This window comes from Stomoxys calcitrans, chromosome 5, assembly GCF_963082655.1.
Source record: "Stomoxys calcitrans chromosome 5, idStoCalc2.1, whole genome shotgun sequence".
In the NCBI taxonomy this organism is placed as follows: domain Eukaryota; kingdom Metazoa; phylum Arthropoda; class Insecta; order Diptera; family Muscidae; genus Stomoxys; species Stomoxys calcitrans.
The window spans coordinates 155213948-155286036 of record NC_081556.1 but is presented as its reverse complement, the minus strand read 5'-3'; the positions used below and the strand labels follow the sequence as shown (position 1 = coordinate 155286036).

Genomic DNA, 72089 nt, shown 5'->3' with positions numbered 1-72089 from the left:
GCACTGCTGAATCCAAATTGAGAACAAGGATGTCGTCACCCACACAAAAAACTGCACTCGAGCCCCCCTGTCGAAGAACTGGGCATGTCACCAACTTTGGCGAAGCAGAGATACTGGCAGAAGAGAGTAACTACAACCGATGTCCCTGCAGAGAGTAGGCTGAATTATAAAACAGACAAGGACATATGCTCGATATTAAGTCAAATCGGGAGATCGGTTTAAATGGGAGCTAGATCAGGTTATAGACAGATTCGGACCGTACTTGGCGCAGTTGTTAGAATTGATAACGGAATACTACATGCAAAATTTCAGCGGCTTCCCGGGGCTCAACAAGTCAAATCGGGTTTATATCGGAGCTATCGGGATCAGTTTATATGGGAGATATATCTAAATCTGAACCGATATGGTCCATTTGCAATCTCCAACGACCTACATCGATATTAAGTATCCGTGCAAAATTTTAACCAGCAAGCTTTACGCGTTCGACCTCTATTGTGATTTCGACAGACGGACGGACGAACGTCAGAACGTCGAGAGGATCAAGAATATATATTACAAACGGAATGACTAGATTAGTATACCCCCATCCTATGGTGGTGAATATGGTGGATATAGAAGCCAATTGCTTACTTTCTTTCTTTATATACCCTCCACTATAGGATGGGGATACACTAACTTCATCATTCTGTTTGTGACACACCCCGTATATTGGTCTAAAACCCTATGAAGTACATCAAATTCAGATCGCCATGACATTTTAAGTCGATCTAGCCATGTTCGTCCATCTGTCTGTCGAAAGCACGCTGACTTTTAATGGACTAGAGCTAGACGCTAGAAATTCAGCACGAATAATTTTTATTAGAGGAGGTCGGCTGGGATTGTAAATTGGCCATATGGGTCCACATTTCGATATAGCTCCCATACAAACCGATCTTTCGATTATACACCTTGATGCCAGATGTGCCGAGTCAAAAATATGCCAAGTAAGGCCTGAATTGACCTACAATCTGATATAGTACCCATATAAACCGATATCTCAATTGCACTTATTAAGTCGCTAGAGGGCACAGTGCTTGTCTAATTTGGCTGAATTTATGCACACCGACTTCTCCTATGACCTTAAACATTCCTGCCAAATATGATCTGAATCGGTCTTAATATTGATAAAGCTCTTACATATCAATATGCCCCGATATCCCGAATTTGCATCATGCTCCTATAGGACGCAACTATTATCAGATTTGGATGAAATTTTGCACAATGACTTCTATTATGGTCTCCAACATCTAAACAAAGAATGTTTCGAATCGGTTTATATCCTGTTATACCTCCGATAGCATTGGAATTTTTATCCATTATCCTTTGTTTGCCCATAGAGAAATACTTGGCAAAGAACTTCACATATGCGATCTGTTGTTTTGGGGTTTTTTCGCTGCTGCATATGTTTTAATTATCATAAGTTTTTAACACCTCTTATGGACCACAATTTTTCTTCGAGTCATTTGCGCATATGTAAATTGTTTCAACTCAGCCTTTACTGTTCATGCTTTGGGCCATTCCCATTCGTAGATGGACAAGCGTTAAATCGATTTGAAAATTTATTACAAATTTTGTTAGCTTCAGCCGCACATAAGCTTTCTCTCCTTTGGCTCAGTTAACACCACATCTGGACGAAATGGTCAAATCATAAAGTTAAGGCCAAATGCTCAGCGGAAGCTTTCATGGGTAAAGAGGCGAGACCACATAAAAGTTTTAGAAATGCAATTAGAAGTTAAGTGTTTTGTGATAATTGTTAAAGCTGGAAAGAGAAAAGGAATCAATTATATTCAAATATTTTACCATAGAAATCACTATTATTTTGCTTGAGAGATGTTCATATGAAGTGGAGTATCCGTTTTTAATACCTATAAAGTATCAGTATATCGATATCTAAAGTTCTAAGCGATTTAGGGGAGTCATTTGACGTAAAATAAGATTCAAGCAGCGAATTAAACTGGAAGTGAAATGTTAACATAGTATTGTTATGCCCACCACCATAGGAGGGGGATACACTAATCTAGTCATTCCGTTTGTAACACCTCGAAATATTGATTGAGGACCCCATAAAATATATATATTGTTGATAGTCTCGAAATTTTGATTCGAACTAACCATGTCCGTCCGTCCGTCCGTATGTCGAAATCACCATAGCGGTCGAACGCGTAATGCTAGCCGCTTGACATTTTGCACAGATACTTTATATTGATGTAGGTCGTTGGGGATTGCAAATGGGCCATATCGGTTCAGATTTGAACTTTGAGACATAAATTTTTGACCCCATGGGAGCCACAATTTTTTTTCGATTTGGCTGAAATTTAACACATAGTGTTCTGTTATGTCTTCCAATAACTGTGCCAAGTCCGATTTGGCTTGAATTTTGCGTATAGTGTTCTATTTTGAATTACAACTACTGTGCCAAGTATGGTTTAAATCTGTGTATAACCTGATATAGATCCCATATAAACCGATCTCCCGATTTGACTACTTGAGCCCCTGGAAGCCGCAATTTTTATCCGATTTGTACATGGCGTGATGTTATGACTCCTAACAACTGTGCAAAGTACGGTTCAAATCGGTCAAGAACATGATATAGTTCCCATATAAACCAATCTCCCATATTGACTTCTTGATCTATAACAAGATATAGCTCCCATATTTTAGCAGAATCAATGGTGGTGGGTTCCCAAGACTCGGTCCGGCCGAACTTAGCACGCTTTTACTTGTTATACCCTTCACCATAGGATGGGCGTATACTAATTTTTTCATTCTGTTTGTAACACCTCGAAATATGCGTCTGAGACCCCATAAAGTATATATATTCTTGATTGTCATGTCATTCTCAGTCGATGTAACCATGTCTGTCCGTCTCTCTGTCCGTCTGTCTGTCGAAAGAGTAAAACTAGCCGCTTGAAGTTTTGCACAAATACTTTTTATTAGTGTAGGTCGGTTGGGATTGTAAATAGGCCAAACGGATCCATGTTTTAATATAGCTGCCATATAAACCGATCTTAGGTCATGACTTCTTGAGCCTCTAGAGGGCGCAATTCTTATCCGATTTGACTGAAATTTTGCACGTAGTGTTTTGGCATCACTTCCAACAACTGTGTAAAATATGATTCTTGAGCCAATAGATCGCGCAATTCTCATCCGATTTGGCTGAAATTTTGCATGAGGTGTTTGTTATAACTTCCAATAACTGTGCTAAGTATGGCGCAAATCGGTACATAAACTGATATAGCTGCCATATAAACCGATATGGGAACTTGACTTCTTGAGCCTCTAGAGGACGCAATTCTCATCTGATTTGGCAGAAATTTTGTACAACGCCTTATCTCATGACTTTCAACATACATGTTCAATATGGTCTGAATCGAACAATAGCTTGATACAGCTCCCATATAAACCGATCTCCCGATTTTGGTTCCTGAGGCCCTACAAGGCGCAATTCTTATCCGAATGGACTGAAATATTACACAATGACTTCTACAATGTTCAGCATTAATTTATGGTCCGAATCGGACTATAACTTGATATTGCTCCAATAGCATAACAGTTCTCATTCAATATTCTTTGTTTGCCTAAAAAGAGATATCGCGCATAGAACTCGACAAATGCGATCCATGGTGAAGGTTATGTAAGATTCGGCCCTGCCGAACTTAGCACGCTTTTACTTGTTATTTATAAGACATGCTGCTATGAAAATCGAAATCATTATCCCCATCCATCAATAGCCGAGTCCTTATCATTGAGCATTGAAACTTGAATTGGACAGCACTCATTGATGTACAACAACTTTGTCCGTATTATTTAATAGAATGTTCAAATAGGGCAAATTTTCTTTTTTTTTAATATTTCCTGTGTGTGTTTATAAAACATGCTTTTGATATGTTGATAAACATGTGAACTATAGGGTGATGTTTTAAATTGTATTTGAATTATTCACCCCAATATGCAAAGCTTAGTTAATTCATTAAATTCACCATTAGCTAGTCATGATTCAAATGTTGGCATTAAAAATGAGGCTATTGGAACCTCAAGTCCTTGGGAATGTCTTTGTTTTATATTTAGCCAGAAGCCATTGTACCTTTAAGTTTATAATCTTGAAATTATGGGTTAGGGTTATGGGTTCCCTGGGTTTTTTTTTTTTTTTTTTTGATTATGTCTTGCCCAGGCTTTTATTATTTAGTCATCAAAGACAAGGTCCATCAAATATCCTTTAAGACTTGCCTTTTCCTTTAGTAAGGCATAAAAGAAAAACTCATTGCTGTTGTCCTTAGTTCATGGCTCTCTAAATATACTTTAAGGATAATTAAGGCCAATAACCAAAAGCCCCAAACATAGTATTAAAGGCATTTGAAGTTTTTATAATATTTGCTTAAATAATTATCCAACAAAATCGTTCTATTTCTTCCTCGCTCTGTTTGGTCAATCGTTCTATCCTTGTCAGTCACCCTGTAAACGCTTCACAATGAAGAGGTTTTTTTTTCTTCCCTCTGTTTTTGGTTGTTGGTTTGTTGGCTGATGCAAACAAAAGGATAACGCGGTTATGTATTTAAATAGTACTGTGTTTGTCCATTTTTGTCATATTTATGCCATCGACTTAATTTATCGCATTTACCCCCAAACTGGAAATTTGGTTGGAACACGCAAAAGAAACCCAAAAATGAAAAAAAAAAGAAAATTTTATAGCAGCAACGGTAAGGGTCCTAAGTATTTATTAGCCTTGTCCTGCTTACTGAAGTATGATATTTTGGTGTGTGGTTCGAAGAAAAGAAAACCTTCTTTAAAAAGTTGACAATTATGGGTCTAGCAACTTCTTTACAAAATAAATATCTGCTATATTCTGTTGTGTGAGAGTGTGTGTGTGTGTGTATTTGCCCTGTCAAAATGCCTTAAGGAGTTCATAACACATTGAGTTTGAATGTCCTTTTTCGATGGCGTGCGTTCAACTGTTTTGGGTTTTATCTTTCTTCTCTTTCTTCCCCTTTCTCTGCCCTTCTGCGTGTATGTGCGCTTGCTTTAGTGTGAGTAATGTGAGAAAATATTATTTTTTACAACGTAATTGTTTATGGCCTCTATCTTTGGCATCTTCGCCACTATTTGAGGATGACATCGAACTTTCGTTTTGTTGTTTATGTTCAACAGGATTTTGGTAGGTATGTACACTACCATCCTCTTGGTACTGGACAGGTGTTGGTGCAATATCCTGTGGCATGGGACTTTAGTTCTTGGGGGTTATAATATAATTATGCATTTGTATGCGTTAATTGGGTCAACATTTTATTACAGTTCTTGTTGGTGTTCAAGTCCGCATTTTACTTGTATTTCAAATGAGTCCTTTTTGGTGTGATGTTGACAGTTATTACCTTTGTTACATTTCGTTTACATGAACATAAAACTCTAAATGGAGTTGTTATCACTATTCAAAATCCTTTTATGTATCCCATGCAGCAGTTTTGTGGGAATTTCAAGGTACGATGCATAATTCATATAAGCTTAGAGATCTTGGGATTAAAGACTAGTTATATCGATATGCATTTGGTCAGAGTGCTGTATCACAAGCCATTGGACAAAAATTGCATATTAAACAGGTAAATAAGCATTAATTTCGGCCGGGCTGAACATAGGCTATTTATCTTCTTTATTTTGCGTCAAAATTCGCTGCACCACTTATGAACCCAAAGAAGGCAGCTATATTCGAATATGGTCTTATCTTAACCATACTCGGTAGAGGTGTAAACGGGTCCAGCACAACCCATATCTAACCTTAATTTCTCCTCTAATGAGCTCAAGAAGCTTAATCGGGAAATCGATCTACTAGAGGGATATATCGAAATATGATGCGTTCTAGACCACGTCCGGCACGGATCTAACACAATCCAATTTAAGAGAAATATGATCACAATGGGACCTATCCGCCGATTTAGGGTCTTAGGCCCATAAAAGCCACATTTATTGTCCGATTTTGCTGAAATTTGGGACAGTGAGTTGTGTTAGGCCCTTCGACAGCCTTCATTAATTTGGCCCAGATCGGTCCAGATTTGGTTATAGCTGTCATATAGACCGATCCTCCGATTTAGGGTCTTAGGCTCATAGGAGCCACAATTTGAGACAGTGTGTTGTGTTAGGCCCTTCGACATTTCTCTGCAACTTGGCCCAAATCGGTTCAGATTTGGATATATCTGCCATATAGACCAATACCATTTATACTCCGATTTCACTGAAATTTGACACAGTGACTTATGTAAGGCTTGTCGACATCCGTGTCGTATATATTTCAGATCGGTTTATTTTTAGATATAGCTACTTTACTTATTAGTATTTGGTCCAAATCGGAATATATTTCGATATAACTGCTATTGGACATAAGGTATGCAATTTTCACCAGATTTCGATGAAAGGTGGTATATATATATATACCTGAGGTGGTGGGTATCGAAAGTTCGGCCCGGCCGAACTTAACGCCTTTTTACTTGTTTTTCCGGGAAAAAAACTCGATAAATGCGATTCATGGTGGAGGGTATATTAGATTAGCACGCTTTTACTTGTTGTTTATACCCTACTCCACCACTGTGGTACAGGGTATTATAATTTTGAGCATTTGTTTGCAACGCTAAGGAGAAGAAGAGCTAGACCCATTGATAAGTATATCGATTGACTCAGAATCAATTTCTGATTCGATTTAGCCATGTCCGTCTGCCGATCTGTGAGTCCATGTATTCTTGCAATCAAATTGCAGGTCGTATTTGTTGTCCAATCATCACGAAATTTTGCACATATCACTTTTTTTGGTCCAATGACGAACGCTTGATTTGATTTCGGTAAAAATCGGTTCAGATTTAGATATACCTCCCATATATATGTATCGTCCGATTTGCACTTAAATGGCCGTAGTAACTAAAATTTTCAACCGATCTGCACAAAATTTGGCACGGACTGTTTTATTACTAATCTTAACATATCTACAAAATTTCATCAAAATCGGTTCAGATTTGGATATAGCTCCAATATATATGTATCGCCCGATTTACACTAATAAGGCTGTAATAAACACAATTTGTAACCGACCTGCATAAAATTTGGCATGAATTGGTTTGCTACTGATCTTACCATATCTGCAAAATTTCATTAAAATCTGTTATGATGCTACTGATCGGTGCTACTGATCTTAACATGCCTGCAAAATTTCATCAAAATCGGTTCAGATTTACATATACCTCCCATATATATGTATCGTCCGATTTGCACTTAAATGGCCGTAATAACTACAATTTTCAACCGATTTGCACAAAATTTGGCACGGATTGTTTTGCTACAGATCTTAACATATCTGCAAGATTTCACCAAAATTAGTTAAAATTTGGTTGTGGCACCCATACATATTTATTGCCAGATTAGCACTTATATGGCCGTAGTAACAACAATTTTCAACCGATCTGAACAAAATTTGGCTCGGATTGTATTGCTACAGATCTTAACTTATCTGACAGATTTCATCAAAATCGGTTCAAATTTGGAAGTGGCACCCATACATATTTATCGCCGGATTTGCACTTATATGTCCGAAGTAACAAAAATTTTCAAACGATCTGTTTACCCACTTTTAAACAGATTTAGATATAACTCTCATATACATATGTATTTATATGTTGCCCGAATTTATAATTGTAGGGCAGGTGTAGAGTATTATATAGTCGGCTCCGCCCGATTTTTGCCTTTCCTTACTGGTTTTTTACTACAACTATTCTTTGCCTACTTCTTTTTATTTCCATTACTGTGTATATTCTATAATACAAAATAGTATCCTGTGATTTAAAACTGATCGATGCCTTCGATCATCCAAAATCTTAAAAAATTTGTTTTATTTTCTACGCCTCAAGCGTTCAAATACTAAGACAGCGCTAATAAAATTGTTCATTATGAACAGTAAACATGCGTGATTTTTAACAATTATCACAAACCATAAAAAAGCCCCAAATACATAAAAAAAACCCCAGTAACTCCTTTGAAGTCGTCAAAGTGTGCCCTGGAGATGAGAGGCCACAGAGAATAATGGCAAGGAACAACGCCGAACACAACCCAGAATCAACTTGTCTGCGATTTTGTCTTGAAGGCCTAAATCGACTAAATTTCATGGCAATTAAAGGCAAGAAAGCCAAACCATAAAAAATTGCCCTTTATAGCCGAGGGCTTTAAAAGTGAAACCAATGATTATGAAAGCAAAAGGATTTATGAAAAAAAGTAGCTACTGAATAGAAAGGAATTTTGGCAAAAGGAATGCAAACACGCAAGAATGCCAAATTAGTTGCTGTTATATGTGGGGGAGTATTATGTATAGTATTTTTTCAGTTTTCAAAACTACGCTAAGGCATTTGAAGCTGCTATAACGGCTTCAGCTAAAAGACTGAAATAATTGAAGGGCGGAGTAATTGGCGGTTTTCTGATGGATTCCTGGCTGGTGTGTCTTTTTTTTGGGCAAGCAACAGCAGATGCAATTGCATTTTAAGATTCCACTAATGCAGCCAAAATCGTTGAGTTTGAATTTGACAAAAAAAAAAAACCCACAGCCTACTGATAAAAATGAAATTATCTCGACACGAGGGCAAGTAGCTGTTGTGCAGCTCTGTACTTAAAGTAATTTGGCTTATTAAAACATAGCCGCCAAACATAACTGAGGTCTTTGAAACCAAGCAAACTCGGCTGCTACCTTACAAACAACAGCAAATGTTGAAAAGTGGCCCTAATGATTTTGCCACGCGATCTTTTTTCTTAAACGCTACACATTCTTCTATTCTCAAATACAGGCAAGGCGAGGCAAAGATGCAGTCAAGTGTATGGATGTGGTTTGCACACACCAGCTCAAAGGTAATCGTTTGATGTCTGAGTACATTCGGTACGCTTTGGCCAAGATGATCCATTGCTGCCTTTTTGTTCATCCACCTGCAGACAATCGGAAAAAATTAATCAGCACTGTTGTAATTTTTCGTGAAGATCATTGACATCCTACATGTGTATCCACGCATAAATGCATGTCCTTTTTGCACCTTGTACGTCATATCCTTTTGACGAACGTGTGTGTCAATTGGTGCAGGCACGTGAGTGGAAATGTTACAATCAAGTGCCAATGCCATTTGTCTCTGCACTTGGGCCTTGGCTAAGGACAAGATGAGCAAATGATAAGAATCCTGCTTACTGATAACTCACGGCAATCAAAATCCCACTTTGCACTTGTCTTTCATAAAAATCCTCACATCCGTAAATGTGCTGCATCAGTTTGGAGGGCAGGCCGAACAATGTGTTTGTTGCTACTTAATTGCCGACAATTGTTTAAAGATAAGACTTGGAATTGGATCGTGCCATAAATTGTTGTTATGGAACTATTGGCCTTCTTCGCATCACAAACAAATGGAACAATTAAAAGATAACTGTCAACGGTAGAGGTAAAATGGAGACAGACATAAGGCATTTAAAAGTCATTTTGTTTTATTAGGGTCCTCTAATTCTTCCTGGAATTTTTGTAATTTTTTAACAAGACAACAACAAATTGAGTTTATACAACATATCGATTAAATATTGAAACGAATGGAAAGGTGTGTGGGTAATCAAAGCTTGACCTGACCTCACTTAAAGCGTTTTTAAGTGTTATACTCTCCACCATAGAATGGAGGTGGTACTAATTTCGACATTTCATTTGTAACCCATTGAAACGATAATTTGAGACCCAATAAAGTTTATATTCATAATCGTGTGGACATTCCCAAGTCTCTCTAGCCATGTCCATATGTTAGTAAAATTATCATAGCATTAAAACGAAAGAAGCTGAGTAGCTTGAAATTTTGCACAGTTAATTCTTATTGTTGTACAATAGTTCGTTAGGGATTGCAAATGGATATACATAAGGGTGGATCAATTTTTTAATGGACAAAACGGTTATCAAAATCCGAATCTACCATGAGTTCCAGGAAATTATACCTAAGAAACCATGGATCTAAAACAAAATCGAGCTTCGGGATTTTTTAACGTCCGTCAGTTGATATCTTTATATGGGAGCTATAACCAAATCAGAACCGATTTTGACGAAATTTAGCAGAGGCTTTCAGATGGGGAATGACACAATTTCGTGCAAATAGGTAGAAAATAGGGCGTCACTACGGTCTTTTATGTGCAAATCCGGAGATATGTATATATGTGAGCTATATCTAACACTGAACCTCCATCTTCTTTACAAAAATCGACATACGGTCAAGCAATGAGGAAAGAAAACTCGATGAGATGGACATAGACAGGGATCTTTCAGCCGTTTCGCCTGAGAAGATTAATGAGTTGTGAGTTTTTCGTTTAAAACCGGATTCTCAGCGAATTACAGTGTGCGCCAAAAAACTTACTTATCTGAATGCAATATCCCAATTTTTTTCATATAGTTTTGAAAATGACATCTGGTTAATGGCGATCCCCATTGCGCATACACTCAATAAATCGATTTTTTAAAATCGTGTCTACTCTTTGCAGCATGTTGTTATTGAGGGGTGCTATGGTCCGTGGTCGATCGATATAAACCAGGGATTTCATATAACCCAATAAAAAGAAATCGCACAGATCCAAAACTAGTGAGCGTGCCGGCCATTGGAGATCGTCTTTGGGAATTGTTGTCGCAACAAATTCATTGAGTCTCGCGCTGTGGATCCATCGTAGAGGCTTAAAAAATTAAATGATTCAATTATTTTTTTAATTAAAAATGGTAGAAATTTATATTCAATTAAAAAATAATTGAAAATTAAAAATTTTTTAATTGAAAACAATTTTATATTCTATTAAATTTTTATTTAAAATTTTTTTTGCAATTTTTTTCTGGGTTGAGACCAGAGCATGATGGCAACTGATTGGAGACAGAAACAAAGATGGGGACTTCCCGTTCCAGATGGCCCCACTATCGGCCTTCTCCCCGCCCAACTTACCCCCGAGATTTTTGTGAAATAAGTAAGTTCCGGCGCACCCTGTATGTTTCGAATCGATCAATAACCTAATGTAACTCTCATATGAACCGATATCCCGTTTTGACGCTTTGGCCTCTAGTGGGTGTAGTTCTTATCCGATTTAACTGAGACTTTGCACGTAGTGCTTTGTTACGACATCCTGAAACTTTATAATGCATGGTCCAAATCAGTTCACCACCATATATAAATCCAATATAATCTATCTGCCGATTTAACTTCATGGGCCCTTGTGCTGAAATTTTTCTGCATTTTGCCCACCATGGAAAGGTGAGTTCACTCGGAGTCTAGTCTGCCCAATTGTGATACTCTAGGGAGGAAAAGAGGTGTGGGTGAAAAAAAGAAAAGGAAAAAAAGTATAAAATGTGGAAATATAAGACGAAATTACAAGAAGGGAGTCTGGGGCAATAGCCTATACAGCACACCCGCAAATAGATGCATTCTTGGAGCATTGGTCAGCTCACATCTGAATGTCTACTCGGTGAATGCCAACCAGTGGTCCTGCTCGTCTACGCATACATGACCACGTGTGTAGGATTTCACACGCCCCCCATCAAAGCCTTTCCATCTTATCCACGTACTTGAGAAGACTTCCCTGCATTATCGCGAAATATCGGGGAAACCCCCTCCCTAAAATGGAAAATTGTATCCCTGTTGATCCGGATATGAGCAAGTCCTCGATCATTTGCTTCTCATCCTTCTCCTCATTACAACAGCTTCCGTAGTAATCATTAAAAGGAATTCGCATGTGCGCGTCCATACGGAGTATCTCACAATGTCCGGTTATAACTCTTATAATAGTACTCAGTGACCTCTTATCAAAGCCAGCGTAGAAGTCATTCATGGCTTATTCGGTCGCCTTTTCGTTTCTTAGTAAACAATCTTTATAGGGAACCCAAGTCAGAGCTATGACGGAAGTCCGGAGTCTATTCAGGGACTCCAAACATTTCGTCACGCACTTCGACTAGTTCACTGTCCACAAGCCAAAGGCCTTGGGGGCCGCCATGCTGTCCACATAGATTCAGAGTTTCGAAAACGGTAAATCCTTGCGCAAAATTTCTATAGCAGCTGTCGTTATGGCAAGAACCTCCGCCTAATAGACCGTACACTAGTCCGCAGTCTTAACGACACACCGTTGTTGAGTGTCTTGAAAAAAATCTGGGAATATCCATGTCTCATTCTCCTCAAACACTGCATACGCCTCCCACTTCTCCTCCCACCGGAAAAGCGAATCCTGAATAAATTTTCTCGAATCGATCTCGATGAAGGTAGTTTGAGACCCTCCTCAGTCTGCCCGCCGCAACTATAGTGTCCATAATTGAACCGTGACCGTATTCTCTCTCCTTTCGTGTGTCAAGTTCCCTGGTCATAATTTTGGCGGAGAGGTTCCGACTATAGACCTCTATAGGTTGCATATTCAACATTGCTTCCAAACCTACCTGCGATGTGGACCAAACGTTTGCGTGATTCCGACGCAGTTCAATCTTTGCACCTTCCTTTTTTCACAGCATTCTATCATACCAGTGCCCCATATGTCAGCACTGATCTTCATCATCTTCAGTCCCATTTCCTACCAAACATCCTACTGCAGGAGTATAAGGCGCACATCACTTTTCTACCACCTTCTCCCGTATTGCTTTTTCAAGACAGTTTCGCATCTTGAACTAGGCCCAGATATTTTGCTTACTTTGAAAACTGCAGGGTGTTCATGTCCAAAGACGGTAGTATAAGATCCGGTATCTTTTATCTCCGAATGAAGAGGAAAAGCTGTGTCTTTACTGGTTAATATCTCAATCCATTTCTTGTCGACCATTTAGAGTCAACAGTCTTTCTAGTGACCTTCCCATGTCCCCGCTGATCGGGTGGTAAGGGGAGCGCCTCATGAAGGGGTGTTTTTGTCTCTTATCTGGAAAATAGTGACAAACGAAATCGTCTTGGATCTTACATGGACGGTGTGAGAATGTTCGCATTTGAGGAAGACGCACAGTGGGAGAAAATGGAAAAAAACTAGTCAAAAATATGCAATTTGAGAACGGATTGAGATAACTCTATGAAATTTGAAATGGTTAAAGCTGAGGTGTTATCGAGATCATGTTTCAAGGCCCTACATGGTCCAGACGCCATTTGGCGCCTGAAGTTGGTAACCTCGGCATTTCGAAAAATTCTTAAGCCTCTAGAGGGCGCAAGCTTTATCCGATTGAGCTGAAATTTGCGCTATGATTTCTTCTATAACTTCTAAGCACATAACTTGATATAGCTGCCATAAATGGGAGCTGTATGGACTATGTCCTTTCAAAATATTTCAATTTGAATTATATCCATGCGAAATTGTAGCTATAAAGCTAAAATTCTCATTAACTTAGATAATTCGAATAGTAATCACTTTGTAAGATAACCGCAAAGTATTAGTAACGTATTGCCACTTGAATTCCGTTTACAATGCTTAAAGTGGTTACCATTTAAAGAGGTGTTGTTGATGTGAAAATCACTCATTTGTAAATTAATCCGATTATGAAAGAGAAAAGTCAACTATTCAAAGCCTACTTCATCTGCATCAGTCGTCAGTCAAAGCTTGTGTGCGAACGTTTAGCTTAAGCCCACTCAAGCAATCATATAGGCAACCCCTAATTGAAACGAAATGAACACGCGTAATGCCAGGCGATTACAACGAAGGATTAACACCCCACCAACCGACCGACCGACCGACCGAAAAAGTGGCAAAAGGTAGGAAGATACCAAACTTCCCACATGGATTTGTTTGGTGTTGCCAAAAAGAGGCCAGTGATAAACTAACGACACCATAAGTAGTGGTACTCTTAGGGAGATACAACGGCTTTTTGTTGAGCAGTTTATTGGCATCAACTACCATCTACCACCCCATACTCACCTCACAATGGGGGATGGGTAATTGTGTTTGATAACTTTTTTCATCGTTGGTTTTTTTGAGCAACTCAACTTCAAGGACTTTGTTTGACTTGAATGGGTGTTGACATCATCTCAAATGTTGTCAACTTTTCAATCAAAAGTGTTGCCAGTGATGGAAAAAGGTTCACACCAAAAGTCAGGCGTGTCTCTTTGCCTTTGGGAAAGGTGGACACATATCAAGGACATGTTCTCCCAGCATAACAGTCCATGACACTTGCGAGTAAGGCTGAAGCGATACAAGTTAATCCCAATGTAATATGTCTCCTCCTCCTCCCTTTGCATTTGTTTGTTGAGTGGGAGCATCCCTTTTGAACTACTTTTGGTTGGTGTTGCCCTTCATTTTGCCCCTTTTACCCTCGAGGACAGAGTTTTATCTGAACTTTGCAGGCAAAGAAACTTGCAAAACAAAGTGTATGCATGGTGAGAAGATGTTATGTTAGGGGCTTGAGTTGTATGTATGGGTGCTTAAGAGACTCAAGCTCTCCCATACACATACAATGTTCTCAAATCAAGTGTTCCACTTCGCGGCTTTGTGATGGTCTTTGTGTTTTTTCGTTTTTGAACTACAAGATTTGCATAAAAGAATGTAAATACTTTGATATATCGTAAAAAAAAAAATCAAAGCGTTTTAAAGACACATTCCCTCTTACCATAAAATCTCTTGATTTCATGTGTATATTTAGAGGATTTATATGTGATGCTGAGTTACACCAAAGGTGTTTGCCAAATAAAGTCAGTTCTTCAACATTTGCATACACTTTGTGTCAACTTATAGGAGTCATAAAAGTCGGCGTTTTTCAAACAACGATCTTAAGTGGGTTAAATGCGCATTTTAAACACTGTCTTGGATTGTTTACTGAAAATGTGTTTATTTAAAAAATATTTTGAAGATTTTTTGGGCTTTTGATTTTATGTGGTGTTAAATTCATTTTGATTTCATCTCAGATAAAAGACATCTTGAGGCCATTCACGTGTATAATGCTACTGTTATGAGTGGCTATGGAAATGTATTAGAACGCTTCTGGAACTCTTAATTGAAGATTTCAATACAAAACAATATAAACGCATTGAGTTCTGCCGCGCCGAACTTTAGATACCCATCACCACATATCTTAACAACATTTTATAAATACCAAAGGCAAAACTAGGCTTTTGCAAACCAAAGAAGTTTATTCGATAGATAGATTTATATAAAACTAGAGTCGGATTAAGACAAAATTGGAAAAGACCAAGTTGAATCAGATCGGCAACCAAATAAAAATATCGATGTTCAATATTAATCATTATTAATAAATGCTCATTTTAGAAAACTGAGACGGGAGATCGGTCTACATGACAACTTTATCTGCAAATGCAAAGTTAGTCCATGAACATTCCACTAAGAAACACGGGCAAACTTCTCACATATCAATGAGTGCAGTCCGATTCAAGTTTAAGATCAATGATAAGGGGTCTCCTTTTTATAGCCGACTCCGAACGGCGTGCCGCAGTGCGACACCTCTTTGGAGAGAAGTTATACATGGCATAGTACCTCACAAATGTTGCCAGCATAAGGAGGGGAAAACCACTGCTGAAAATTTTTCTGATGGTCTCGCCAGGATTCGAACCCAGGCGTTAAGCGTCATTGGCGGACATAGGCGGATAAGGATTTACGTTTTGCGAAAAATTTAGCGACGAAAGTTTGATTTAACAATAAAAAAGGACCTGGTGTCAAAAAAAGTACGATTATTGCCAAAAATGTATATTTTTTATAGAAACCATCAAATGCAACAAGACATTAAAACGGATTCCAGAAATCTCACTGCTAAGAATTTTAAAAAATTTTTTAGTTAGATTTTAAAAATTACTGACTTTTGACAAGCCAATTTTCCCCCAAAATAAGCCAAATTTCCACAAAACTTGTTGTAACTGGTATTAGTCGTCTACTTTACGCCAATCTAATTTACATTACGATATCTCTTTCCTAGCTCGAGCTAGAATTTGTCTAAGGCAGCTCGATTCTTGGGTATTTTTCATCGTTAATGCGAATCTGGGCACACGGAGCAGCAACAAGAACCGTTACCGTTGTATACCGTTCGAAGCCATTAATATTGGGTTGCCAAGCTTGCTTTAGAAAAAAAGTGTAAAAAAGTATATTTGATTAAAGTTCATTCTAAGTTTTATTAAAAATGCATTTACTTTCTTTTAAAAAATACGCAATGACTTTTTGGGCAACCCAATACAACTGCCAAAAGATATTTGCACTATGCTGGCAATTAGTGAACAATTCAGCTCTGACTTTATGACCAAATGTCACCGCCGAAATGTCAGTTCCTGCACCCAATAGCTACCACAATTTTCAAAAAAAAAAAAAAAAATTGAGATATCTTTTCCAATTTCACAGCAAGTAGAATTTTGGCAAATTTCGATTTCGAAAAAATGTGGGGTGGGCTCCTCGAAAATAAAATCCTGGCTACGTCCCTGGCTCCTACATAAACCGATCTTCCAAATATTCTACTTAATCCTCAACTTATCCGATTCAAGTTTTAAGCTCAGTGATAAGGGGCCTCCTTTTTATAGCCGAGTGCGAACGGCGTGCCGCAATGCGACACCTCTTTGGAGAGAAGTTTTACATGGCATAGTGCCTCACAAATGTTGCCAGCATTAGAAGGGGAAAACCACCGCTGAAAATTTTTTTCTGATGGTCTCGCCAGGATTCGAACCCAGGCGTTCAGCGTCATAAGCGGACATGCTAACCTCTGCGCTATATTCAATTTATCCCAGTTAATTTACAAAAATCACTCGTAGCATACACGAGCATATCAAAATATTCATCTGCTATAATCCTTAGTATCTTCCGATAAACGAGTATCTTTAGATATTTCCCACGAACATTATTACAATCACAATTTAATTCAATTTAATTTAATATCCCACTAATTCCCTTTCCAAATTAAAAAAGGAAACTTTGATGGCTGTTATCAAGATTTAACGATTTCTGCTTTCAATGGTTGCACAACTTGAACCAAACCAACCATGCGCCGCCATTCAATTGTTCATCCTTCCATAAAGGCATAGACATTAAAAATACAATAGCTACCATTCCAACAACCAACAAACTTACCTCCCATTCATCCAAACATCACAGCCACCCTGCTGTCCTTAGTCGTATCCTCTCAACCTACCCCCCACCCCACCCACACACACAGACAATATCCATGCAGACAATGGAAAGAGTATATTTCGTTTATCTTCACCAAACAGGCAGTCAGTCAGCCATTCATCTATCCAACCAGCCAACCAACCATTCCGGCATTCGCACATTCATTTGCTCTTAACTGAAATTTCATTTCTAAACCATTCACTCTGCCATTTCATTTTATCCAACATTATTAAATAGATTTAAACATTCTCACACTTAAATCCATCAGAAACTTAAGTGCAGAAATACACCAAGGGAAAATTATTTAGAATTTTGAATATGGTAAAATAATCGATATTCACAAAAAAGCTTATTTTTGTACCCTTCACCGTAAAATATTGGGTTGCCCAAAATTTTTCATATAGTCGGCGTTGACAAATTTTTTCACAGCTTGTGACTCTGTAATTGCATTCTTTCTTCTGTCAGTTATCAGCTGTTACTTTTAGCTTGCTTTAGAAAAAAAGTGTAAAAAAAGTATATTTGATTAAAGTTCATTTTAAGTTTTATTAAAAATGCACTTACTTTCTTTTAAAAAATGGGTAATTTTGTTGTATGAGTTATGTTTTTCGGGTTGGCATCACTGGTTGATAATTGTGTCCAATCGTCATCAGTAAAAGTATTCAGTTAACTCTGCCATTTCATCATGGAGAAACCCACAAACAAGAAATGACGAACAAATCTTTTGAACCGAATAAGTTAATTAAATAATTTAAATGGCATATAATAGACATTATGAAATAAATGTTTGAAAAGGGTTCTACGCCTTTTAGGTGCTTAGTCATAGCTTATAAAAGTCAACATTAGAGGAAAAATCGTAACTGAGTGGAGTATTTTTTTTTTTAATTTTAATTCGAAATTTATTTTTTTACTGAAATTTTAAGTTGTGAAACGCATTACTTTCAGTAGGAAAGGACAGGTATCAAGAATGCAATTGGTAAAGAAATAGTGTCACAACCCAAGAATGCCTGTGATACCTTGAGTTAAATGTAAAAAGAATAAACCATTATAGATATTGCAGCCATATAGGCATTTTTATACCCTCCACCATAAGATGGGGGGTATACTAATTTCGTCATTCTGTTTGTAACTACTCGAAATATTCGTCTGAGACCCCATAAAGTATATATATTCTTGATCGTCGCGACATTTTATGTCGATCTAGCCATGTCCGTCCGTCTGTCCGTCCGTCCGTCCGTCCGTCCGTCCGTCCGTCCGTCTGTCTGTCGAAAGCACGCTAACTTCCGAAGGAGTAAAGCTAGCCGCTTGAAATTTTGCACAAATACTTCTTATTAGTGTAGGTCGGTTGGTATTGTAAATGGGCCATATCGGTCCATGTTTTGATATAGCTGCCATATAAACCGATCTTGGGTCTTGACTTCTTGAGCCTCTAGAGTGCGCAATTCTTATCCAATTGGATTGAAATTTTGCACGACGTGTTTTGTTATGATATCCAACAACTGTGCCAAGTATGGTTCAAATCGGTCTATAACCTAATATAGCTGCCATATAAACCGATCTTGGGTCTTGACTTCTTGAGCCTCTAGAGTGCGCAATTCTTATCCAATTGGAATGACATTTTGCACGACGTGTTTTGTTATGATATCCAACAACTGTGCCAAGTATGGTTCAAATCGACCGATAACCTAATATAGCTGCCATATAAACCGATCTTGGGTCTTGACTTCTTGAGCCTCTAGAGTGCGCAATGCTTATCCGATTGGAATGAAATTTTGCACGACGTGTTTTGTTATGATATCCAACATCTGTGCCAAGTATGATTCAAATCGGTCCATAACCTGATATAGCTGAAATATTAACCGATCTGGGATCTTGACTTCTTGAGCCTCTAGAGTTCGCAATTATTATCCGATTTGTCTGAAATTATGTACTACGGATCTTCTCATGACCATCAACATACGTGTTTATTATGATCTGAATCGGTCTATAGCCCGATACAGCTCCCATATAAATCGATCTCTCTATTTTACTTCTTGAGCCCCCAAAGGGCGCAATTCTTATTCGAATTGGCTGACATTTTACATAGGTCTCCAACATGTAATAATATAATAATAGCAGAGCAAATCTTTTCTTGTATCCTTTTTTACCTAAGAAGAGATGCCGGGAGAAGAACTCGGCAAATGCGATCCATGGTGGAGGGTATGTAAGATTCGGCCCGGCCGAACTTAGCACGCTTTTACTTGTTATATCTACCACCGAAGCATGTGGGTATATTCATTTTGTCATTCCGTTTGCAACACATCGAAATATCCATTTCCGACCCTATATAGTATATATATTCTTGATCAGCGTAAATATCTAAGACGATCTAGCCACGTCCGTCCGTCCGTCTGTCCATCTGTCCGACTGTCTGTTGAAATCACGCTACAGTCTTCAAAAATAGAGATATTGAGCTGAAGCTTTGCACAGATTATTTTTTTGTTCATAAGCAGGTTAAGTTCGAAGATGGGTTATATCGGACTATATCTTGATATAGCCCCCATATAGACCGATCCTCCGATTTAGGGTCATTTATTATTCGATTTTTCTGAAATCAGACCTTATTTCGATATAGCTGCTATGTGGGCATAAATTATGCATTTACAGCGGATTATGACGAAAGGTGGTTTACATATATACCCGATGTAGTGGGTATCCAAAGTTCGGCCTGGCCGAACTTAACGCCTTTTTACTTGTTTTTTTTTTAAGTTTTTTGACGTAGTAATTTTTAAAAATTTACTAACAAACATTTAAAAAAAAGGCGCACACGAAAATGTTAATTTTTGCCACCTGTTTGCTCTATCCGCCCCAATGTGCCACGGCAAATCGCTGACATTATTTATCAAAATTTATGGTCTGTGATAAATGTCGATGGAAATCCATGGTTTTATCGGAAAATGCGTAAAGCGACGAGGCTTTTTCTGGCTAAATATCGTATATATTTAGCCACAAATAAGCCATAAAGAAGCAAAACTTTTTGCCGTACAAAAATTACCGATGCATCCAGCTTTGGTTTATGGACTGGTATAACATAATACGTGTTATTCGGGAAATACAGGCCAAAATCTTCGAAAACGTGATTCAAAAATTGGACCTTACGAATGACACATTTCAATACAATCGGAGCCGGAGCCAACATGAAGTTATTTTTAACAAGTAAAAGCGCTTTATGTTAAATGGGGTCGTATCTTATATACACTCCCCCCTGAATCGCATTGCATAAGTTCATTGAATGATTTTTTCCAAAAATAGGAGCTCTATCGAGTCATGGGCCGTACTTGGCTGTTAGAAGTCATAAAAAAGTCATATAAAGTTATGGACCGTACATGCCATGGCTGTTAGTAGACACAAAAAATTACCATGTTCAAAATTTCATCCAAATCTGATCATATTTGCGCCGTCTAGATTCTTTAGAATCGAGAGATCGGTTTGTATGGGAGCTATACCAGTTAATGGACCGATTTGGACCATTTTTGGCACAGTTATTGGAAGTCATTGCAAATCATTACGTGCAAAATTTCTTTCAAATCAGATAAGAATTGCGTTTACATGGCAGCTATATATGGCAGTGACCGATTTAGACCATACTTGGCACAGTTGTTGGAACCAGAAAAAAACACTACGTACAAAAATTCAACCTAATTGGATAATAATTGCGCCTTTAAGAAGCTCAAGAATTCAATAGCCCAGCTAGCCAAACCGGATAATAATTGCGCCCTCTAGAGGCTCAAGAAGTCTAATCGGGAGATCGGTTTATATGGCGGCTATATCACATTATGGACCGAGTTACACTATACTTAGCACAGTTGTTGGGAGTCATACCAGAACACTTCTTGCAAAATTACAGCCAAATTGGATAAGAATTGTGCCCTCTGGAAGTCAAGACCCAAGGTCGGTTTGTATGGCAGCTATATCAGATTATCAACGGATTTTGACCATACCTGGCACAGTTGTCGGAAGTAATACAAATACATCACGTGCGAAATTTCAGCCACATCGGATGAGAATTGCGCCATCTAGAAGTCAAGACCCAAGATCAGTTTATATGGCAGCTATTGGTTGCCCAAAAAGTAATTGCGGATTTTTTAAAAGAAATTAAATGCATTTTTAATAAAACTTAGAATGAACTTTAATCAAATATACTTTTTTTACACTTTTTTTCTAAAGCAAGCTAAAAGTAACAGTTGATAACTGACAGAAGAAAGAATGCAATAACAGAGTCACAAGCTGTGAAAAAATTTGTCAACGCCGACTATATGAAAAATCCGCAATTACTTTTTGGGCAACCCAATATATCAAAACATGGACCGATTTGGCCCATTTACAATCTCAACCGACCTACACTAATTAGAAGTATTTCTGCAAAATTGCAAGTGCCTAGCAATACTCTTCAAGACTTAAAATGTCATGACGATCAAGAATATATATATATACTTTATGGGGTCTTAGACGCATATTTCGAGGTGTTACAAAGGGAATGACGAAATTAGTATACCCCCGCCATCTTATGGTGGAGGGTATAAAAATCACCCATTATATGAGACGTATGTTCAAATCGGAATTTTATGACATTTAGCAAAAATTTACAAATACGTAGGATATTAGACCTTGCCAAATTTTCTTGAAAACAATGCATATAGGTATGTATATAGAATACAATTTTATAGACATAGTGATAGTCCTATTAGTTCCTACTCTGAACTTATTTTGATTGCCTCCACTATAGAATGGCGAACATATTTTGAGTGTAAGTGAAACATTAACTCTACATTCAAACAACGCAACAAAAAAGAGGCGAAGATACTTTCAATTAACGAAACATTTACACTCACATAATGCCACAATGGGTGACAATTCCATTTGGCACATAGAAGCCAAAGGGAAATTAGAGACAGGCACTCGCTTTGTCTGGGGTTGGGGGCCAATGGGGTTGTGAAGAGCATTGGAAACAGCGTTAAAGCGTCAATTTCCGTTACCCTTAACGAAAGTTTATGGTTTCAGTTCACCCTGCTGGCCTTTTTTCTTACCGAAGGAAGGGAAGGCAGCAGGTGCAGGAAGTGAGAACGAATAATACATAAGCACATACAGTCGTCAGATATGGAATGAATGGGGAAGTGTTTGGCCTACTCCTGCTATATAAGCGTTTCGATTGGCCGTAACGTGGGCTGAAACGTTGCTGTAACCGAAGCCGTTATGCTGCAGCAACGCTTTTTCCTGCTACACTTTGCAGTTTCACTTTAAATGGTTAATGTGCTCGTTGTCGTTGTTGTTGTTATAGGCATTGCTCTATTTTTGTTGTTGCGTTTTGGTGTAGCGATGAATTTCGATGAACAAACGAATGTACATATGTATCTATAAGTAGAGTCGCACACACACTCACACAATATCACTTAATCATTTTAGAAGGGGAGGTCTTTCTGTGTCGCACAGTGGAACAAGATGTGTCAATTTGAAAGTGAAAAAAAATCAAGCAATTTAACGGAAATGCACAGAGTAAAAAATCTTTTCACAAAGGAGAGAGACCGACAAAATACACTTTTATTTTTAATGCTTACAAAATTAAAGGGTTAGTTCTCAAAAATATTAAAAAAACACAATTGACAAGCTGCAAATTTTTCAGGCAGCATTTTGCCGCATCAATAGATTATTTGTGAATAGCAGCTTTTTATTTTAATGAATGCCAAAAGAGAGTAAATAATGTTATTTCTCCTATTTTTTGACACCTAGTTTCGAGATGTATTTCACTACTTGATCTTTCCAACAGATTTATGGTCATTCACTTTTGCATGTGGAACAATGTTTGATTTCTAAAGGCTTCTTCTTCATTCATTCTGACAACATGACCTAACCAACGCAATCGTTGTTTTTGGCGTTTAACTGGCGTCATACAGTTCGTGGTTTAAACGAAACCGGAATTCTTCATTAATGCAGACTTCTCCATACATTTTATGAAGAATCTTTCTCTCAAACACTACCTTGTGTGATTTCACAAGTTCCCATGCCTCAAAATCGCAAAACAATACTGAATATTTCAGTGGCTTCAGTGTTTCTCTTGGTTCAGTTTCGGTCTTACTCTTGGCATCAGTCGTTGTTGAGACAGCAACGATTGAACACACACGTGGGTATACGCATCATTTTTCTATTTTCAATTCCGTACAGGGCGTTCCGAGAGTTGATACCATCCACTTGTCTTATCTCCATTTACTGCCTGACGCTCTTTCGCTCACTCTCTTTCGATTCTTTCAAAGGCTGCAGTTACTGACTCTGGTTTCCGACCTATAATATCGATATAGTCAGCATATGCGAGTAGTGCGCTATACCTATTCACATCTGCATTTCGCATAATCGTGTCTAGCTAAATATTTAAGAAATAAAATTCTTTTCTATTCTTACTGAGTAACGTAATTCTGCATTCTCAAGGTATACCAAACTCAGGCATGGCTTTTAATACCTTTGAACGTATAGAATTGTTGTAAGCGGTATTGTTGTTGACGAACAGATGGTAGGTCTCGACCAGTCCTTCTCGGGTCTTTTCCAGGATTTGGCGCAGTGTAAATAAGAGGTCTATGGTGTACTTACTGCTGCTACTATATTTCCCATGAACATTTTATTAAACAAAAGGGGATATTTCTCCTGCACCTGTATCAATGAGAGCAGTTCGATTAAAGTTTAAGCTCAATGACAAGGGGCCACCTTTTTTATGCCGAGTCCGAACCGTGCACCGCACTCTTAATGTATTGATTGGACAAAAATAGTTAGACAGAGGCATATTTGAGTGTAACACAAAAAGGTGGAGTATGGTCCAAATCGGTCTATAACTAACACAGCTCCCATATAAACCGATCTCCCGATTTAACTTCTATATTATAAACCGATTTGTCTGAAACTTTGCATGATGACATCTGCTAAAGATCTCAACAACTACCACAAGTATGGTCGAAATCGGCCAAAAGCTGATATCTGATTTGGCTGAAATTTTGCACAATGATTTTGGTGTATTCAAGAGAAATGAGGTTTCAGTTATGTTCCCATTAAGATCTTATTATATTTTGCTACCCAAACTTAAAAAAAAAATCCTTTTAGCTTACATAAACAAAATTTTTAATTCATGAAGCATTCGTTTGTTAAAAAACCTTCGAACAAAAACATCGATTATTTGAAGGAGGATCCCAATATAGAGATTTTTTCTTAAATATTCTTATTTGAAAGGTTTTTCAAAAGGTTAGTAAAAAAATTCACAATAATTTTCATTTTCGAGTTTTGCGTTTTTGTTCACCGGGGCAACACTGCGCGGCGTGCCGCATAGCAACACCACCTGGTAGAGAAGTTTTAACATGGCAGGATACTTCACATATTTAGCCAGTATTAGTAAAGGGATAACCTTCAGACAGACATGCTAACCTCTGCGCTACAGTGCTAAATTCTATGGTGGATTTACCATGTCTAATGTCGCTAATATCAATGACTTTTGATTTTAGTCTTTCACACAGTATGCTCCAGAGTATCTTGCATACGATGGGGAGGAGACTTATTGCTCTGTAGTTGGTATATAGAATATAGAATAGTAATGAATACCAGTATATGTTCTTTCCATATTCCACGCACAGTATCTGTATCTGTTACTATATTTCACTCTTTCTCTCTGCAAGAGAATGTCTTGTACCAAAGGCATCGGTTTTAAGTTTGATTCTTTAGTAAAAAATTTCGGACCTCATTCTGACTCCTGTATATCACGATTTTCTCACTTTAATGTCTTACTATTTCCCTCTTCTTACTATGGAGCAAACGTTTCCCTTCTTATTTTCGAAGTTCTGGGCCATACCGTTTGGAGCTTTCCAACGTCCAACTCCGTACAGTGTCAGATCTTGATTCCAGGTTTAGACGAGTAAGAACCTTTGCTTGTTGAGGTAATGATCGAAAAGTAGGTTCTTTCCCCGGTTGAATCGTACATCTAACACGCTGAATGAATGCCTTCCATCTATAACAACACGTTCCCAATTCTATATCGGGGGACAACCATGTGCCGAAGTCACTTTTAGAATATAAAAATCTGGTGCTGCTACCTACCATGTTTTACTCCACGGCGAAGTATTTTAAAACCACACCATTATCGGATGTTGTCTCATGTAGGCTAAACTTTCCAACTGCTGGGCCAAATATATTTTTCTTCCCTATGTTCACCTTCAAATCTCCAAGAGCGATTTTAGTATCATAGGCGGGACATCGGTTGTATTCTCTTTCTAGGCGCTCGTAAAAAATATCCTTGGTCTGTTCCGTCGAGGTATGAGCGCAAATAAGGCTGATGTTGAAGAATTTGGCCCTTATGCGGATTATGGCTAGACTTTTATCTCCCGGACTAATTCTGGTGACAAGGTGTTTCAGTCTCCGAATATCCACAAATCTACAGCCATATTCATGGAAGTACAGCACGTTACCTTTTAGTTGTATTCTGACACCTCTCCAAATTCATCGTACTTCCTGTAAACAGGTAACGTCGGCCTCGTACTTTTTAAATACTTCCGCCGATGCGTATTCTTAATTCGCAGAGTATGATCCTTTATTCGTTTGCAGACGTAATCTACCATAGTGTAATTAGTTTCAAACTTTATTCGTTTTCTCAGATTAATTGAAGTTTCTACGAGAAAGGGTTACTAGCCCAGCGCCCCAATCCCATAATAAGAGAATGCCTCTCTTAATGAAATCTGTATGGTGTTTCATTACCAATCCAAAGTAATAGTATGCAAGTGATAGCATGTGTAGGGCATGCGAGGAAGATGATGAGATGTTGGAGCATTTCCTTTGCCATTTCCCGGCTTTCGATATTATACCAGACATGAACCAACATAGGGGAATGGCATGGAAAACAATTAGGGAGTTTGTAAGTAGCACGGAATTCCTAACTTAGATTTTCTTTTTCGAGGTTACTTTTTTTGTATTTGGAGCGCACAACAAGCCGATTACTGGCTCAGGTGTCTGTTCATAGTGGCATGGGGCGAATAAATATCTGCACCCTCTATTCAACCTAACCTAAAGTAAAAGTAAAACAAATGTTGATATATTTTTAATGATCTTCTCTGAACTCCTCGAACGCTACTCAGCACCTTATTTATTTTATAAATTAAGCGTTGTAAAATATATGATAAATAAATAAATAAATATTGATATACACAGTGAAGAACAAAGTCACAACCTAAGAAATAAAGAGTCGAGGTATCCCCAATTTTTCATTATAATTTTCAATGTTGCCCACTGTGTTTCAATTGTATACCGTAGTGTTGTTTCTTTTCTTAATCTATAGCACTTTAGAGTGAGAGAGACGCACATTGTCTAAGACAACCAATCAGAAAGCGGGACATAGTTGTATATGGCGAGTGGTTGGAGTAACACTAGATGTGGTTGGTAGCAAACTGGTTTTGGCTTTAACAGCGTGAGCGTGAATATAAAACGCTTTTTAAGTAGTGAGTGGTGGTGGTGAGAGATGGACTGGTTTTCCGCTTCCGCCCCATTCAACGTAACGAAACGCATGGCATGGCTAAATGAAGACCACAACGATGGGTGGATGGAGGAACAGACAAACGGGTGGACGGACAGACACACAAGCAAACATCGCACACACAAGAAAAGCCGTAGCCTGTTTGTTGCGCTATTGTTCCACCTTCACCGAGAGAAACGATCCATCAACGAACAACGAGGGTTTTCCAAAAACTGTCACTAAATGTGGGTAGGTAGTCCAACAGAAGATTCGCTGTGTGTATGTGTGTGACTACCATGCGTCTGTGGGGAAGTGTTGGCCACCGTTTAGCAGATGATGGGGAAGTTGATGTTTAAACGTTGATGTTGTTGGTGGTGGTGTGTTTACTCCGCTTGATGGTGCTATTGGACGAATTGTTCTGGCCTGCCCGGTTTTCGTGTGTGTTTTTGTTTGTTGCTCTTTCTGTTACTTTCGGTGGCGTTACGGCTTTTTTTTTCCATTCGTCGTACACGCCGTATTTGGCTCAGCTCACTCGCGACTCTTGGCTGCAACGGTCGGTGTTACAGTAGTTGATGGTTGTGCGACCAAAGCGTACCGTATACCCTCGCCGTCGTTGTTTTTCGTTCCATTTGAAAGACCAAAAAAAAACCCCAACCAACGAACCGTAGTGAAACAAAGCGTATAAACAAAAAGAAAAAAGAATCGCAGCATAAATGGTCTAAGAAACCACAAACCCGGTAGCCAGACCCATTCACCAAGTTAGCTGTGTCTCATTAACGCGCGAGTTGTTGACATAACGAGAGCCGTTGCTCCTAATCTGACAGCGATTAAAAGTTCATTTAAATGATTTTGGCAGATTGATAATCGACGCATGTAAAAAACTGGCTAAAATTTAAAAATGTTAAGCTACATAAATTAAGAAATAAAAAAAAAAAACTGAAAGAAAGTCCCCTCACCAAAAAAAAATTTATTAAGAAATCAGAAAAACAAAAAAAGTGTCTTAGCTTAGAATCTAAACGAAAAATTTCCAAAAAAGTGTCGTGTTGAAAGCCGCATTGCCAAAGCTATAGGATATACCTTTCTTCCCTAATTAATGACTGCGGTAAGTTTACATAAGCTTCGATTCGTTTCAAATTTTGATTCATAAATTCAAATGGTATTCCGTTTCGATATCGGAACTACGACCCATTTGTTCATTTGGCCACTTGACCATGTGAACGTTCATATGTAAATTTAAACGATATCATATTTTAATTAAAAAATATCTTCCGAAATTTTTATCAATGAATTCAGTGGAGTTAATGAATGAATGGCTGGACGGACTGTATGGATGGATCGATGAATGAATAACAACATCATTACCATCATCATTATCGTCGGCATTATCATGGAACGGCGGCTACCATCTGCAATCGTACCGGGCTGTTGATCTCGCTCTCAATGAAAATCAGCCACAGCAGCAGCAGCCCGGTTTATTAATAAATAATTCAAATAAATGTTACCACTTGGATATTTATGAGAAATGTATATAAATCGGTGCCACTTGCTGCAAAGCCATTAGCATAATTTTTGTGAATGGTTGGCCAAAACACAAGCTCGCTGTTACACACTTATGAAGTTTCCAAATTGGCAAAAACAAATACCCCATCATAAGGTTTGTCAATAAAAACAATCAATGGGTGAAAATTGACTTCTTTATTGACAGACCCGCAGAGTGTGCTGCGTGCGGAATGGCATAAAGCACACATGAAAAAAATTTGCATTGAAACGCTTCTCACAACTAGATTGTCAAAGACTTTCGAATGAATGCCAATATTCCACCCTTCTTCAGTCGCATATCATAACATGATCGGTTCAGGTCATTCGCTCGAAACAGAAGTCGCCCAGAGAAAGCTGGAATATATTTCAAACACAAACGGTCTCACAAAAAATAAAAAATGAACAAAAAACTTGTGTTATAAATGTTGTATTTATTAAAAAAAAATATGCTGGTATTAATGAAAAAGTGCATTGCGGTTTAAAAAACTAAAATCAATTTTTAGAATGTTGGTTTTTTAATATAATGGAAATCATATCACTTTAATATCAAAGACTGATCAAATCTTTATAAAATTGCAATCTTCTACAAATCGAAATCTCATTGAGTTCTGAGTTCACTGGTGCAAAGAAAGACAAATTCCAAAAAATTAAAATTATGGTATGGTAACTTTTGCCTTCCCAAAAATGTTTATCCCATATGTGAGTATTTTATCAAATAATGGTTTGTTATGATTTCAACTGGGTCATTAAAAGTCAAAATACTAGCTTTAGCCAAACTGATTAGAAATTGCGTCTTCTAGTATGTCAAAAGGGAAAATCGGGAAACCGTTTTGTATATGTGGAACTTCCCAGCAAAAACTCTCATTACCAAATAACCAGAGAGGTAAGCTCATTCAAAAACTAATAACTACTTATTTTTAGGCATCGTTTCTAATTACTTTTACATGGCAATGTCCTTCCTAGGAGGAAAGTCCTGCACACATGCATACCAATAGTTCAAAAATACGTACTTATGCCTAAGCATACAAGTTGTCAAAAAATAATGACATATTATCTTAGTTGAACGTTGCTAAAAAATAACTACTTAGTCTCAAGCATATTCGCGCCATACTCCACCACGTTCTCAATTCTCAGTTTCTTTGAAGAAGACAGATTTATATTATAAATGACATTAAAACTTTAAATTCATCGCAGCCGAGAGTTGAATCAAGAACCTTCCGATTTCAAAGCAGACGCTCTACGCATTCATCCACATTACTATTGTGTGATCCTTATCCTTTCAATGTTAGCTTACAACACAAAAGCAAACTTTAACTTTATTTCATCAAAGATGGCCATGCTTTGTGTTAATGTTTGACATATTCTAATATTTAAAGACACATTGTGGCACAGAGCAGAAAATTTACAATACAAAGGTCCCAAGTTCGGATCTCGGACCAGCAAAATGATTTTCCAAATTTTTTATTTCTTTACAAATATCAACGGATTTGTGGGGAGGTAGAAGAAATTAAAAATATTTTTTATAATAATAACGTCACAGTATTTCCCTCCTAGCACTACTAAGTGGCGTCGCTTTGCGGCAAACCATTCGGACTCGCCAATAAAATGGAGGTCCCTATTATTGAGCTTAACGTTATAACGGACAGCACTCATTGGTACGAGATAATTTTGCCCGCAGTTTCTTAATGGAAACCAAACCTATTTCGTACAAGATTTTCCTTTCCAACTCTCTGAATACTGCCAGATTTTGGACGAATTCGGTTCAGATTTAGATGTAGCTCAAACTATTTGGATTTGGACAAATATGGCATTAATATGGTCGTTTGTTAACCGATTCTCACGAAACTTGGCACAAAGTAGTCTCATACGACTTCCGGCATCGCTGTTAATATTCATAGAAATCGGTTCAAGTTAGGTTAGGTTAGATAAAAACCAGTAAGGAAGGGCAAAAGTCGGGCGGTGCCGAATGTATAATACCCTACACCTTCCTTATAAGTACAATGTGGGAGCTATATCCAATTCTGAACCAATTTTGATGGACCTCAGCGAGCGAATATGTTCAAACTGTAATAACTACGGTTGACAAATGGCAACATTATTCCAAATTACCCAAAATCTGACGACAACATATATATGGGAGCTATATCTAATTCTGAACCGATTTCGAGCAAACTTCTCAGATAATGTGGTTGTCCTCGAGGAAAGCATTTTCATTTGGCATTTGAAATTTTGACAAGATGGGTCAATAAATGCGCTTGCAGTGGCTCTAGGAGTGAAAATCGGACGATATATATGTTAGAGCTATATCTAAATCTGAACTGATTTCCATGAAATTCACCTGTAATGCCAAATTTCAATAGAATCGGTTAACAAATGACCATTTTATTGCATTATTACTGAAAATCGGACGAACATATATATGGGAGCTATATCCAAATCTGAACCGATTTTTTTCAATATCAATAGGCTTCATCTCTAGGCCGAAAAACATGCCTGCACCAAATTTGAAGACGATAGGATGAAAACTGCGACCTGTACTTTGCACAAAAATTAACATGGACAGTCAGACAGACAGGCGGACATAGCTAAATCGAATCAGAAAGTGATTCTTAGTCGATCGGTATACTTGGGTCAATGGGTCTATCTCTATTCCTTTTGGGAGTTACAAACAAATGCATTGAGTTATTATACCCGGAATGGGTAAGTAGGGTATAAAGAGGGTGCAGGTATAAATCCATCCCCTGCCACTGCGGCTTGTTGTGCGCTATATATACAAAAAAGTAACATCGCAAAAGAAAGAAAAATAATTCCTTGCTACTTACAAAATCTTTACCATAATACGGTCCTGCAGGCGGAGATCCGGGCGACCACGGAATGCGTGAAGTGGTGTGGTGCTAACGCGAAGACGTCGAGTGTGAACATATTTACCAACAGCAAAATTGCCATAAGGGCAATAACAACCAGGACGGTAAGGTCACGAACAGCAGTGTAAGAAAGAGATTAACGCCTTCTCTGAGGATGGCAAAATCCGCATCGTTTGGGTGCCGGGCCATAACAGAGTAAGGGCAAATGTAAGGGCAGACGATTTGGCTGTGCAGGCCAGAGGACAGCCGCCATTAAACTTGGTTAACCCGAAGCCTTTCGGGTCGAAGCAGTCCGAGTTAAGGGAGTGGGCGACGAATGCGCAGGACGGCGAAAATCCTATGGGGGGATCCAGATCGTGAAAAGACGAGAAAGGAAGCAAAATGGTGGTCAGTATAGCTATTGGTATCATAACGGTACCCATAGGACAACGAGCTCACTTATGTAAAATCGGTGCGGAAAATGATAGCATGTATAGGGCATGCGGGGAAGATGATGAGACGATAGAGCATGGAGCCGACTGTATCATACCGTACACCTACCCTGTAAGTACAAAGTGGGACCTATATCTAATTCTGAATCAATTTGATGGACCTCGGCGGATGTTTTCGATGGGTTATTAATCAGTAACAAATTTCTAGGAAATATGTTCAAACTCTAATGACTACGGTTGACAAACATTACCCAATTACCCAAAATCTGACGAACATATATATGGGAGCTATATTATAATCTAAACCGATTTCGATAAAACTTCTTAGACATTATAGTAGACGTCGAGGAAAGCGTTGTGCAAAATTTTGGCAAGATTGGTCAATAAATGCGCTTCCAGTAATGTAGAAGTGAAAATCGAGCAAAATAGATATATGGCAGCAATATCTAAATCTGAACCGATTTCTATGAATACTATATCGATCCATGTTTTGATATAGCTGTCATATAAAAAAATCTACCGATTAGACTTCTTGAGCTTTTAGAGGGCGCAATTTTTATCCGATATGGCTGAAATTTTCCACATATTATTTTGGTATGACATACAACAACTGTGGGAAGCATGGATTATATCAGAACATATCCTGATATATCTGCCATATAAACCGAAGTAAGGTTTGGGACTTCTTGGGACTTCTAGAGCTTATTGGGGGCGAAATTCTTATCCTTTGGCTGAAATCTTGCACATGTCGTTTTGGTATGACATTTAACAACTGGGCAAGTATGGTCTAAAACATTCCATAACCTTAAATATCTGCCATATAAATCGATCTTGAGTCTTGACTTCTTGAGCTTCTTATTCGATTTGGCTGAAATTTTGCATGATGTTTTTTTATGACTTCCTACAACTGTGCCAAGTATCGTCTAAATCAGTCTATAACCTGATATAGCCGCGTATAAATCGATCACCTAATTTGACTTATTGAGTCCTGGATGACGCAATTCTTATCCGATTTGGCTGAAATTTTGCACGAGGTGTTTCGTTATGACTTTCAACAACTGTGCGAAGTAAGGTCTAAATCGGTTCATAACCTGACATAGCTGGCATATAAACTGATCTCCCAATTTGACTTTCTGCGCCTCTTGAAGACGCAACTAATATTCGATTTGCCTGAAATTTTGGAGGTGATATTTTTATATGACTTGTACGGTATGACAAGAACGGTCCATATCGGTCAATAACTTGATACAGCTCATATATATTTGAAAATGTCTTTCAAAGAACTTGAAAAATGTGATCCATGGTAGAGAGTATATAACATTCGGCCCGGTCGAACTTAGCACGCTTTTACTTGTTTTTTTATTTTTTTAGGGGAAAATCATGTGTAGGAAATCTATAGTATGTGCAGAAAAATAAGCAGCGCGCGAGCCGAACAATGAAAATAAAACACTACCACGCCGAAGCAGTGTAACAGCAAAGCACATAAGATGGATGGTTTTTTGTTTTGCATGAATTATATTGTTGTTGTTGTTGTTGTTGTTATATGTTGGCTTGCAAAGCTAGTGCCTCGCAACCACAAATTCTTATTTGGGTCGTTGAGATTCAAAATAAATTGTGGCACGAAAATTAACAAATTTTGTCCTCGTTTTTTCGACAAAAGTTGTTGTTTTTGAAAATTGTATTTTATATGTGTAGGTTTTTACAGAAAACTGTCATTAAATCGTATCGTGTAATCCATAATAGTCAACCAATCCCAAAAAAAAAATCCGACGGACTCTTTTCTGTGTCAAAACACAAACAAAAATCAAACACACGACACAAGACACAACAAAGACAACAGTATTGAAGCAGAGTTCTTTCAGCCCATTTCGTTAGCATTTAATTACAATTGCTATTAAAATTGTGTGAAATTGTCCTGATGCAGCGACATGTCGCTACGACTTTGCTCCTAGAACTCAATACCACTTGTACGGAATATGTTCGCATTATCTTCGTCATAATTTTTTTTATAGTGCGTTTCGACAGTTGTCTCAAAATTCGAAATCAGTACAAGGCTTTAGGAACTTAAATTTTTCAAACTTTTTTATTAAATTTTTGTTCTTTGTAAAATTTATGACTTTTGACAGGTAAATTTTTCCCCATTTTTTTTGTCAACCCCCTCGACATTTATTTGTTAATATAAGAATATATATATACAATATATATATCAATACACGTTGGTTTTAATCCCTTCGACATACTTGTTTTTTTTTTTTAAATTTTAGGTTTTAACGTCAATCGTAATGGAAGTTTCATTAGAATCATTTGAAAGGGAAAACTATTTGGTTTCTATAAAATCGGAATTTATTTAATTAGTCAAAGTTGAGCAAGTTAGGCTTAAATTGTAGCCATTAATGATTTTTTTCCAGATGATCAGCCTTTCCACCTACCCCCACCTCCTATAGACAAATAATATATTGAACCTCAACTAATCTCAATGATTCGATTTGTAAATGTTTAAATTAAGCAAATCGTTTTAATTCTATTAATCACTTCAACTCAGCTCAACAACTGATCTAAACTCAACATCAACAACAGCATTGTCATGCGAGAATTGGTAGTAGTAACATGCTTAACGCTGCTCTCCAGTTCATTGACAAATCCACCGTCAACTCTATTAAAGGGGGAGAGCTTTAAAGAGCCATTTAATCGGTTAAACTTCAAAGACACCACACGATCTAATTATGTGGAACACCATACACGTATCGACTTTGTCATTTTCAAAATTGAAATTCATTAATAAGCAAATAGAGCTATAGGAGATGTGCCAGAGGTAACAGAGTTCCCCCTTGTTTTTGGGCCAGCAAACGTTAACAACATTATCATTTTCATGTGGTTTATTAGACCGGAACGAGTTGTTTGTTAGTTGCTAGAGATTAGGAAAATAAAATTTGTTAAAAATCAAAACCAGCTATACAAGCAATAGTGAGGTTTAGACAAATTTTTAGTCAGTAATAGAAAATTTCTGTGACATATTTAAAATTTTGAAATTTTTACCTTTAGAGAAAACTTCCCTATTAATTTTTGAGAAAATTTCTCTGAAATTTTGTCTTAAGAGAAAATGGCACTAAAATTTTGCATTTAGTGAAAATTTTACGTAAATTTTGTTTCCGAGAAATTGCACTCAAATGTTGTCTATGCAAAATTTCATTGAGATTCCATTGCAGGATATTGTCCGGCTTTAGACCACTGTTTAATGCTTGAATAGAATGCAAAGAATAGTATAGCAAAAAACCTTTAAAAGTTAGCAAAAAGTGTGTTGTTGCTAGAAGCATTTGACTGGTTTCTTGTATCGCGATTTCCTTTTCGACCGAGAAAAATATTCAGCAGGAGATGTCAAATGGATCATGGTGCTTTACCACCATCCCAACTAGAGTAAGTTGTAAGTCACACAACTTTCACTAAAATTTTCTCTTTAAGCCTAGTACTGACTTTGATTTTTCACCCGATCAACTGTCAAAACGCATTATAAACAAGTAAGGACGGGCTAAAGTCGGGTGAAGCCGATCTTTTGATACCCTGCATAACATTGGATAGGCAAGCTAAGTCGTCGAAATTAAAATTTGCTTGAATTTGATATGTAGCATTTCGATCAAAATCCGTACATATTGTAAGAGCCACAGAGTAAATCGTTGTGTAAATTTTTAAGAAAATTCGGGAAAATCGGGAAATGCATATATATGGGAGCAATATCTTAAACTGAACAAATTTCTATGAAATTCATCAGTCATCAGAAGAGTTATAAGAGAAACCTTTGTGCCAAATTTTGTAAAGATCGGTTAAATTATTGAGTCTTATTCAAAATCGGACGAAAATATATATGGGAGCTATATCTTAATCTGAATTTCTAATAAATTCAATAGTAATACAGTGAATCATAAGCGAATCCTTTGTGCCAACTGTCGTGAGAATCGGTTAACAAGTGACCAAATTATTGCAATACTAATCCAAACCGTACGAACAAAATGTCGAGACTTATAAGAAAATCACTCATGCAAAATTTGGTTAGAATCGCTTTACATATGACGATGTAATTGCAATTCTGATCCAAAACGGACGAACATATATATGGGAGCTACATCTAAATCTGCGCCGATTTCTATGAAATCAACCAATGATGACGAAACTTATAAGAAAATCCCTCGTGAAAAAATTTAGTGAGAATCGGTTTACAAAAGATGATGTAATTTCAATTTTAGTCCAAATCGGACGAACATATATATGGGAGCTTTAACCAAATCTGAACCGATTTTTTCCAATTTCAATACGCTTCGTCTCTATAGAAATACTTGTGCCAAATTTGAAGACGATCAGATGAAAATTGCGACCTGTACTTTTTCAACAAAATAACATGGACAGACAGACGGACAAAGCTAATTCGAATCAGAGAGTAATTCTGAATCGATGGGTATACTTATCAATGGGTCTATCTCTTTTCCTTCTAGGTGTTACAAACAAATTAACTAAGTTATAATACCATGTACCACAGTTTTGACAAAAAAAAAATGTGAAAACATTCCGTAGAAGTAGTTCAAATGGGCAAAAAAGTAGCGCCGTGTCGCTGCGTCAGTACAAATTTCGTTTGAATTAATTGCAAATTTATATAAATGTTTACGAAATGGCCACTAATCAACTCTGCTTCAATGCGTTTGTCTTCGTTGTGTGTTGTTGTTTGACTTTTGTTTGTGTTCTGGCGAAAAATAGAGTCGCTTAAATTGTTCGCTGCGAATGACATCAGTACTAGGCTTAAGGAAAGTTTCACTGCAATTTCGTCTTTGAAAATTTTTCAATGGAATTTTTCGGATGGGAATATTTTGTTGCAATTTTCGGAAGAGGAAATTTCGCTTAAATGTTTCGACAGTGAAAAATTCACTAAATCTTTGGAAAAAGAAATTCTCTTAAATTTTCAACAAAAAATGTCTAACATTTTACGAAAGGCGAAAATTTCTCTAAAATTATAATAAATTTCTTTTGCTGAAATTATGTCTTAGCAAAAATTTTTTCAAAAATCTTGTGGTTATCAGAAATTTTGTCTTAGGTGAAAATTTCACTGAAATTTTGTCATAGAGAAAAATTTTACTGAAATTTTTTCTCAGAGAAAAATTTCACTGAAATTTTTTCTCAGAGAAAAATTTCACTGAACTTTTGTCATAGAGAAAAATTTCACTGACATTTTGTCATAGAAAAAAATTTCACTGACATTTTTTCTCAAAAATAAAATTTGTTGAAATTTTGTCCACAGAAAATATTCAACTAAAATAATTTTTAAGAGAAAATTTTGTTTTTCGAAAAAATTTAGCTCAATGATTTTTAGAGGAAACTTTTACTTGAGTTCTGTCTTCAAAAAATTACACAAATTTTTTTAGTGAAAATTTTGTCTGTAGAAAAAGTTTCCATGAAATCTTGTCTATTCTACTGAAAAATTGGCTAAACTTTTCTCTTTAGAGAAAATTTCGCTGAAAATTTGTCTTTGGAGGAAATTTCACTACAATTTCAACTTTGATTTTTGAAAGGAAATTAAACTAATATAGTGCCTTTGGAGAAACTCTACTGAAATATTGTCAATATAGTTTTGGGAAAAAATATTTCACTAAATTGAGCTTTAACAGCAATATTCTTAGATTTTGACTTTAGTGAACATTATGCTAAAATACATAAGTCTTTGGAAACAATTTCGCTAAAATTTTTCTTCTTTAGAGAAAATTTCTCAAAAAGTTTGCTTAAGAAAATATTTCATTCAAATTAAGTATCCCAGAATCGGCTCTGCGAAACCATAAAAATCGCAGGCGCTTCTTGATTTAACATTCTTGGTTCTGCATTCGTTCTGCCCAATAATCTGAAATTCTACGTTGCAGTCTAATAAACTCCCCCTATTCTTCACATTTCCTGTTACACTTGAAGACACGGGCAACAACGGTAGCGGTAACCCAGTCTTAGTCTGAGAACAACAATCGATGAAATATGCAAATCTCCACTATGACATATCAATTAGTAAAATTGAATTGGAATCAAATCGATATAAAATTGAATCAATTCGATACGATTCCATTTACAGAGGAAGCGACGGTGAGGGAGAGAACAGTAGTGAATACAAACCGTAAGATATTGCCATGGAAATATCATAATATTGGAAAACAAATGCATTCAATTGTTGACCCCCCTCACATTTTGGGTCACGGGAAGTCTTGTTGTAGCTTCTGTTTTGGTTTTGGCTTTTCACGTTCGTCTTTCTACTTGGCCTCTTTGACAAAGCCGACGGCAGCTCCCAACAACGAAAAACAGCCCATAAACGTTTCAATTTCAGCCGAGACGAATGGAATCACAAAAAAAGGTAGAAAAATTGATCATAAAAATCAATTTTCATATAATTATTCATTGGATTGATTAACTCATTTGAATACCCTCAACCTGTGTTGAGGTTTGGTGGTTGGTGGTTTTTGTTTGACTAGTGCAAGACTTATCCCAACTTGGTCAAAGTTTAGCTCTGCTCAGGCCCATTGTCACCCAGATGTTGAATTGAGGCGGCGGATTTGTAGATATGGAAGTTAAGAGCTCAGCAACAGCAGCTGCAGCTGCTGACTGTTAATTTTGGTAGAGGCTCTATGATTATTGTGGAACGACTTAATTAACAATAAAAGTGGAACTGATTTTGTGTTGGTTTTGTTTTTTTTTTTTAAGAAAAATTAGCTGAACGTCTGCTGACCGGATGGCCACTGGCCAGCTTGCTAGTTTACTGGATAATCGTAAAATGAGAAATTAAATGTTAAAAATCTATTTCGGGTACTTTTGCTTATGGTCCCAGTCCAACCAAAAAAAAACCAACGAAAGAAAAAAGTTTGCCTCTTATTTATTTGCATATGAACTTCACTCACCGCTCGAAAGTCAGACAGAGATGAAAAATAAAAAGAAATTTACATATATCATAAAATTTTATTATTTGTGTGCTTGTGCTTTTTTCGAAAGGCTCGCTGTATAGCCAAGTCGATTGACTTGAATATTTTCTCCATGTGTCTCCGCTCATATGTTACCCATATCGTGGGAATTTGAAAGAAATTTTCATTTCGTTTTGAGCTATTTTGGTTTTCTTCGAAAATGCATTAAAATTAATTTAAAATATTTTGAAATTTGTTTTTTTTGTTGTTTTCATTTCATTTTCATTTCGTTATAAAGTGCATTTGCTACAGATTAGAGTTTTGAGATATTAGACAGTAAGTAAAAGTGTAACAACAGTGGGAGATTTGGGGAAAATATTTAAACTGATGAATTAAGCTCATGCGCGGGGGCGATATTAAGAACAAATTATGAAAATGTTAAATCGTGTGATAAAATTTAATCTTAAATTTAAGGGTAAGGGCCAAAACTTGGATGCCCACCATGAAAACATGTGCTTAATATTAACTACTTTAGGAAGGCTGACACGAAGTGTTGCCAAGTTCACACATGTATCTGTTTCATTGACAGCTCATTATAATGTGCACAAGCCACCAAAAACCATTTGATTCTGAATTTATTTAAAAAGAATGTTATTCAGGGTGGAGTGTGATTGCGATATATTTGGATGGAAAATCACAATCGGCTCTTGATGGCGAACTCAAACACCTCAATGTGAACAAAATGACAGTATATCGCAACATAAATCACTATATTGAGACTACTAGCGTTTCAAATCGCCATTGTGGTGGCCCAAAAACAACAACAACAACAACACCTACCGTAATAGGTAACCAAAATATATACCTAAAATGGTTCGGTGAGTAAAGGCTCGGATTCACACTGAAGCGAAAAAGTTAGACTCGAAAAACCAAAGGAGGAGGATTTGTAAACTCCTAAAATGACAGCGTTTATACTGAAAAAAAAAGTTGGCGCAAAAATTAAAGATTTTTCCTAATTTGTAATATTTTAGCAATAAAAACGAGCCAAAGCAGCAAAACTTCAAAATAAAGATGCTATCTTTAAATTTAATTTCCTATCAAATATTCATCACTGATTGATTCTTATTCTACTTCATAGATAACTACCCAATTATTAGTTCTTTAAAAATGCTTTTTTTCTACCTTAGCATCTTAACCTAAAAAATTAAGCATTTAAAGAGGCTCCTATTTGTAAGTCTATTTTGCGTCTTTAACTACGGTTCATTGTTGTTTTGCCAATATGTCAAGTTAAAGATTCATTAAATCATTTGGTGAAAATATTTTTCACCGAAGCGAATGTTCCCTTAAAATGTTAAGATTGCTAATCTTTGGCTCGAATCTCGCAATTAGAAAAAAACATTTTTTTCAGTGATTTAACCCTGGACATTCATTCTTCTTCAAGCAAAAGTAGGATGACTTTCCAGCGTTAACCGGGCGCACATACCTTAACTTGAGCCTACGAACGGATACCCGATGTAATTTTCCATCTCATGTGATGGTATGGGCAGTTGGGATGGCGGTTATCTTAAAACAATTTGGAAGCTGCTGTAGAGTCGTGGCCTTGCAAATATTTTGGTTGTAGGCCTTGGGTGTACCAACAAGACTCGTCACCGTCCAATGAGGCAGGCACTTGTAAACCAAAAATGGCTAAAAAATCATGTTCCGCTCTTCATTTCGTCCCCATTTGTAAACCAAGAAGGGCTAAAAAATCATGTTCCGGAATAGATTAAGACAGCTAAATTTCTTCCACACATTTTTATACCCTCCAACATATTATAACCTCCATCATAGGATGAGGATATACTAATTTTCTCGGACTATATCTTTCTATATTACCCATATAAATATCGTGACAAGCCACTTATTTTATCCAATTTGGCTAAAACTTGCAACAGTGATTTGAATAAAATCTCTGGACATCTGTGCTTAATATGATTCAGATCGGACCATATTTGGATATAGCTGCCATATAGACCAATCCTGCGATTTATGGTCTTGACCCCATAAAAGAGGCATTTATTACACGAGTTGGATGAGATTTGAAGCAGTTAAATGTATTAGAATTATATTATATTCCAGATAGGACCATATTTGAATAAAGCTGTTGTGAAGACTAATATGGAGAATGATCATCTTGAGTTGTTTTTCAACCAATTTCGACGAAAACTGGATAAGTGCGATAGTATATTTATGGCGTTTAATACCCAAAGTTCGGCCTGGACGAATTTAATTTATATTTAATTGTTTGATGAACGTCTTTCACCAATTTCGGTATATAATTTAATAATTAACGGAGTTATAAGGTCGAAAAAGACAATTTTCTTCAGATCTTCCCTCTTGCAAAGAAATCACGTTAATCGGTTCATTAGTTCAAAAGTTATAGCTTTAAATGTAGGAGAGTTGAAAGGTGGTCAAATGTAACACCCTGTATTCGTGTAGTGAGCCACTTACATACATTAACGGAAAGGTTTTGTCCTCCTCTACTAATGTCTAGAACTTTTGTACCGCTCGAACACCCGATGAACGTTTTTGGCGGTCCCCTGGCATCTCATCAATTAGATATGACAATCGAAATGTTCGTGTATCGAAGGGTTAAATTTAGCTTCCATACATATTTTCGCTGGATTTTGACTTAAGAATTAAATAACTTGGACTTTTCTTAGCCGATTAAATTTGATATGAAGGATTCCCTCCGACCTCTGGTGAGTTTTATTGAAATGTATGCTGATTTAGATTTGACTTAAATTTTGTACAAAGTCTTCTCATATGACCTTCTATATAATTGTCACCTGCAAACGCATTTTTCAACCGATTTTCTAAAAATTTTGCACTACGCTTTTTTTAAAACTCCCACAATATGTACGTTAAATTGCAAATTATGCCCATGAACATTCCACTAAGGAACAATACATGTACGTATTTTCGTCAAAATTCGTCATTTCAAACGTCAATCAATTTCAATTTTAATTTTGACGAAGAACGACGCACCTCAATGTGGTGTAGGGTGACAAAAGATTGGTTTTACCCGACTTTAGCCCATCCTTACGATTTGTATTTTAAAACAATAAATAAATGTTTCACACAAAAAAAATTTTGAATTGGTATCACTTTGTGTCAGATACCCTGTAGTATTAAGACAGTTTAATGCGCAGCTTTGTGTTGAAGCTTATATTACTTCTTGAACACCCACACTTTCTCTCGATAATCAAGTTCGGTCAAATTTTTCAAAACTTCCCCGGCACACATCCAAAGAAGTAACTAAACAGAAACCTTTTGTCGACATTTATAGGGTTGCGCACAAAAGGTTTCGCTGTTGCTCCTGCAGATTTACGCCCTGTAGGTAAGCACCCCGGTAGCTTAGTTGGTATGAAGTTCGGATTACCAGTACGGCAGTCGTGTGATCTATTTCTCTCACAGGCTTTGAGAGAGTAGCTACGTGCAATTAGAATAGCCAAAATTAGTCCAAATGATTCTGACTTCGTACTGTCATGTGAAGCCAAACTAAAAGATAGGCTTATAAGGCAGCTACTTTAGAAGTTATAACAGAATCGAAATGCTAAATAAGCAACTTTTCATACCAACTTAAAATATGTTTGCTAAATTTGAATTATTTCCCATTTTCTTTAATACTTATAAACAAGTGGTACATTAACTGGATGGGCAACACCTTTAAAGCTAAATTACAAGCATTAAACAATTCATTAAAGCTACCCACTTCTCTATTATATCATTTTTTTCTAACTACCTTTAGCTGCCCGCTTAGCCAAAAATTAAAGTTGAGGCTATTTTTTTCTTCGCTGCGATTTCCTTGCGTTTTTCCACCAACATTCCATGTATTCCAAATACATTTAATTAAATGTTATCAACATTCTAATAGGACTTAATTTACATGCTTAACCACCAAGTGGCCAACTATGGTCTCTCACACATTGGTGGTTGCCTGGTAGCTACTACCATAAAAAAGGAACTGCCAACTAAAAAGTCCGTTTTATTTCTTTGCCTGTGGAGGTTTGTACAACTTAATTGTTGCCCTTTGTTGTAGTTAAATACACACTTTTGGCTCTGTGCTTCCCCTGTGACCCTTTTATTAATAAGCTCAGTTTTGAATTAGAAAAAAGAAAACAGATACAGGTTTGAGGGCACACTTTTTTTTGGGCATTAGTTTTGGAGCTTTGCGTTTTTATTAACTATTTATAACCTGAAAAACGAAATCTTAACGGAGTTTTTCTACGCTGACCTTTAACGGCCTTCCTGGCTTAGGAAAGGGGAAGGAGATTTCAGTGTAAGGAGTGCGAGGGAGGTACTGTAAGGGATGGGGGGGGGGGGTACTGTGAAGTGAATGCCTTCAATGATTTGAAATGAAATAAAATTTATAGGATTTTCATGCATGTTGACAGGCGTTGCACTATAAAACCATTCGAAATGGAACGGAAACGGAAGTAATTCGGTGGGCTTTCATAGGAAAATGTGAACAAATTTGCATATCTCTCAGATTTCTTTGCACAAAGCACCTGGAAGCGAAGCAAACTTGTCGCCAAAAATCTAAGAAAAGCCAAATAAACATGAGCTTTATGGTTCTTGTTTTCTCTTGTCAGAAAATTAAGGACCCCGCCTCAGCTCCTGTGTGATCAAATGCGGTGTAACGAAATTTGCATAATTTGCCTTTTTATTACACATCAACGGCATGCAATGGCCAAAATACTGTTAGGGTTGTTTGCCCCATAAATCATAGATCTGTAGTGCTTTGTGGTAAGCAAAACATATGAGGGCAGATAGGAGGTAATGACGCAAATAGTTTGACGAAAAAACCTTCAACGACTTCCATACAAAAGCTCTTTAAATTTTAGTAAGAACAAATAAAAGCGTGCTAAGTTCGGCCGGGCCGAATCTTATATACCCTCCACCATGGATCGCATTTGTCGAGTTCTATCCCGGTATCTCTTTTTAGATAAACAAAGGATAAAAGAAAAGAATTGCTTTGTACGTTGAATTGAATGTTGGAGACCACATTAAAAGTATATATGTAAAATTTCAGCCAAATCGATTAAGAATTGGGCCTTTTAGGGGCTCAAGAAGTAAAATAGGTTTATAGGGGAGCTGTATCAGGCTAAAGATCGATTCAGATCATATTTGACACGTATGCTGGAGGTCATGGAAGAAGCCGGTGTAAAAATTTTCAACCAAATCGGAAAATAATTAGGCCTTCTTAAGGCTCAAGAAGTCAAAATCCCAAATCGGTTTATATGGCAGCTATATCAGGTTATAGATTGATTTGAACCATATTTGGCACAGTTGTTGTAAGTCATAATAAAACAACTCATGCAAAATTTCAGCCAAATCGGATAGGAATTGCGCCCTCTAGTGGGTAAAGAAGTCCAGATTCAAGATCGGTTTATATGGCAGCTATATTAGATTACAGACCGATTAAAACCATAATCCAAACTCTTGCTGGAAATTATAACAAAACACCCCATGCAAAATTTCAGCGAAATCGGATAAGAATTGCGCCTCTATTGGCTCAAGAAGTCAAGACCCCACATCGGTTTATATGACAGCTATATCAGGTTTTAGACCGATTTAAACCATACTGAACACAGTTATTGGAAATCAAAACAACACACCTCATGCAAAATTTCAGACAAATCGGATAAAAATTGCGTCCTCTAGTGGCTCAAGAAGTCAAGATCCCAAATCGGTTTATATGGCAGCTACATCAAAACATGGACCGATATGGGCCATTTACAATCCCAACCGACCTACACTAATAAAAAGTATTTGTACAAAATTTCAAGCGGCTAGCTTTACTCCTTCGAAAGTTAGCGTGCTTTCGACAGACAGACGGACGGTACACTATTTGGCAGAAATTTTGTACAACGGCTTCTCTCATGACCTACAATATACGTTTTTAATATGGTCTGAATCGATCAATACAGCTGCCATATAAACCGATCTCCCGATTTTACTTCTTGAGCCACTAGAAGGCACAATTTTTGGCCGAAATTTCGCATGAAATGTTTTATTATGACTTCCAACAACTGTGCTGATTATGGTTTAAATCGGTCCATTACCTGATATAGCTGTCATATAAATCAATCTGGGATCTTGACTTCTTGAGCCTCAACAGGGAGCAATTTCTATCCGATTGAGCTGATATATTGGATGACGTGTTTTGTTATGACTTCCAACAACTGTATTAAGAATGGTTCAAATCGTTCCATAACCTGATATAAATGCCATATAAACCGATCTGGAATTTTGACTTCTTGAGCCTCTAGAGGACGCGATTATTATTCAATATGGCTGAAATTTTGCATGAGCTTTTGCATATAGCTTCCATATTAACCGATATGGGGTCTTGACTTCTTGAGCCACTAGAGGGCGCAATTATTATCCGAATTAGGTTAAATTTTGTACCACGGTTTCTCTTATGACCATTAACATACGTGGCGAAAATGGAATGAATCGGTTTATAGCCTAATGCAGCTCCCCTCTAAACCAATCTCCCTATTTTCCTCTTCAGCCACTAAAGTGCGGAATTGTTACTAGATTTGGGTGAAATTTTACACAACGACTTTGGTCTCCAATATTCAGTTCCATTATGGTCCGAAATTAACCATAACTTGATATTGTTCCAATAACATAGCAATTCTTTTCTTTTATCCTTTGTTTGCCTAAAAAGAGATACCGAGGCAAGAGCTCGACAAATGCGATTCATGGAGGAGGGTATATAAGATTCGGTCCGGCCGAACTTAACACGCTTTTATTTGTGATCAATACTAAGGTTATAATAATAATTTTTCTATTATTACAAATAAGTGCTTATTCTTGAGCTTCATCGAATGTTGTATGTAATGACTACTACCGGTAACACAGATGGTATTCCTTTTGATAACTTGTTATACTTCAGCAGCTAATAAATCTATGGATTATAAGTTATCCATTATTTTATATGGCAAAAATAATGGCATGTACTTACCAAGTTTTTGCTGGGTTGGTTCAAAATAGCTCAAAAAGTGCTTATAACATGGCATTAGGGCTAAAAGACGACTTGCTATACCCATTTTTGATGGGTTACCTGTCTCGCTAGACAAAAGTTTTGTTTAGCCTTTTTTGGTGCATTAAAATGTATTCAGTGATCTTTAGGTTAAGGAATTTTTTCGTAAATACTTCTTTCTAATCTGTGGCTATACATTCGTCATTGGTTTTATTTTAATTTCAGTCATTAACACCGTGATTTCGTGGAAAAAGAACGGCAGCCATATAAAAAATCAACATATTATTGTGATACCCAACCAACCTCCATTCTCTTCCATCATCCATCGCTCGGCTTTCCTTACCCACAGTTGAACATTTTTTTTTTGGTGGCGTTACAGACTGTGAGCATTATTTTGCTGGATTTGGAAAAACACAAAACAACAATTAAAGGCATACAGCCATTGACCGGCTGCCTGACTGACAGACTGGCCAAGAAGCTGGTGATGCTGACAGTGGTGGTGGCTCAGCGTAGAACGGCCAAAGCCTAAGCTCATAAAACCAACTACAGTTGATTTGAGCCTCTTTTTTATAGCCCAAAATACTCTGGAGGAGAGATACCACAGCGGCGATTAGACTGTTGTCGTCTCATTAAAACGTAACGCGCGCCCGGCGAAGCCTCCAACACCAACACCAATAACAATAACAGCAACAGCAGCAGCAGCGACATGCCTCATACAGGTGAGTGGGGAGCCTTGGCTCAAATCATTCGGGCGGGCATAAACTGGCGATAATGACGCCATTGTAACCATTTCAATTTAATTTTATTACAATATATAAAAGAAAAAAAATTCAACACTCTACACAAACCTAACGTTTGACATGGTATGGGCAAAGGAGAGGAAAATAATAAACTCCCTGACAAACTGAACTCCTTTTGAAAAGCCATCATAAATTCTTAAGGTTTAACCATGAGCTAACGGTTCAGTTTCGCTTCTAACACTCGAAGACCATACAAGCATGATAAATGTATGGCTATCTTGTCGAGCATCCTTAACAATTTCATGTGATAAAGTAATTCCGAAAAAATTATGATTTTAACAATGCCAAGTGATGCAAGTACTTAACCAGGCCATGTAATGCCTTAATTCCCAAGGCAAAAACGCGAGATTTAATAGCCCCAATGGTTACAGTACATTGGTGTATGAACTTACCTCCTTTTATGGCCACCATCAAAACCGAAATTATAATTAGCCCTCCATTAACTTCAGGTTTCAGGGTGTTTTTGTTTAAGATCGTCTCCTACCCAGACCAGTTCCATGACGGTCAATTCGTGTTGGTAATTCAAGCAAACAAAAGCAACTTAGCTCAATGCTTTCACGGTTATTATTTTTTTACGATCATTAATTAACCACTAAACGTAGCAGCTAGAGTGTGTATTTTGCAAAATGTTTTGAAGTATTTCAAAAATATTAAAACGGATATAGATTTTTGAAAAATATTATGGCGATCCCTGAGGCGGAACCTAACTTCAGACACATAACAAGTCTAATTGGTTAATATTCAAATCTACTCCTTATTTATGAGATTGCAATTTAAGTTACGGTTAACATTCAAAATTGATTTTCTTATGTTGGAGCTACAATGGGAGGACAGGATAAAGGTCTTACATCTGTCTGGATTCAATCCTCCGAACTCCTCCAATCTCTGAATGACAGAGAAAATGATAACGATTTTTCGAGGCGACGGTTTCAACATTTCTAACACCAATGCGAGCCAAGTCTGTATTTAGCTCTCTTTAGCCTTTTATAACTCCATTGATCGTTTCAAATGTAGTAGGGCATCTATGTTTCGATTGGAGTGATCGTTCCACTGTGCTCACAAAGCACAACGAATCGAAAAAACTACTAAAAATATGCCATTTATCGAGATTATGTGTAAAATTTCAAGGCCATAGGTGGCCCGGGCGCCTTTTGCCAGGGCCCTGCAGTGGGTCACCTTGGAATTTTGACTAATTATTTGGGCTATCAAATCTTCACAATCGGACCGATTTCCGAAATTCCTTTTTTGAATAGTGATCAAAAATACCTACAAAAAAGTCCGCTTGAGGTACACAATATCTTTACTGGTTTCAGGAATATTCGATATTTATACCCTCTACCATAGGTTTGGGTTATACTAACTTCGCTATTCCGTTTGTAACACCTCGAAATATTGATCTTAGGCACATTTTATCCCCACTGCTATGGGTGACCACCATAAGTGACCTATTACGGATGCTGACCGAGGAGGGATTTGATCCCGTCTTCTTTTATATTATAATACTTCTAAGGGGTAAGGATCCGAACGAGCTATGCAGAAGGGTCTTACATATGGCATACGACTGGGCTAGACCCAGAGGTCTTAATGTTAGCCCAGAGAAGACTGAAATATGCCTGTTCACGTGGAAGACGAAGGTGGGCCAACTTAAAGCACCACGTTTCCTCAATAAGAAGATTTCGATATCTGACAAGGTCAAATACTTAGGTGTGATCTTGGACAGGAAACTGAATTGGAAGTGTCACATTCAGGAGCGTACTGAGAAGGCTAACAGATGTTGGGCACTATGTAGTCGAAATGGGGCCTGAATCCGAGGATAGTCCACTGGATCTACAGGAGCGTGATTAGACCAATACTTACTTACGCCTCAGTAATTTGGTGGACTGCTATGGAGAAAAAGTGCAATATAAGGACTAAACAACAGGTTGAGAGAACATGTTGTCTTGGCATAGGCGGAGCGTTGAGGACAACGCCCACTAGAGCACTAGAGACTATTCTAGATATCCGACCCATTGACATACAAATGAAGTGTGAGGCAGCCACTACGGCTATCAGACTTAAGGCGATGGGAGAATGGATTGTGGATGGGAGCAGCTAATACCATCGCGGTATAATCGAGGCGACGATAGGAAACCTGAAAGAAAGGAAGAGGTTTCCAATCGGATACCTGAGAGAACCTTGAAGTCGAGTGCGAGGCACTGCTGCCATCGGCACAGTCTTGGATTGATGGAACACTATTATTGCCACCTGGAAGATCATGTTACACGGATGGATCAAAGCTAGATGACAAAGTGAGCATGGGGGCTTACATTGAGAACCCAGGAACTGAGATCTGTTTTAGACTACCTGACCATAATACGGTCCTACAGGCGGAGATCCCGGCGATTACGGAGTGCGTGAGGTGATGTGGTGCTAACGCAAGGACGTCGAGTGTGAACATCTTTACCGACAGTAAAATTGCCATAAGGGCAATTTCCGGTCCGAGTTAAAGGAGTGAGCGACGAATGCGCATGCAACATTGTGAAACAACGAAACGGTCGGTAGGACGGCGAAAATCCTATGGGGGGATCCAGTTTGTGAGAAGACGAGGCTATTACTGAAAGGAGCAAGAAGGAGGTCAGTATAGCTATTGGTATCATAACGGAACAAATAGGACTACGAACTCATTTATGTAAAATCGGCGCGTCAAGTGATAACATGTGTAGGGCATGCGGGGAAGATGATGAGACGTTGGAGCATTTCCTTTGTCATTACCCGGCTTTCGCGTCTAACAGATGTCGCCACTTAGGTGGAGACACAATATCAGACATGAACCAACTTAGGGGAGTGGTATTGAAAACGATTAAGGATTTTGTAAGTAGCACGGAATTCCTAACATAAAATATTCTTTTTATAAGTTACTTTATAGTTTTTAATGCGCACATCAAGCCGATTACTGGCTTAGGTGTATGTCCATAGTGGCATGGGGCGGATTAATATCTGAACCCTTATTTTAACGTAACCTAACCTAGACGCCATAAAGTATTGTATATATATTCTTGATCGTCTTAACATTTTTAGGCGATCTATCCATGCCCGTCCGTCTGTCTGCCTGTGGATCAGCACGTTTACTTTCGAAGGTGTAAAGCTAGGCGCTTTAGGGCGCAAAACAAGCCGATTACTGGCTTAGGTGTATGTCTACAATGGCATGGGGGAGATTAATATCTGCACCCTCTTTTCAACCTAACTTAAAGCTACGCGCTTGAAATTTTTTACAAATACTTCCTATTAGTGTAGGTCGGTTGGGTTTGTAAATGGGCCATTGAGATATAGCTCCCATATAAACCGATCTCCGGATTTAATTTTTGGACCTTCTAGAGGGACCAATTCTTATCCGATTTTGTTGAAATTTTGCACAATGACTTCTCCAATGTAGGTCGGTTGGGATTGTTAATGAGCCATATCTATCCATATTTAGATATAGCTCCCATATAAACCAATCTCTCTATTTTATATCTTGAGCCTCTAGAGGGCGCAATTCTTATCCGATTTTCTTGACATTTTGCACAATGATATCCCAAATTTCGAAAATAAATGCGCCTTTTATGGCCCCCAAAACTTAAAATCGAGAGATCGGTCTATATGGCAGCTATTTTAAAATCTGGACCGATTTGGGCCAAAATCGGGTAATAAAAAGAAATGGCTTCTATGGGCCTAAGAGCCTTAACCGGCGGATCGGTCCGATATAGCCCATCTTCGAACTTAACTGCTTATGGACAAGAAAAGAATCTGTGCAAAGTTTCAGCTCAATATCTCTATTTTTATAGACTGTAGCGTGATTTCAACAGACAGACGGACGGACATGGCTAGATCGTCACAGATTTTTACGCTGATCAAGAATATATATTTTTTATAGGGTCGGAAATGGATATTTCGATGTGTTGCAAACGGAATGACAAAATGAATATATGCCTATCCTTCGGTAGTGGTTATAAAAACAACTGGGGTCAAGCTGGGGGGAGCGCCCCACCCCAAAACCCACCAAAGCGTATTTGTTTACCTATTGAGAAAATATGTGTATCAAATGAAAGTAGATTACGTGAGGGGTCACCCCACGCACAAAAAATACCTCCAACTAAACATGTATGGCGATTAGGACAATATGGTTCTTAAACGTGTTTATCCTCTCCTAATGCTGGTGATATATGTGAGGTACTATACCATTTAAAAACTTCTTCCCAAAGAGGTGTTGCACTGCAGTATACTCGAATGTACAGAAATCCTAGTGCTTCCAATTTTATTAATTTTTGCTGTGATAAAAATCAATTGATTAATGTTGTAGAGTAGAGTACCAATCTGACATCTATGTACTTTGGCTTTGTCTTCTCTAAAAAATCGTTCACAGGACTTGAAAGTGGAATCCGTTATCTGTTTAATCTAATATGACACCCACATTAGATTTGACATAGTTTGGATTATTATATTGTGATACCACAGTAGCTGCTAGTATCAAATTCTCACTGCCTACTCGAGCTCGAGCTAGCAACTCATCTTCGGGGGCACTTTAGATTTGACACTACCCTGTTTAATTAGTTTTTTCTTCAACTTAAAAAGTTTTCATGCTTAATTTAATAAATTTCCTTTCCTCCTTTCTATTTGTTATGCTTATTTATAGGCCAAGCTGGTGTCAATCAACTGGGTGGAGTATTTGTCAATGGTCGTCCCCTGCCGGACTGTGTTCGAAGGCGAATTGTGGAACTGGCTTTGTGTGGCGTTAGACCATGTGACATATCAAGGCAGTTGTTAGTATCACATGGTAAGTTCAAAATTCAAGGGAAAAAAGAAAACCAATAAACTTTTACAGTTCCAACACCTACGAACATTTTTCAAAACCCTTGCATTCATTTTTATCCTACAATTCCAGGCTGTGTCTCCAAAATCCTAACCCGCTTCTATGAAACGGGCTCCATACGTCCTGGCTCCATTGGTGGCAGCAAAACAAAGGTGAGTTTTAAGGTGTGTTCTCTCTCATTCTCCCTCACAATTCTTAGATATAACTCTTATCACTCAATTGTTCCATAAAAATATCAATGAAACGTACATTAGCATTTGACACTTTGCGCTTGAGTCAATATTTACTGCAATGTCAATAAATTCCATCGCTCATGAATATCAGTCGGTTGGCTGGCCGGTACATAACCAAGTCATGTAAATTACTTTGTAGATGTCATAAAAAAAGGAAAACAAGAACACAGGTGAACACCAAATAACAAATCACTCCTCACTACTTTAATAAAGTGTGTTATATGAGCTTAGACCCCAAAAAAACCAAGTCTAGCCCCATCCGCCAGATAAATAATAACAAGCAATTTGGAAGCATTTACCATTACAAATCAATCTGTGTGGCTAAAGCAAAAAATTCCAGATACGCATTTTATTAAAGTTAGATAACAAAGGCGACGACAACGGTGACTACAGCTACCATAGAGCGATGACAGGTTATTTGGGGGAAATCTAGGTGCAATGCTCCTCAATTTGAAGATATCTGTCGGCCGAAGTAGCGCTCGTCATATGGTCCTTGGCAAGGAAATTCCCACAGCCTTGATAAATGTTTCCATGCCATATACAATAGAATCTGTGTGTGTGAGTGGGAACACATTGTGGGAGATATATACAGGCAAGTAAGTGACGTTATGAGTGGAAAGCGTGTAGCGTTGAGAATTCAAAGGCTTTGGCTGCAACCGCAATCAGAAACCTTTAATTTATGGTCATGAAAATAATCTCCACATAATGCCATTTTTATGGTTGTAATCATGCCCTGTTGCTACCAGTCTTTTACTTTTCATATGCTCCCCCCCATTATCATTCTTTGACATTTCGATACTCCAATAGGATGGTGGTAGTAGTGGTGGTATGAAAAAATATTTGCCAGACGGAATTTGTGCTTAATGTCCTTATCAACTTCAATACTTTATTTAGGCGAATTTTCACTTCTGGGATATACATAAAGTGATTGTTATTTGATATCGTTCACTCTTTATGACCAGTACGTAACTCAAGTGAAATTTTCGGTAGCCAACACATGGTGACAAAAGACAATGTATTCGTCAGGCCAATCTGGCACACTTTTTTTTATTAAGTATGCATTTATCAGAAGTTTGCCTTATTTTGTAGAAATAAATTCATTATTTGCCCTACCAATATCATCAAAGCAATAGTTTTCTTGCCACGAAACAAAATAAAAATTCCCAATGCTTTCAATGTCACCCTGTAACACAAAGCAAATCAAAACATTACTTAGGATATTTCTTATTGAAACGAAAATTTCGTTTGAGGTGCATACCGCCCTGTAAGGAAAAGCTGGAGAGTTCGTTGATTTCCACTTTTAACGGTAGCTCAAAAGATTTGATAGATTTTCTTATAGAAACCAACCACTATGGGACGCGTTATGTCTTTGGTTAGAAGACTTTTCAACCATATTATGTGTGATGGTATGTTGTATTTGAATCGTATTAATAGCGAAAACGCATCTATGATACAATTACCACATTAACCACACTCGACAACCCTGGCTATTAGCTGTACTTTTCCCATTGCATTTATTTTTGTGTAATGACAGACATTCTTTCTGTGAAAAATTACACTTCTTCCGTACTACACATGATTTTGTGCATCTGTTGGAAGTTGTATTGACGGCTTCGAACGTGAACGTCAAGATAACGGCAATGGTTCTTGCATTGCTCCGCAATGGTTCTGTACAGTGGAATCGAAATCCACTTGGCAAAAGTACTTTACAGTGGTTCTTATATATATTCTTGGTCGACGTAAAAATCTAAGGCCATCTAGCCGTGTTCGTCCGGTTGTTCCCCTGTTCATCTGTTTGTTGGAATAACGCAACAGACTTTAAAAATAAAAGTAATGAGCTGGAATTTTTAACGGATCTTTTTTTGTTCATATATAAATATTAAATATATTTATTACAATAAAATATGACCAATAGTGTGAACATAGGGCATCAACAAGCTCCCTCCATCTAGCTCTATCGTTGGCCAAAGCCTTAGCCGATTCCATGATATATGGGTTGAGTCTAATTTTGTACAGCGTGCAGCGGATCCATGTGTTTTTCGGGCGTCCCCTCCTTCCTTGTCCTTGCGGGTTTCAGTCTAGGACATTTGCACGGACCCATCGTGTTCGTATTCGTGCAAGCAGGACACCTCCTGGTTGTGCTAACTTTTTGGATCGCACCGCATCGATGCTTCTGAGAGAGTTCTGACGTTCCATGTTCCAATCATAAACCGTGTTCTGAATCCATAGGTCGTCATGGGGGGGGGGGGGGGTTGTCAGTTCCATTATTTCTTATTAATGTTTTTGTAATCGTGATTTTTAGATGGATGGCGGATTGGACCATCGCATCGCTACCTAGTGCTGGGGCTGCCAGCGACCCCCTAGGGCGGATTTTCTTGATGGTAAATCTTCTGAAAATCTGCGCCCGCCACCATTGGCCATTTCTTTGGGCTCATCCGCTGACGACCCTATTGCACGGACTCATTGTTTTCGTATTCGTATCCGTGCAAGCGGGACACCCCTGCTTGTGATAACTTTTTGGTTCGCACCGCATAATTATATTTCTGCGGTACCCCTCATATCTGATGAGCTTTCCCCAATCCACCACCTGGGAAGGCGTCTGATGGGAGAAGTAGCTTGGAAACTCCGCACGAAATTGTTCATAAGCAAGTTAAAGTCGAAGATGGGCTATATAGGACCACATCTTGATATAGCCCTCATGTAGACTGATTCTCCGATTTAAAGTTGCATTTATTACCCGATTTCGCTGAAATTTTGCAAATTGTATTTGCAAACATGCATCCTCAACATCCGTGCAGAATATGGTCTAGACCGGACTATATTTCGATATAGGTAACGTATATACGGATCTCCCGATTTAAGTTTTTGAGCCACTAAAAAGCGCATTTATTACCCGAATTCGCTGTAATTTGGGACAGCGAGCAATAGGGAGCCGTTTTACTTTTTTTCAAATTATGGTCTACAACGCTTTATATTTGGATATAGCTGCCAGATATTTATCGATCTGCGGATTTAGGGTATTGGATCCATTAATGGCACAAGTCCGTTTTTGTGTTATAATTACTATCCGTCTGTGGACATATTAATTTTCCTCAAGAATATGTTTTTTTTATAGGGCCCAAAATCATATTTCAATGTTTCTCTATTTACCTATGGAGGAGAGTTTAAAAAACCGATATAACATTATGGGCACAACAGCCCATATTGCCCTTCTTTACCATTGTTACTGCAATAGTACGCTCTTCTATAGACCATACACTCTGTTTTGCATATGTGTGGCCTTACCCAATTAACAATTAAATGTGGTGATTTAGAGAAACAAAATAGTGTTGTCATTTAATGGTTAATCAATCATTTGTCTATAATTAATAAGAAATTGAAGGTTTCAGATTCACACTTCAAGCGCACGCAAACCAAGCAACACGCTCCCCATGCCAACAATAAAATCAATCACCACATAAACACCCTTTTACAACAAAACAGGCAGACTGGTGGTAACCACGATTGTGATTACAACAAATAAAAGCATTAATGATAAGACTAGACGAGGGGGTAAGCGAAAGGAGGGGTATATATTATTATCAAGTTGATCCATTGTTCACTTAACCGAAAGAACAAAACGTGCATTTAACACCTCTTCTATTTTGTGTTGGTTGCTGAGTTTCTTGTTTAAATAATGCTCATACGTTCATTCTCACATATCGCATTGGGTTAGCGTGTTTCCTTGTGTTTGTTGTCGTTGCTAGTATACTTCTATTCCGATAAAAATCGTGAACAAGTGCACAAGCAACCACTTGTGCTGAGGCTTAACCGCCTATGATGATGGTATTTGCGTGTGTCAGCAGTACAAGAAATGTAATTTGATTTCATGTGTCCATAAACATTTATTTCCATTTTTATGAATTTTTAATGAATTGCCAAGTCACACGTCATTCTTAGCCATGGAGAAAAGAGGAAAGGGAAGAGAGTAAAACAAAATACACCAAAGGCTAAAAAGTAGGTCCTAGAAATATAAAGTCCACAGGACATTTGTCCTCGTTTTTTGGAGAGTAGGTGGAAACAAATTATGATACAATGCATTGTGTAAAAGGGTGTCAAAAACAATTTTTGTTCCCTTTTCCCTCCTTCTTTATTACACAAAAAAGGCGTTGTAGTTATTCTGTGATTACATCAAATATTTCTAAATTTGGTGTAGGCCTTAGCTGAATGTGTGAATGTTTCAGACTGGCAATGAAAGACTAAAAACTGAAAAATGCAAAATGATTGTAAAGTTTCTACATATCTATACTTGCATCTACACTTCGAAAAAAATATCCAAATACATGGCTTATTTTAAAGCATACAAATCAGTTGATAGGCTTTTCATATGATATAACGAAGAAGATTTCCAATGAAAAACATAAGTAATCTGATAGCTCGTAGCCCTGTGAACTCGTTAAGGGGGCCACCGAAATAGAGCTGGCAAAATATCGATGGCATTATCGATACTATCGATATTTTATTTTTTGCTTCATTATCGTTTGTTTTTTTTCCTATCGATACTATCGGCGAAGTTAAGCTTTTTACACAATTGAACAAAAAAAGCGATCCAACATTGAATGTATGCTATAAGGTACACTGCACGCTATTTTCATCCGATTGGGTTAAAATTTTTATACCCTCCACCATAGGATGGGGGTATACAAAATTCGTCATTCTGTTTGTAACACCTCGAAATATACGCTTAAGACCCCATGATCGTCATGACATTCTAAGTCGATTTAGCCATGTCCGTCCGTCCGTCTGTCTGTCGAAAGCACGTTAACTTTCGAAGGAGTAAAGCTAGGCGCTTGAAATTTTGAACAAATACTTTTTATCAGTGTAGGTCACTTTCGATTGTAAATGGGCCAAATCGGTCCAGTTTTCATATAGCAGCCATATAAACCGATCTTGGCTCTTGACTTCTTTCGCCTCTAGAGGGCGCAATTCTAGTCCGATTTGACTGAAATTTGAAATTCAAGTGCAAATCGGGCGATACATATATGTGGGAGCTATATCTAAATCTGAATCGATGTTGATAAAATTTTGCATGTATGTTAAGATCAGCAAGAAAATAATTTGTGCCAAATTTTGTACAGATCAGAGGAAAATTTTAGTTCCTACGGCCATTTAAGTGCAAATTGGGCGATACATATATATAGGAGATATATCTAAATCTGAACCGAATTTTATCAAAATCAATAGCGTGATATCTCTTGATGATTGGACAAAAAATACGACCTGCACTTTGGTTATAAGAATACGTGGACTCACAGGCGGACGGACAGACGGACATGGCTAAACCGAATCAGAAAGTGATTCTGAGTCGATCGGTATTCTTATCAATGGGTCTAGCTCTTCTCCTTCTTAGCGTTGCACAAACTTATAATACCCTGTACCACAGTGGTGGTATAAAAACAGAAAAACGATGCGTAACCCCCTGCTCATGTTCGTTCGTTGCTGTTTCAACAACGACTGTTACAAAGAGCATAAGAATACATGTGTCTTGCCGTAAGGGGCTAGTCATCGCTGATTTAGACCATACTTGCCACAGTTGTTGGAAGTCTATTTACGATTGCAATATAAAACCATGGACCGATATGGCACAGTACCAACAGGACTTCACTAATGATATTAGCAAAGAGACAAAGAGCGCGTGAAGTTCGGTCTGGCCGAATCTTTTATTGCATCCTCCACGGATCGCATTTCTCAAGTTCATTGAACAAATTGTCGTAGGCAAATCAGGCCATTACATATATGTTATACATCTCGTTATACACCGATTTGGGACATACTTTCCGTGATTTATAGATAAATATTGAGCACTTTCGCTACTTCGTCAAAGAGATATCGGTTCTTTGATGTTGGAAGTAATAGCAAAGCACCATGTCTAACATTTCCACCAATTTGGATAATAATAGCAGCTTCGTGGAACTAAAGAATTCACATGGGGATACCGGTTTATATGAGATCTATTTCAGGTTAGAGAAAACATGCGCCAACTGGTTGTGGATGCTGGAAGTAATAAAAAACCATTGGAAAGTTTCATCGAAATCAAGTAGTTCTTGCGCCCTCTAGCAGCTTAAGGAGTCAAATCGGAAGATCGGTTTATATAGGATTATATCTTAACATAAACCGTTTTGGGTCATTTAAATCCTAACGGACTTACAATAAGAAGACGTATTCGTGCAAAATTTGAAGTGCCTAATAGAAAGACCACTGGAGGTACCCCCACAAAACTTTCATATTTAATGCTATTAAAAGGTTTTTAGCCCTCCAGGAAAGATAAGCTGGCTTCGCTATTGGATAGAACCTTTGTTTACTTTACAAATATACTGAGGGAGTAACATCGGGAGAACGGACTATATGAGGACCATATCGAAAGTTGAATTCTAAACTACTTCATCGGATAGCATTCTTAATAAAACCAGTAGTGTCCTTAGGAAAACGGACGGATGACAGATAGACACATGGATGGAAAGATGAATCTTACTCGACTACTTCAAATATTCATTATTGATTGTATAACTATGATTATGACTGAAAAGTTGGGATATTCCCACATTTTTCCCCAATAAGAGGGAGTCGGGACAGCCACAGAAAGTCGGGATAATCCCGACCATCTGCCATCCCTATATAAATACAGCCTACCATGAAGTGCCCGTGGTGGGTTGGGGTTACTGGCTTTCCTTATCCCTTGCAAAAATCTAACATCATAAAGCTCGTCTTGAAAAAGAAATAAGAAATAAACAGAAAATTAAATCCATCCAATTAAAATCTATTTGCGATAAAATTGTTTACGAAATGAAAATTTTTGACTTTAAAACGTTTTTCTGTGAAAAATCTAATTTAACAATAATTTCTTTTAAAGTAAAATCTTGACAAAACTCGTCCATCCTTACAAACGTCATTCCGTCCGTCCGTCTTTTAATTCGTCCTTCCATCCATCTTTTCATTCGTCCTTCCATCTGTCTTTTCATCCGTCTTTCCATCCGACCGACCTTCCTGGCGTCCGTCCTTCCTCGCGTCCGTCCGTCCTTCCTGGCGTCCGCCCTTCCGTCAGTTCATCCGTCCCTCCCTCCTGGCGTCCATGTTTCCATCTGTCCGCCTTTCTGCACATCCTTCCGTTCGTTCCTTCTTCAATTTGATCTCCATCCTTCCGTTCGTCCATCCATTTATCAGACCATTTTTTCCATTCGATCTTTCATCCGCCCGCCCCCCCTGCCGAAACTGTGATAAGATTCGAATGAATGAGTTAATTTCTTGAAATTTTTCACAGATGCTTCCTTATTATGTGGGTGGTTGGGTGTTGCAAATGGACCATTTTGATTCAGTTTTGGATGTAGCTTCCATATTACTCCCCTCTATATAAAGTCCCTATACTTATGCACTCTAACAACCACATCAAATCTTGTGCAGCTAGGTACATAAACAAATAGAGCCGATTCCCAGATATGACTCTTTATCATTTCCCAATTTGATTTCTTCAAGTATAAACCGAATTAAATTGGTGTAAATCTATGGTGGTTGGTGAACAAAACTGGGTTTGGCTTAACCCGTTTTTACCCTCTATAGTCTCTCTCTCTACGAACGTTGTATTAAAAACAAGTACAAACTTGAGCTGGGCTGTCCGAATCTTATAAACGCTCCACCATGGATCGCCTTTGACAATTTGTTTGGACGGCATCTATTTATAGACAGAAACTAAAAACGGATAATGGCAGGTCAAAACAAAAAATTCCCATGGATTTTTTATAAGATTGGATAAAAATTGCGCACGCTAGAGGCTCAAGAACTATATTCTGGATTTGGACCAATTGGGACCATACTTGATAAATCTGTTGGAGGTCATAGGAAAAATCACAGTACAAAATTTCAGCCAAATCGTATAACAATTACACTCTCTAGAGGCTAAATAAGTATATTCGGCAGATTGGTTTTCATGGGAGCTATATCAGGGTTTGGACCGATTCAAACCATACTTTGTACATCTATTGAAGGTCATGGAAAAATTCATCGTGGAAATTTTCATCCAAATCGTATAAGCATTGCACTTTCTAAAGCCGGGAGATCGGTTTATATTGGAACTATTTCTAGACTAGAACTGAATTGGCGCATTTACAATCCAAAACAACCTAAACTAACAAGAGGTATTCAAGTTTAATTTTAGGCTCCTAGGTCTACTCTTTCGAAAAATAGCGTGTTTTCGACAGACGGACGAACAGATGGACGGACATGGCTAGATCCACGTATAATATCATGATGATCAATAATGGGGGATCTTAGACGAATATTTCAGGGTGTTTGAAACGGAATAACGAAATTAGTGTTGCCCCATCCTATGGTGAAGGGTATAATTATTCCACATATTCTGGTCGTTTTGACCACAGCTATAACCATGTAAATTTTGTAACTATATCTTAATACGCCTGAAAACGTCAGACTTTTCCCACCCGTTTTTGCAGTGCGTCATTTAGATTTACATTGCGATATATCGAAAATAATCACAACGTAAATCAGGATATTGCTGTATAAATAAAATTAAATTTTTCCGAATTTTTGTACATTTTTCCATGTGCGTTTTATTAAATTTCATTAAAAACTAATACCGGTTTATTCACAGAACTTAATAAAGATTTGAAATAGGTTTCTTTGATAAATTTCCTTTCTAGAACTTTCAAAGTCCGTTTGTTAAGACTTCATTCAATTTTTTGAATAAGGCTGTAAGATTTTGCTACGAAACAAATTTTAAGTATATTTTCCAAGAAATTTTTCTCAGTGTTTTATAACCGCACCTAAGCAAGGGTTAACCCCACTGTGTTCTATAAAAACTCAAGCAATCCACTAAATCCATAAAAATACCGGTTTATTCACAAAACTTAATAAAAATTTGAAATAGGTTTCTTTGATAAATTTCCTTTCTAGAAATTTCAAAGTCCGTTTGTTAAGACTTCATTCAGTTTTTTGAATAAGGCCGTAAGATTTTGCTACGAAAAAAATTTTAAGTATATTTTCCAAGAAATTTTTCTCAGTGTTTTATAACCGCACCTAAGCAAGGGTTAACTTCACTGGGTTCTATAAAAAAAAACTCAAGCAATCCACTAAATCCATAAAAAGGGTGATTGCGTGTCTCACTGTCCTCTATCAGTGGCGTTGTTAACATCAGGCCAAGTTAGTGAAAAACAATTGAAATTTCACGGTATTTAATTGTGGCATTTTTGCACACGACATTTGTCGGAAGTTTAAAATCTAAGCCAGCCGCAACACCATTTCTATAACATTAACATTTAACATTTTAACAGCAAATGATACTAATCTTGATTTTCCCTCTTTCCCTCCCAATTGTTTCATTGCAGCAAGTGGCAACACCCACGGTGGTTAAGAAAATCATACGTCTCAAAGAGGAAAACAGCGGCCTCTTTGCCTGGGAAATACGTGAACAGTTGCAACAGCAACGCATTTGCGATCCCAGCTCGGTGCCCTCGATAAGCTCTATAAATAGAATATTACGCAATAGTGGCCTATGGACAGACGAAATGACTTCAAATCAGCAAAATGCAGCAGCAGCTGCAGCTGCAGCAGTGGCTTCAGGGGGGCATCCTGTTAATACCACCAGCGCAGGTTACACGGTGCCAAACTCCATGTATACCAACACCAACAATTCGGCTGGCCTGCCCCCAAGTGTCTCTGAGTCAGCGGGTCCTGGGACTTTTCCCCATAACCGTAACCCACATCATAGTCAACAGCAGGCCATGGCCTTAGCCAGTTCTTATCGTTATGCGGATGTGGCTATGCCCACGGCTTCCAATAGCCATCAGCATCTTGCCTCCGGTGATCATCCCATTAAACCAGCACCAAAGCATCCCATGGCTGGCCTAACAGCAGCTTCATCCGCCTCCTCACCCCAACTTACACCACAAGATCTTTCCTATTCGGCTGCTTTGCAGAAACATTGGTTTTGGAATCCCTCTTTGCTCTACTACACCCAGCATGTGCAAGCTGCCAGCCAATTCCTGCCCTATACCAGCCATGGTCAATCGCCCTCGGCTGCCTATTTCCCTGCCTCAATGCACGGCGGAGGTTATACGAAATCTGAGAGTTCCATAGATTTGACCACACCCTCGGCCACCGATGCTCTAAGTGATTGTGACAGTGGCAAATCCTCGCCGGCCACCATCAATTTAAGTTCCACCTCCGCTTCATCATGCCCCACGGCCACCAATCCATCCACCAACAGCCGCAAGCGTAACCCCTACTCTATTGAGGAGCTGCTTAAGAAACCAGAAAAGCGTATGCGCTTAAATGCCAATTCCACAGCAGCCTCCTTGAGATTGAGCCCCAAGAAGGAAGATTGCAATGTCAGTGTGTGCTCGGCCAGCAGTGGCCACAGCAATAACAGCAGCAGCAGTCACATCAGTTGTGTGGGCGAAGACAGTTGTGATGAACCCATTCGCCATCGTTCACCTTTGAGTGCAGGGCCATCAGCCTCGGTGGCCAACATTGAGGCTGAGGAAAATTGTGAGACAGTGGAGGTGGTCAACTGAAGCTTTTAAAGAAGAATTCCGTCAAATTGTGTTATTTATTGGTAGATGTTTTCCTAAGCTAAGTTATTTAAATGAGAGTATTTTAGTCCTACATAGTTCTTTAGATTCCTTAGAGTAATATAATTGTCTAGTTTAGCTGCAGAAAGGCTATGGCAAGTGTCCTTCTATGGGACACTCCTACAATTAACCCTTTGAATGTATGTATGTGTTTGTAATTGTAAATCATTATAAATGTCTTAGCTTTAAGTAGTATGAATGATGTAGTCTTAGATGATGGAAAGAAAAGAAAAAGCCATTGCAAACCTTAAAACAATAAAAAAAACAAAAATAAATGCTTATATCCAAATTTGAAATCTGAAATTGTTTATTTCAATTAGGTTTATTGAAAAAAATGGGAGTACCTACTACAAGAATTAATATTCCTAAAAATGCAAATTTTGACCATGAACATTCCACTAAGGAACAGGGGCAAACTTCTCACATATCAATGAGTGCAGTCCGATTCAAGTTTAAGCTCAATAATAAGGGGTCTCATTTTTATAGCCGAGTCCGAACGGCGTGCCGCAGTGCGACACCTCTTTGGAGAGAAGTTGTACATGGCATAGTACCTCACAAATGTTGCCAGCATTAGGAGGGGAAAACCACCGCTAAAAATTTTTCTGATCGTCTCGCCAGAATTCGAACCAAGGCGTTCAGCGTCATAGGCGGACATGTTAACCTCTGCGCTACGATCCTTACTAGAGTGAAGGAAATTAGTGGTGAGGAATTTGCTGAATTCCGTAGCATGATCTGCGGCAATCCATTCCAGGCCAGCTCGTCGGCCGCTTCGTTCCGCACCATCCCTTGACTGCGCGGGACCTAGGATAGCTTGACAGCTTTTGCCATAGTTCAAAGAAGTTCTTTGCATTTTCTATCTAGTTTCGATCACACAATGAAGATACCTGTTCCGGTGTACCCATTCATTTTAGAGCCGTCCGTGTTAACAGATGGTCCCGGAAAGAACGTTTTACCGAGATCTCTTTTCGGGAAAACGATGTCCAACCCGTGAACAAGGATAGACTCTCCTGGTATATAATCAGTCGCGCCGCATTTGACCTGCGTACGATCGAAAATTGTATTAAGTACCCCCATCAGGACACTTCTTTTGTCCCCAGTTCCTCTGGTGCCAATCTTTCTTATCGAGCCCTCTGCCAGTGATGAGTTGATAATCCGACCTCTCATCATCATATCAACCGAATTTACCAAGAAAGTAGGAACCATGTCCGCCAGAGAACCACAGATGAACTCCAACCCCAAGTTATTAAAAGCCCCTTCAATGTCCAAGAAGGCCTGCAAAGTAGAGTCACCCACACTCCAATTCCTTTCGAGGTAACCAAACATCATAAAGGACACTATCAAACGACCCACCTTTAGTGTATACATGTTGATAGCCGTATATTGGTGAAGGGTCGAGACGATCCCCAAATACATGTGTCAATTAGTCTCTCCAGGGTCTTCCAAATGAAGGCCTGTGGCCCTTGGGTAGAAAATCATTCGCTTTTCCCGCCTTTCGGATAAAAGGTTGATAGGTTTATATGGGAGCTGTATCAAGCTATTGATCGATTCAGACCATAATAGACACGTATGTTGAAGGTCACGAGAAAAGACGTTGTACAAAATTTCAGCAAAATCGGATAAGAATTGCGCCCTCTAGAAGTTTAAGAAGTCAAGATCCCAGATCGGATTATATGGCAGCTATATCAGGTTATGTACCTATTTGCGCCATACTTAGTATAGTTATTGGAAGTCATAACAAAACACCTCATACAAAATTTCAGCCAAATCGGATGAGAATTGCGCGCTCTATTGGCTGAAGTCAAGATCCAAGATCGGTTTATATGACAGCTATACCAGATTATAAACCGATTTGAATCATTCTTAATACAGTTGTTGGAAGTGATACCAAAACACCGCGTGCAAAATTTTAGTCAAATCGGATGAGAATTGCACCCTCTGGAGGCTCAAGAAGTCAAGTCCCCAGATCGGTATATATGGCAGCTATATCAAAACATGGCCCGATTTAAACCATACTTAGTGCAGTTGTTGGAAGTGGTACCACACTACGTGCAAAATTTCAGGCAAATCGGATGAGAATTGCGCCCTCTAGAGGCTCAAGAAATCAAGACCCATGATCGGTTTATATAACAGCAATTTCCCAACCGACCTACACTAATAAAAAGTATTTGTGCAAAATTTCAACCAGCTTGCTTTACTCCTTCGAAAGTTAACGTGTTTTCGACAGGGGTCTCAGACGCATATTTCGAGGTGTTACAAACAGAATGACGAAATTAGTATACCCCCATCCTATGGTGGAGGGTATAAAAACGTTGGCGAAACGCTGGAGGAAAATAGGCGATAAAGTAGTACTCTTTTTATAGTGAGGAAAATTGCACAAAAATATATGACTATAAGTGTAGATAATGATTACTGTCAAATTTCGTTTGCAAACAATTTAACATTTCAGCGACTACTCCAAAAGCAGAATAGAATACCAACCCTTAGGCTTCAAACGAATTTACCTCGCAGACTACCCATACCGGTGTTGGGCATATGTGCTAGTGCGCCCAATATTCCAAGCCCATGGACTTATATTCTTGTGCACGTACAAAAATATGCGCATTAGTGTGTTTGTATTTGCCCTCCATTCATCTAGACTAATCAGGATGTGGGTCTATATGGAAGCTATATTCAAATAGAGTTCAATCTGAACCACATAAGGTAATCTTGTCGGAAACCTTGTGTAACTCACTGTTCAAAATTTCAGCGAAATCTGGTAATAAATACGGATTTCGCTGGACAGTTCCAATTTTCCGCGAAATCGAGTAATAAAAGTACCTTTTGTGAGTGTTAAACCCTAAATCGGAATATCGGTCTATATGGCATCTGCATTAAAATATCAACCGATATGGACCATATTCGTTATGGAAGTCAGAGGTTAAATTCAATTCACTGTTCTAAATTTCAGCGAAATCGGGTATTATTTTAGTCCAAAATCCACCTTTCGTATTTTTGAGCGACATCTACATTGGCTTGGTCATGTGGCGAAATTGGATTCAGGAGCAAACAGGAAAGATCGAAATTGAAAGGTTGGGTGTAGGAAAAAGGTTAGGAGTTAAGGAATTGTGGGTTACCGCCACCGGAGGCTTTGGCCTGTCGCAGAAGTCTTACATAAAATTATGTTGCTGAGTCTAATCTTTTTGAGGCAAATTGACTCTCTAAATTAGTCTAAGCTAAGTAGGTATTATATAAAATTACATTTCCATTTCCGTGTAGTTGGTAAAAGAATATACCTTTCTTAATCGGAAAATCAATTGCCGAATGAGGTGAAAAATTTGATTTAGAAGGTATTGTCTTATATAGAACCTGAACCAATTTTAACCATTTACAGTATTGAATTTCCTCTTTAATTTATACAGCAGAACGTAGCCGATTTAAGTATACATACTTCGATGATATTTCGATAGTTTTTTGAAAAGCATGACAAGTTTTCCAAAGACTTTTTAGATACCAACAAGCTTTCACATCCTCCCAAATAACGTCATCAAAATTTTCCTAATCAGATGTATTATCAACTTTCTCTCCATTCATCCATCTATTCAGCCAATGCCCAGATGACATTCAGTTTAATCGTGTCAATAATCAGTCGGTAGTTGGTGGTGGTGTAACGAGATATGCAATTTCCCAGACATATCGTTATGCATCACCAGGGGCTAGCCCATTCCATTTAATACCATCCCATCCCATTACGTTCATTTTGCACTCAAAAGTATTCACACACTTAAACATGTTTAACACAAAGCAAAAACTCCCCATCACACTTCCTTTCAAGTGAAATGTTTTAATTTTATGTAAATTTTTAATAACCAATACCATTTACAGACTATGGTGTTGCCGTTCATGTTGCGCATGCACCATGGTGTTTGGGTTGGGGGATTGCGTTTTTTTTTCTCTTATTTTGTATTTCTCCTTCCACATTGAGGAATGCCATATTCCAGCGAGAAAAAACACACCAACGACATTGCTGCACATACTGGACGAGTATGCGATACTTGAGCAATGGACAAAACTTATTTCACACAATACAACCATATAGAATTTACAACTTAACTTGTGCTATGTGCTGCCTTGGATGCTCTACGCTGACCCCTTTCTCTTCTTTGGCACTGTTAGTTAAGGCTGCTGATCGTCTTGCAGGTTGCCTTGGTGTTGCCATCAGCCAAAGTTTTGTTGTAAGTGCACTGAGTTGCACAGTTGGTGGTCCTCACTGGCAGGCTGGCAGCAGTGAATCATTTTTGTAAAAGAAGTATGAAAGAATCACTTAATGTCCATTGCAGCGTTTGTTGCTTGCGTAAAAAACAACGGTCTTTGTGACTCCTATTAAACGACACCAAAATATCATGGCACACACACAATTAAAGAGACCAATTTATCGATTTAGTGTTCGGTCATGGAGTTGGGCTAATGAAAAATTTTATCGAAGACAAAAATATAATTTGTTGGAGCCTTGGAGTCCAAGAAGAACTTAACATATCTCGTAATAATATTAAACGAGCCTATTCTACCATATAAGGGTTTAGTATAAACTTTAAACTAAAAAGTTAAAAAAAAAACAAATAGAATTCAGAGAAATGCATGAAATCTTCTTTTGAATCAATAGTACGGTCCATATAATTTTATGTTTGAAAATGTTGACCGTGATTGCGCCTAAAATGTTCCATCCGCTTAGTCCAATTTTGGCACACTCTTTCCAACATATCGGCCGGTATCTCACGAATACACGCTTCAATTTTGTCTTCCAATGCTTGAATTGGAGCGTGCTTGTCTGTACAGACTTGAGATTTAACATAGCCCCACAAAAAATAGTCTAAAGGCGTAAAATCGTACGATTTTACCAATTTACCGGTCCAGAACGTGAAATAAAATTTTCACCGAACTCGCCTCTCAATAAGTACATTGTTAAGCGTGTCGTGCAAGTCAAGCTCTTGCATTTTGGGCAAAAAAGTTGGATATCATCTAAGTATGGTCCAATGATGCCACTAGCCCATAAACCTCATTCTGGATGCATTGGTAGCTCTTGCAATTCTTCAGGCTGATCTTCACGCCAAAATCGACATTTCCGTAATTTACGTATCCATTGAGCTGAAAATGAGCTTCGTCGGTGAATGGAAGTAGCGCCCGACGAAGAAATTTCATCGCACGCATTTTGATAATAAAATTCACTAATTTGCAAGATGTTTGACAGTAATAAAAAACACGAAACGTGCGTGAGCTGTTTAAATCAGTGTTGCCACCAAACAGATAATAGCTAAAAAATCAATATTAATTTGATGGTACAAAACAAAAGACTTAAGAAACGAACTTGTTATAAACATTTTCTGTGGTTTGGATTTCATACTTCATGCATGCATGCACAGAACATGTTGCCTTGGCATAGGCGGAGCGATGAAGACCACGCCCACTAGGGCACTAAGGACTATTATAGATATCCGACCCATGGGCATACAGATGAAGTGTGAGGCAGCGACAGCGGCTATGAGACTCAAGGCGATGGGGGAATGGGTAGAGAATAGAAGCATGACAAACCATCGCGGTATAATCAAGGCGATGATAGGAAACCAAGAAGAAGTGGAAGAGGTTTCAGATCGGATGCCTGAGACGAAAGTTGAGGTCAAGTGCGAGGCACTTGTGCCAGCGGAGAAGGAGTGGAAGAGGTTTCAGATCGGATGCCTGAGACGAAAGTTGAGGTCAAGTGCGAGACACTTGTGCCAGCGGCACAGTCTTGGATCGGCGGTACTCTGGTATTGTCATCTGGAAGATCATGCTACACAGATGGATCAAAGCTAGAGGACATAGTAGGTCTACATTGAGAATCAAGGGACTGAGATCTGTTTTCAACAGCCTTAACATAATACGATCCTGCAGGCGGAGATGCGGGCGATCACGGAAGCTTGAGTTGGTGTGGTGTTAACGCGAGGACTTCGAGTATTAACATCTTTACGGACAGTAAACTGGCCCTCAGGTCAACAACAACCAGGCCGGTAAGGCTACGAACAGTCTTGGAGTGTAAGAAGGAGATAAACACCTTCTCTGGGGATGGCAGGATCAGCATCATTTGAGTGCCGAGCTATGGAGGAGTAAGAGAAAATGAAACAACAAACGGTTTAGCAGTGAAGGCCGGAGGACGGCCAAAAATAAACTTTGTTAACCCAAAACGATTCGTGTCGAAGCAGTTCGAGTAAAGGGAGTGGGCAACGTACGCGCATGTAAAACTCAGTAGCAGCGAAACGGTCGGTAGGATCATGAGAAGACTAGGCTATTACTGAAAGGAAGTAAGAAGGAGGCCAGTTTAGCTTTCGGTATCATAACGGAGCACATAGGACAACGAGCTCACTTATGCAAAATTGGTACGGCAAGGGATAGCATGTGTAGGGCATGTATGTCATTCCTATGTCATTGCCCGACTTTCGCCTCTTACAGACACCGGCACTTAGGTGGGTACACAATATCAGAAATGTATCAACTTAGGGATGTGGTATGGAAAAACCTTTGGGATTTGGTTGGTAGCGCTAAATTTCCGACTCAGATATCCTTTTTCGAGATTCCTTTTTAGTATTTAGAGCGCATAAAAAGCTGATTACAGACTTAGGTGTATATCCATAGTCTCGTAGGAGGGATTTATATTCGCATCCTCCTTTCAAACTTATTTGACCTAACCTTTTTTGTAAAAAAAAACCTGGTGTTTGCATTTTCATTTACAAAAATAGTAAAGCTGGCTAAGTGGCGTGCTCTGATTGGTGGTTGGTTCTATTGCAGCATCTTTTTTAACCACTGGTTATTTGATATAATTTTTTAATGTTTTTCTCTGTATTTCTCTGTTCTATTAATAGTTTTCTTTCAATTTTTTCTTTATAAAAAATTTTTTTAACACTTTTTTCAAGAGACTCGTTTTCAATATTTCAGCAAAATTGCATCAATCCCAATTAAATGGCCCGTTGATGTATGGCCCATACGAACGTTTATATATTTGCTTTTAGATTGATGGCTGGTTACCTTGCTTACGTAGTCTTTAATTAACTCGCGCGCCAATGAAGTGTCAACAAGTCTTAATACAAGAGAATAACAAACTTCTAGGCAACAAAAAAGCAACAAAGGCGACATACATTAACACCACTCGCTGGCCGATGGCTGCAACGGCAACTGCAACAGCCTAACTAGTCAGTCAGCCATCAGTTGCCATCACAGGCCGGCCACCAGCAACAGTGCAGGAACACCACCACCATTTGTTCATTACTATCGATGGCAATGAACAACTAACTGAAAACACAGATGACGATATTAATGCCGATGTCGATTGCGATTGCGACGGTGGCAGTGACGGCTGTTGAGTAGCTGGCAATGAGAATGATGACGGCAGCGAAGACAACGTCATTGACTGTAGAACGACAAAATGAAAAATGGTGTGATTTTAATGTTTATAAACTCTAAAATCAATACAACCAACTAAAAGTCTGTCCCTCTCTCCGTCCATCACCTTAGGCTTGAGGCCTTATGGTCGCCAATATTCTTGTTGATCTTTTGCTGTTCTTCCCAATTGTGATGGTGTTGCTGGCGCAGCGTGCAACAATCGTGTATAGAATTCATAATCGATCATGTTGTAGTGTAGCTGAAATTTTTAGTGGCGGTTATGTTGTTGGCACTTCGCTCACTTGGTGGTAACTTCTTGCACTACATCAAGTGGCTGTGGCTGGAGATGCCATTTAGGGAAGATTTTTGCTCTTGCGAGGTGCGAAATACTTTTTGCCCACATCTTCAATTGAGTGTGTAAGCAATACCTCAGGCAAATGTAAGGCGAGATTTACACAAACGCCAAGAATCAATGCAATTTTTCCCATGTTCTGAACTGAACAAAACACTAATTTGGTCAAAATCATGGTTACCTGTAACTATGATAATGTCATAGCTACCAAGGTGGCAATGTGGCGAGTGCAGTCTGCAACAATCTGCAGTCTGTCTCTGTTTATCTGAGTTAAGAACTTCAATTGATGAAGTCAATTTGCTGCTGGTAACGCGGCCGTAGCCGTTGATACCACCTTTGATGGCAATGCCTGAGTTCTACGTGCAACACTTAAATGGCGTTCAATCTCATGGGAACTCTTGTTCTAATTGGCGAAAACGATGGTGATGCTGATTAAGAAGAACAAAATAAAAACTCTGTTAAGATCTAAATGTGCGCTACATACATTGAATATTTTTTGACTAATTAAAAAAAGCAACATACATGAGAAAAACAAATACATCAATCACCTGATTTTAATCCTGGGGTTTCCCAATACTACAGCTGGTGACATATGCAGGTTTGTATTTTAACAATGGCAAAGCTTCTCTAAAATGTAATGAATACCTTTAGGGCTCTCATTTCGATTCCCCAGCAGTTTTGCATTTAAACGCTTGTTTCCTATGAAGAAAATTCAAGAGATTAGCTAGATCAGAAAAAAAATCCGACCTTGTCCAACTTGTAACCTAGGCTATACGAGGGTTGCCTTTTATATTTCGGGATTGGACAACCCTTGTGTTGCAATCGTAAGCTTGGCATTTTTGAGGTTATACGTACTTAGAAAGTTTCGACAAACGAGCGCTATTTGTGTTGTTTATGGTAACTTAAAAGATTCATCTCGCCCAAAAAAAAAATGGAATTAAATCGTGAACATTTTCGTGCGATTATTTTTTACAACTTTCCACGAGGATGAACTCAACAACAGTGCATTGATGAACTTAACTCATGCAAAAGTGTATAGATGTTAATGGGTAATATTTTGAAAAACAATAAAGCGATTATCGATGATCAATATTTGTTTTTGTTTTTTAATCCCGAAATATAAAAGGGAAACCCTCGTAGCAGAACCGGCAAGTGCAGCTAGTGCATCAAACTGGTTCGTAAACCCCATCTGATACCTGATAGCCTTTCGTGCTTATTGATAGCCGCGAAAGCCTTTTAATACCCACCACCCTAGAATGTGATCCCATAACTTATATATATTCTTGATCGGCTGACATTATAAGGCGATCTGTTGCGCCTGTCTTTGTAAATCACGCTAGCAGTCGAACGAATATTGGTATCCGCTTGAAATTTTGCACACAAACTTGTTATTAATGTAGAGAATGCAAATAGACCATTTCGGCTAAGATTTATATAGCTCCCATATAAAATGGTCGTAGTAAATATCGGTCGTAGCTGATTTTGCAAAATTTTGAATTTAAATGTCCCCTTCAACAAAGATCATTTGAGTAACATTTTTGTACAATTCATGGTGGTGAGTTCCCAAGATTCGGTACGGCTGAACTTAGCACTTTTTTACTCTCTAACTCCAGTCCCAGTTTAACTTACTGTTCACCGAGGAATTTTGCCGATTCGTATAGCTTCAAGATTACACGTTGCAGTCTTGGTAGTGTACGTTTAGGGACAACCACCTTACGCAAAAATAAGGCAAACTTAATTTGCAGCTAAGGGGATGTGAACTCGAGTTAAAGCAACTACACCCTCACCAGTTTAAAAAGGAGGATAAATTTACAGAATTATGAAATAAACTGCATCGCGGTTATTTCGAAGGTCATAATTAGTCTTTTCCTACGGTAATAGGTAAAAAACAAAAGACTTGAGACACAAACTTGAAATCTACATAAAACGATACCCTCATAATATTGTGTACGAATATTTTAACAATCCCAAGAAACATATAGAATAAAGTTAGAACTATCAACACACAGAGAACTATTTGACACATAACTGATACTAGTTTTGATAAAGAATTTGTACCAAAGAATTTCAATTATTGGGAATCTGAAAGCCACCAGATCTTCACAGTCTATTTTAACAGCTTTGTAGAGGCCGATGGTTTGCCAGATACCTACTGCCGGCCTTAATATCATACTTCATATCGAAGTACAAATTGGGCACACTTTTAATCTTCCTGTTGGTCGGAAAGCATCAACATTATAATACCAGATTGATTGTGTGGAGGATTGACAGCATGGGTGCTATGTTTACAATCAATTCTCAGGGAGAGTGTAATTACATTGTGAAATGTGCATATGTACATATTCTCAACAGGTTGCCCCAACTCATATTGGGTTGCCCAAAAAGTAGTTGCGGATTTTTCATTTAGTCGGCGTTGACAAATTTTTTCACAGCTTGTGACTCTGTAATTGCATTCTTTCTTCTGTCAGTTATCAGCTGTTACTTTTAG

The 72089-nt window shown here is 38.1% G+C and overlaps 1 protein-coding gene across 1 annotated transcript; it reads left to right on the top strand.

Moving 5' to 3' along the window:
• Window positions 1–46089: 46089 nt before the first annotated feature.
• Window positions 46090–61925, top strand: LOC106096092 (paired box pox-neuro protein). Its single transcript, XM_013263659.2, has 4 exons — window positions 46090–46102; window positions 50835–50975; window positions 51084–51163; window positions 60619–61925. Exons 1-4 carry the CDS (start codon window positions 46090–46092, stop codon window positions 61804–61806), a joined length of 1422 nt encoding a protein of 473 aa, XP_013119113.2. The 3' UTR covers window positions 61807–61925.
• The last annotated feature ends 10164 nt before the right edge of the window (window positions 61926–72089 follow it).

What these genes read in the sequence shown, in the direction of transcription:
- LOC106096092 (XM_013263659.2), top strand. An exon ending in GCAGTTGTTAGTATCACATG is followed by an intron (nt 50,976 to 51,083) that starts GTAAGTTCAAAA and finishes CTACAATTCCAG; the next exon opens with GCTGTGTCTCCAAAATCCTA. An exon ending in TTGGTGGCAGCAAAACAAAG is followed by an intron (nt 51,164 to 60,618) that starts GTGAGTTTTAAG and finishes GTTTCATTGCAG; the next exon opens with CAAGTGGCAACACCCACGGT.